Genomic DNA, 72089 nt, shown 5'->3' on the forward strand with positions numbered 1-72089 from the left:
GTATGTTAACATGATTTAAAGTTGCCTCTTTAAAAATCTTGCCAGAAAAACCCAGTGGGACAAAATCCGAGCTAGGAAAAAAGAGTACAATATATATTTCATATTCATAATTATTTGCAAGTTGCCTCGTTAAAAACCTTGCCAGGAAAATCCAGTGGGACAAAACATGAACTAAGGGAAAAAGAGTGCAACATGAATATGTCTCCCCCTCATGCACATATGATCCATAATTCTTTTGGTGATAATAGATCTCATAAGATTATTGTTATCACTTTTAAAATATCACCATATATAATCTTTGATCATATATTTTCTATAACTCTTCCAGAGTATGCATGGACTTCTAAATTATAGATGAGGGGCTCGTGGAACATTAGTCTTTATCCAACTAATTGTATCATTCATGTGTGTACACAACTTTGTTCATACAAAAATTTAAAATTTCAAGTAGATATGAACATAACACATTAATGGTACTACAAATTTTTATTTGTGACAATGATGGTACTCCAAGACCATATATTTATTCCATCTTGTATTATGATCTTAATTTCCATATCAAATGATCATATATCTATAATTCTTGATACATATGAAGTACTTCAGGACTTCAATACTAATGAACAAACTTTATACATTAATATTTCTCGAAATACAAAAGAAATAAAAGTTTGTTCTTCAATTAATCAAAAACTCTTCAAGAGTCTATCACAACGTATAATTTACGTATTTATACTGCATAGACAACCATACGTATTTTTCAAACAATAATTTACTTACATGTCTTTATTTCATACAAAGATCTTTGTCATATAGTGCGCGCGACTTAGAATTTATATCACTTAAGACATGTGTTAAATTCTTCTATAATTTTTAGATAAGGCTTATTTCAAATTCTCACTATATTAGGAGCTCCAAATAAATAACTTTTTGTTGCAACATTTATGTGACGCTTATAAATCCTCATAAAATATATTCCATGCTATAATCAAATCATGATTATATTTTCTCAATATTTAAGCCTTACTTCAATCAATCTCATGTCTATGCAAACTTTGTACAACAATTCATTATGTACAAATACATATATGCAAATTTCTCATTAGAAATATTTATTTGCACACCCTACAGGTCTTACTTCACTTTATGTGAGTAAATTTGCCTGGATTGCGTCATAATATTTTGGCCAAAAACAAAATGTATGTCGATGATTCTCGACAAATCTAATACAATGATCCTTGCTATCTCATGTTAATTTATTGCATATGCACACATTCAATATTTATTGTCGACAAAAATTTCAATAAATGATAATTTCCTCCCATATTGACATAACTTATAGAGATCTCTTTAAAGACATATTTTTCAAATATGTTTATCATTTATAGGTACCTATAACGAATCACTTTAGGGATTCAATTATGATGAAATGTGTTATGTCTAACTTCTCTTGGGAGTCTCTTCGAGTACCGTTTTCATCACGGTTATCATTTTAATACTTTATAACATTAAGGTATCTCCATGAGTACCTCTAGATTTAACAACTTCAGGGCAAATCAAATGAACATTTACTAATAATTTCTATATTGTTCATTTACGCTTCAGGCGTTTTCAACTCATTCTATCTCAACTTTGAGTAATATTGATTTGCAGTTGGTATATATCATTTTGAACTATATCGTTCTTATATACTTTGTGCAAGGATCATTTTTCAAAAATTATCATCGATCCCAACTGCTTCTCTCCCCCTAATCGAGAGAATTTTTAAAAATTGTGATATCTAATAATATTAATACACCTGTAGGGATTTCAATATATCACAATGAATCAATATTTATTTAAACCCATATATACTATATGATTGAACTTCAGGTTCAATAAACTTCAGGTTCAAGTTCAACACTTATGAACTTAATTCATTTCTAAGAATGAGTCACACGTGTATAATAAGAAATACATAAATTTACACATTTTGTAAATGCATGATCATAAAATCTTATCACATCGATAAGAAACTATGCAATAAAAATCTAACAATGGCTCAAGATTGTTTAAGAAATATAATTTAAATATTTTTTATGTGCAAATATATGCATATTCTTCTTTTGAGCCTTATAAATTAATAATGAGAAGAATCTTCTGGTTCTTCAACAAAATTTAGTCAAATCCTTTGACAATTTATTGCATATGATTGATCATGTCAAAATAATTCAATTCATGAACTTCAGGTTCACTATAATTTGTATTTCAATGAAACTTTCAAAATGTAATGTAAATTCATTACGACATAATCATTACAAGTTTCATTTTTATATACACGAATAATATAATTATATTATTCTCCAAAACATATACACTCTTCAGGAATCACTATCATCAATTCAATGATGTGTATAATTTAAAAGATACATGACAACTTCATCATGTTATTGTAATGGTCAAATAGATATAACTATAACATATCATTCATTTTTCCTGATATCTTTTTAACAAGTCGTCTAATTTATTAATAGACTATTCATCAGTCTAATTATCATGACTTGATATATTATATATTTAAATGTACAACAAGTACATATAATAAGTTATTTATTATCACTTTCATAACTAGATAAAAGTTACACATCTAGGTACATACAAAGACATTTTACTACTCAAAGTAGCAATTGTATGTAAGACTTCTTCAGGAAACTTTTCAACTAATCATTTTGTGATTCTTTATTACTTTGATTATATTGGATCACTAACAAATATTAGTAAATTATATATCCACTTTTGGGAATATGCAAACTGAATTATATGGTAACTATATATTTACATATCATGTACCAACAATAGTTTGAAACTATTGATTTCAAGAAATAATAAAATATGTATATATTAATTTGCTTCTTGCATTACCAATATATGTGAAATCTATATTCTTTGAAATAAAATTTCATGCCTATTCATTCTCTTTAGGTAATGATATTTAAATATTCTAAATGTACAATAAGTTTGTACAATTCACATTCTATTAAATAATCAAGTATACTTTTATCTTGATTATAAGTGTGTCCGTACTACAAGTACGCGACCACTATTATTCAATTCCACACATGATATATAGATTTCATGCACTTTGATTGTGTGTGGTATCTCATCTTTTGGTTGTTTCCACTTTTTTCTGGAAATATTTGAGTAGTAAATAATGTCATTGATTATTTAAAATCATTACATTCACTTCGGGGAATGACGTTGAACAAGTAGAACATTATTATAAATTTCTTAAAAATTTATTACTTGTTCATCCATAAAAATATAAGAAATTATTCAACAATTTCTTTTACGATATTTCAAAGAATATATGAATGCAATTTTTGCATAGTCTCCAAGATGTATGCAAAATTTAATCTTTAATATATGTCAGACTCAATAATTTCCAACATTGCAAGTAATAACAATGTATAATAACATGACTAATACGAGGAATCTTTTAAAGTAATTGACTTCAATTCGTATCATTCTCTGCAGGGAATGATGAACAATAAATACTGCCTAATGTATTTAAATAACATTAATCATGCTCATTGTTATTCTTATACTTTGATGTTTCAATGCAATTTTCTTAACATTCTTTTTGGGTATTCAAAACCCACTATAAAATTACATCAATAATAATCAGTTTTAATGATTCTTTAGTTGTATTCACATAAATACAATAATTTTTTTTTCTTCGATAAATATAAAACATTTACTTCAGGAAATGTTTGTCAAAATCTATATCGATATTAGATTACTTTCATTGTCCTCAAAGAATACAAGAACATATATATAAATATGTATTCATCTCTTTCATTATATATCCATCAACTATATAATGAATATTAGGTTTGCATAATCTTCAGGATATATGCAAGATTTTATTGAGGACGCATAATCATCAGAATATATGCAATATTTTATCGAGGATGCATAATCTTCAGGATATATGTAATATTTTATCGATGATGCATAATCTTCAGGATATATGCAATATTTTATCGATGATGCATAATCTTTAGGATATATGCAATATTTTATCGATGATACATAATCTTCTGGATATATGTATAATTTATATAGATTTTCTCTATCATATCATAGGCACACATATATTGTAAATATTATGAATGATAAGAATATTATATATATATATGAAATCAATAATAAATATATAAAAACATATACATACATATATAATATATAGATATATAGATAACAAGAAAAAAGAAACCAAATGATTCTTGAAATTGTTTCAGTCAGAGGAGTATATATATAAATATATATTTAGTGTATTTTGACTTTGAAACAATTCAAGAACTTTAACAAGATACTTACATTGGGACTTGGGCAGAGACTCATGCTTGAAGCTTGGGCAGAGACTCATGCTTGAAGCTTGGGCAGAGACTCGTGCTGATAACGTGTTATAAAATAATATAATATAGAATAGATGAGAAGAAAGAAGAAGAAGATGAAGAGAGAAAGAGAAAGTGAATGTGAATTTTTGAGTTGTTTATTCCAATGGGGTGAACCCCTATTTATACAAATACAAGAGTGAGATATTAAGAAACTAAGAAAAAGGGAAACTAAGAAAAAGAGGAAAGTTGATTACAATTAATGGTAATAAATAAAAGATTTGGACATCCACATAATTATTAATATTTATAACAATAACCATTTTTTTAAATCATTCAATTTTTTACTTGTGAAATTCTTTTAAATAGATTTATTTTCACTAAATTCATTTAAAAAAAATTAATTGAAAAAATAACTATCACTATTATTAAAGCTAAAATAAAATTCTAAAATATGATCTGAAATAAACTACAAGAAAACATAGTCATGAACAATACAAAAAAAAAAAAAAATCAAAACAAAAAATGAGATTAAAAAAATATAGATTGTGTAGTTTTTTATTTCATTTTAAAATTATCATATTTTATCTATTGATAAAATCCCGTCAAAGAACTTTGCATTTCAAAAAGGTCATTAAAACTCTGTCAAAGAAAATAGTTTCTTTTCTAATTCTTTTTTTTTTTTAAAAAAAAAAAAACTTTGCATTTAAAAAAAAACATTAAAACTCTGTCAAAGAAAATAGTTTTTTTTTTCTAATTGCATTCCATATAGGGATGATAGAAGCTCTTAATCTCTTATACCTACCCTATTTTTTATATATATATTTTTCAGATCATTCCATAACTTTTTTTTTCTCTCATCTCTAAAAGTTGAGAATAAAAGAGAACAACGTCCTATAGTGTAGTGATTATTATTTAAAATTAGCTGTTTGTGAAAAAACTAAGGAGTTTTTCATATTTCTTTTAATTTGTTTATCTTCCATGAGCATTTCATTTCTTGTCAGATGTAGAGATGGGTCCACTACCATAATAATAATTCTTTTATACTTTTTTATGCTTTGTTATATAAATAAATTTAAATTATCTACTGCCTCAAGGTCACACCAGCATTATATATTTAAGCTTTCTAATATCTAAATCTAATAATATATAGTGCTCCGATTATCATAATAATTGTGGGTAATCAATAAAATAACTAACTTATATCTAACATTGACTTTGATAAATGGAGGCCAATTTAATTTTTTTTTTATTTGGCTACTGATATGAAAAAGAACAAAAAAAAAGCATAATTTAAATGGTGATGAACGGTACATGAAATTGCTTAAGTTTATTTATTCAGAAAGCAAGAAAGAAACTTTTTTTTTAGAAGATTTATTATTTTTGTGGTTGTGATGGGCAATGACAACTACAGGTTGTCGATAAATAGTGCGGCAGCAGCTGCATGAAGGTCGTCGGACGGTGATGATAGCAAAAATATAATACGATGGGTGGGTGTAAAGAAGTGTCATTTTTTTTTTTGAAAGATTTACATATAGACCAAAAATTTAAAAAGAATTACAAAAATCTATCAACATGATTTTTTTTTTTTTACGTTTTGAAATTTTTTATTTACAAAAGTATTTCTCCAGTAAAATTAATAAACTGTGTTTTTTTTTTTTATACTTTATTTATAGTTGTCATGAGATTATTTTTTAGTTTACCTTCTTTATAATGAGAGTCATATATTACTCTTATTCTACATGGAGAACTGATTACAATGTAAGAAAGGTATACACATAAGTTACCACCTACAACTAATTCTAACTAACATTCACTATATCCGTGCTTAAGAACAGTGACTAGGTAGTAACAACGCAGAACACTAACAACATGAACTCCTCTAACAATAGTTTAATATTAATACAACTCGGTATTAAGAAGTATACATATTTATTTACGTGTAAAATATAATTTTTAGAAAATAAATTTTGAAAAGAGTCATCAACAAACTTATTAAAATAAATAATTTTTGAAAGTAACATATTAAAAAAAATATCTTTAAAAGAATATAAAAAAAAATACTAATTAAGTAATTTAAGTGTACTAAAAAATAAAATAAAATAACTATTAAATTTAGTTTTTTTTTTTTTAAAAAAAAAAAAAAAGAAGAAGAAGAAGAAGACAAGTGTAAAGACAAAAAATGTGTAAAAATACTATAAGCTAGGTTCCACTATTACTAGCATGTTTCCTTAACTTTATTACCGTTAGATCAATAATCAAGGGCTAGAAAAGTATCCCTACCATAGGGACAAAACCAAGGTTTCTACCATAGACATTTCCTATATATATATAGGGACCGGATTTCGTCCCGTTACTGTACGGACACGGATTTCAATCCGTGATGTACTGTAACCGTTTGATGGGTAGTTAATTTGATCCAACGGTTAGGGTTCATGTAGGGATTCATGTAGAGGTAATTAGGTATGAAAAAATTGCTACCGGTTACTTTTTTTGAAATTTAAATTTATTAAAAATGGAAAAGTGAAAAGTGACATCCATCCATCAATCAAGTCTAATCAACCGTCGTACTCCTCCACTTCTTCAATTTCATTTTCTTTTATTGTTCTATTTGTCATTCGTTTTTCCATTTTCATCTCTGCTAGGGCAAAGTTCTTCCTCTTCCATTTTCTTTTCATTTTCCATTTTGTTTTTCCATTTTCTATTTTCGTTTGAGGTAGTAAAACCCATATTGTACATTGTGGTGACTGTGGTGTACATTACTCGAAGTGCTATTGTTGGAGTTGTTAGAGGGGGGTGTCGACGGTGAGTTATACATTACTCCGTTCTACTTTACATACATTTTCTTATTGACAGAAAAAAAAAATATATTTTTGAAGGGAATGTGGTGTTTTTCCATTTTCATGTACTTAAATGTTTCATTTTGTCTCAGGTGTGGAGGGTGAGGTGGTGAAGGGAGTTTGCATATCTTTGTCGAGGTATTTCTTTGTCTCTCTCTCTCTCTATCTCTTTGTCTCTGGTTCTGTGTTTAAGGGAGTTTGCATTTCTTTCTCTGTCTCCCCCGTGCATGTGTTGTGGTTCTTAGTGTGGAATGTACTGTGTGTTATGAGTTTTTTGTTTTAGTTATTTATGAATATGTGATTTGGTATTTTGATTGAGTTTGTTGCAATAAAGAGTTGCATTGTTTAAATTGAATTAGTTGCATTGTACTATAATTTAGGGGTTTTGATTTGGGTATTTTGATGTATGTATTTTTGGAATGTGTTAGTTGATTTGGTTGGATTTTAAATATTTGGGGATTGGATAAATGGAGATTTTTTGAGCAATATGACAAAACTCATTTCAATTTAAAAATCTGAACCCAATAAAATAAAAATAGTTGTATTGTTATTATATTATGGCCTTATGTATGGGTATTAGAGAAAAAGATGTTATCTTTTTCAGTTATGTGTACGGTGAAGACTAAAGATATAAATGTATCATATGTTTTTGAGCAACACCCCAAAAATATAATTCACAAGTTCTATAATATTAGGTTGATATTGTTTTAGTGATCTTATCATTATGTAACTGATTTTGCTTTCTTTCTTGTTTTTGGGATAAAATATGAAAACAACAAGTATTTGTAAGTATGGTACCAATTTTAGAGGCACTAAACTTATTGGTAATGAGCATAATGTCATACAATTTAAATATCCTAATAGAAATAGGAGATGTTATCAAACCAAACAAGTTGTGTATTGAATTAAAAACTTAACACAGATAAATTAGGAGTACTATAAAAAATTCGGATAAGAATAATTTAAAAAAATATATGTTTTAAATTTTGTAAAGATATTTGTACTACAGAAAATAAAATTTTCGTACATTTTTGAGACCTTATGAAATTAAAACCCTTTCGAAATTTTTTCACTCATGCAGATAGAATTCATCTTATAAAATAGTATCAAAAGAAAGCTATTTTGTAAAGTAATATAGAAGTGGACAAGGTTTAGAAGTCCCATTTTGCAACCCCATCAAAGCTTAATGTTCATACTTGAGGAAGTGTAATAAGACATTAGTAAGTACTCTAGTTAGCAAGTAAAACATTAGTTGCATTCTCCTTTGAAGAATTATGGAGTTTTTGACTATGTTAGGTATAGGGAAAAAATGTGGAAGGGATAGAAAATAAGTTTAAAAAATTGTGGTAGATCCTTATTATTTATTCTTCTCAGTGTATATTTTCATGTTCCTGCTGCATCTACACTGAGATGCCTATTTACCCTTGAACCTTTGTACTACAATAAAATCTTAATATAATTGTTTCTATATTTTATATTACATATGTTGGCATCATTGTATGTTAAAAGTGAATACTGTATAACTGACTTTGCTGGGATGGTATTGTAATAGTAAATTATCTTAGGAAAATATGATAACTTGGAAGCAAAGGGAGACTATGATAACTTGTTTATTTTATTAATTGTTTGTGAACTGCTGTACTTTGCGGTTTTTTTGTTCCAATCAGTAACTGGAGTTGTTGGTTTGGTACAACCCACTCGATTTTGGGAAATTGACATTGCTTTTAATTGAATTTTAATGTTATTTGAATTTTCCTTTTGGGAAATTAGAATTATAACAAAACTAACAATTTACAGAATCCATTATTTAGGCATATTGGTACATTGTACTTAACAGTTTCCATGTAATACATATTATGAAATTATGTTATATGGGAAGAGATGCTTACCTGTTATTGTACACATATAGAAAATTAAGTGTCGGGATGTCATGAATACACTGAAATGTTAGACAATTGCATGAATTATTCAAAGTCTTTGTCTTCCAATATTTTAGTGTTTTGAATGTTTGTTAATTTAAGTTATTTTGTCTTGTGTAATAGGTTTATAAAATGGTATATAAACGGAAGAGGGGGGCTGCTGCAGACAAAAAGGATGCAGCAGAGATAAAGAAGAAGGATCCGAAGGAAGCTTGGGCGAAGTACTAGTGAGTTATTTGTGGCAGTTATTTTAGTGGTAATATTTTTTGGTTTTGAAAATAATATTTATAATTCCATTCCTTTATTTAATTGATGCAGCCAAGCCAATTTCTATGCTTATGCTGATGCACACAAAGAAAAACCTAAAGCAGATGTGAGTGACTTGGACTGTGTTATGGATCTTTTATTTTTTATCTTTGATTTAGCGTACTTTTGTTAATAATCGAGTCTTAATATTGCAGGTGCTTCGTAGTTTTAAGGAGCAATTCAAGCTTCTTAGCGATGAAGAGATTGACAATTGGGCTGCATACGAAGTCGAGGCTTCCCCCTCCAAGGTTGGTGGTAGAGGGAAAGGGAAGAAGGTGAAGGAGACATTATCTGCTGAGCCAGGGATTGACAACAACGAAGGTGTGGGGGACGTTCAAGTTTCTGGCCGTTGCTCATTCGAGCGTTTGGGGAGAATAGTCCCACTGCTCAACGAGGCTCAAAAAGAAATGGTGAGAAATGCCGGTTTCTCAACATTTTTAAGGGAGGATGCCCCGTACATAGACGCTAAGATAGTTAGTTGGCTGATCGATCACGTGGATCCAACCACTTCTCGGCTGGAGATATTTGGAAGAACGATCCAACTATCCTCCAAGCTGTTTGAGGATGTCATGGGAATCCGGGATGGCGGAGAACCCGTGGCAACCGAAAGTGAGCGTGACCTGGTTGAGTTTGACGTCCTCTTTAAGGCCAAGGACTATAGGTATTCCCTGACTTTGCTGGAGAATGAGCTCAAGGAAACCAGCGACAGTGACTACCTGTTTCTCATTAAGTTTCTCCTTGTCTGTATTGGAACTGTGTTACTGCCGAAGAATGGTACCGAGGTCAGCACTAGCTACATGCATTCTTTAGTTGACACAAGGTCAATTAAGAAGAAGAATTGGGCGACTGCCGGATTTCGATATCTAATGAGCTCTCTACACCGGTACAAGACGAAGAACACCAAAAAAGTCTCCGGTTGCACGATATTTTTACAGGTAAGTTTTCGAATTATTGTGATGGTAGCAATTTTATTCTCTCGTATACTGCTGTGGTAATATATGTATGCACTTTTGTTTGGTGGCAGCTTGTATATTTGACGCACGTAGACTGGACTGCTACTCACGTGGACCGAACTGTGGCTCCAATTGACTTTTGGACCGCAAAACACTGCAAGTCAGTGTACAAGTGGATTCGAGACCACGGTGGTCACACAAGTGGAAAGGTACATTTAGTACTTCAATTTTCTGATGCGTTAGAATTTTATTTGAGAGATATGCTAACTAGTTTTTTTGGTGTACTAAGCAGGTGAAGTTGACTAACACGTATGTGTTACTGCCAAGTTTTGAATCCGCTGCAGTTGGGCAACCCACAAATGACGCAATATACAAAGCTGTGTGTGAGTTGAAAGATGAGGTCTTCCGGCTTGATTTGAAGGTGAGCAGCGCAAAAGAGCTGTTACTGAAGGTACTCTCCACTTACCTTGGGAAGGGGACTATGAAAGAAGTGTTGGAGATACCTGAGACGAGCAAAGTTCAGCGCTCGCTTTCGTTCAACGGGGAGACCGAGAAGAAGGATGACGTGGGTGTCGAGGAAAAGGATGGTGAAGGGACGAAGGATCAATTGGAAGAGGATGTTGATGATGTAGAGAGTGTCCCTTCACTTAATCTATCAGAAGAGAAGGTCGTTGTTCCAACTAAGGTGGTTGTTTCTGATGATTTGTTTGAGGTTATTAACTTTTGGGGAGAAGATCTCCCCGCTATTGTAAAAGAGGAAGTTGAGCAGACAGTGAAGGATTATTTTGATGATGCTGCGTTCGAAAGATTCAAAGAATCTGGAGGGAAGGTGATTGGTCCGTTCACTGTGAAGAAGGGTTACTCAAATCAACAGTACGAGTTGTTCCGTTACATTTTCTCTAGCGCCAATGATCCGAGGTAATCTCATGTGTCATGATTACTGTGTACGTAGTTGATATTAGTACATTCGTTTCGTTGTTGATTATTTGTGTGGTATTTCAGTGAAGTGTTAGCCCATTTTGGGAAGGTTGAGGTCGAGCGGAGGTATTTCAAATGCATGAAACCGGAGACCGATATATCAAACAGTGTACGTAGAAGTTGGCATTTGGGTGCTTTGAAATTTGTAGTTCATTATTTTAGTTAATGCCATTTACAAATTGTATGAATGACAACATAACGGATATTGTTTGTGTAAATGTCAGGTCATTGATTGCTTTGCTCAAATCATGAATTTTCGAGAGAAGAAGCGCAACGGCATTGGAAGAAAGAGAACTTGGTTTATGCCCACCAGAATTTCGGTATGAAATTTGATATTTAAAAGTGGACATGAATCTTTTGTATTTGTGCTGTAAACTCTGTTAAATCTATGTTTTTATTTAAAATGTAATCTATTATGTGTGCTTATTGTGCAGAGCAAGTTACTTGGAAGAACGATGACTGTGGAGAGGATGGCGAAGGAGCAAGAGTGGTCCACTCTTTATTACGATGCAGATTTGAGTTTATGTCACACTGTAATTTGCATTTTCTTGAAACTTTTGTGTTGAATCAAATGTGTGTAGTTCAATTTTCCAATGACGTTGTTTGTTTTACTTTGTCGCATATGGTGGTACCCCTACTGGATACCGAGAGTGCTCCGCACTGGTTTGCGGCGAATGTGAGCATGGTTAATACAACGGTGGAAATTAGGGACTCGTTGTCTTCTGCAATGCATAAGAGGTCACGTCGGAGCACCTGCGTAGAGATGGTATGCACGTACACGGTTTGCCGTTTTATTAGTCTAATTGCACTAATCTCAACTGTGATTGTTTTAATTTTTTTGCAGCTCCAGACTTTGGACCAATTGTTTGCCCCTGTCAAGCCAGGAGACCTGAATTTCAGCGAGTTTGTAATTATTTCTTCAAGCAAGGACTACCCACAACAACAAAATGGCCACGATTGTGGAATGTTTGTAATGAAGTACATGGAATCACTGTTCGAGGAAAATGAAATATTGGAAGAGGTAATGTAATGTTGATTTCTTTAGTTTAAGTTTTCATCCAGTTAGCTAACTGTTTATATTGTGAAAATTGAGTTGTCAATCTATTTTTTGATGGATTTGTTTCTATGGATTTGGTTGTCATGTGTATTACTGAATTGGTTTCCTAATGTACAATGCAGTTTGATCCTATTGAAGCCAGACTGGATTGTGTTGGGAAAATTGTCACCCACGAGAGTAACAAGGCTAAACATGCTGTGATGGAGGGAGTTAAGAAGCAATTTGGATTGAGCAAAACCAAAGTTCTTCCATCAACATCTACAACTATACCATTACGTAGTCCATCAAGGTCTCCTCGAGACCCCCGATTCAGCACAGCGAAGGCCAGGTCCGAAAACATGTGGACTGGCAAGAGCAAGTCCCCGAAAACACGTCATTCTAAAAGGCTGGCCATAAGTAACAAGTAGTATATTACAATGGTTACAAAAGTTACTTTATTTATATATTTACTATGTTCAGTACAATGGTTACAAAAGTTAGGGTTTAGGTCGTAAATTATATTTAGTGAGTCATGTTATATACTTGCATCATACTACTGTTAGGTGATTTGGAATTGCACTAATGTTGGTGATTTTATAATTTACTATAGGGTAAGACTTGTGGTAGTTTTTAGAATTTGGTGGAACTGATTATTATTACTGTATGGTCATTATTACTATTATTGTGAATATTATTTCGGTTGTTATATTTTGCCATTACTATTAGGTTTTGGATTTTTTTTTACCATAACAATATGTGAAGTACATTATTCTGAAAATGAAACTAACCAATTTTACATTCTTTTTCGCACTATCTGTTTTAGTCCAATGATGTCCATAGCCAAAATAATAAAAATACTTATACTTATGTACTTTCCCATTATTATTGTGAATATTATTACTGTTGTTATATTTTGCCAGTACTGTTAGGTTTTGGATAGTGAAGTACATTATTTTGAAAATGAAATTGACCAATTTTACTCCAATTATGTCCAAAATAATAAAAATACCTACACTTATGTACTTTCCCATTACAGAGATGAAGGCATTAATTCTGGCCTTGGACATAAATTTGGATCAAAAAGAGTAAGTACAGTACAATAATGAGAAATAATAACTCTGTCACACAATTTCCTTTGTAACAATTTTACCACTTCTAAATAATGTAATTAAAGGCTATAAAAAAAAAAACTGTTTTTCAAAAATGCAGTGTATTGAACATCAAGCTTTACAACAATTATATGGATACCTCCAACATATTAAAAATTATAAACAATGGTACCAATCTATTCAACATTAAACACATAGTTAAAGTACAGTACAGTAATGAGACATAATAACTCTGGCGTTCACACAATTTCACCATTTCTAAATAATGCAATTAAAAGCTATCAAAATAAATAAAGGTTACTGTTTTTCAAAAATGCAATGTATTGAACATCAACGTTTGAAAATGGTAGCAATCTATTAAACATTGAACTCATAGGTAAGTAAATCATGTAATTTAAAACTTTGAAAAAAAAAAGTTGAAGTATTTTTAAAATGCAATATAGTGAAACACAACAATATTGACTAAGTTATTATGACACTTTTTGGATTATATTGTGAAAATTACTGATATTTATCTTTAAATCCTAGTATTTCACACTTGATTAATTACTGTACGCACATATTGACATTCACAATCAATGACCAAATAGTAATTAAGAAATTTTTAATAGAACCAACTTAAATGCCTACCTTTCCTTTGACAACATACTTAAAAAACATAAAATAAACATCATACCACATACAATATCTCTAACGAAATAAAAGTTGGCAAATGATGAAAAGGCAAATAAATATAATGAAATATAATTTTTTAATAATGTTTTCATGGTGCATCTTCTCTTTCTCCAAACTCCTTACTTGGTTTCGCAAACCGAGAGTAGTGTCTGCAGGTTTTTTAGGATGAGCTTGATCGATCCAACAAAAGTAATCACATCCTCGACTTTCGTTGTTCTCCTGAATTTAAAATAAGTACATCACCATATTTACAAAGCCTAGTTTAAAATATTATTAAGGCGTTCGAAGTCTTACATAGTGCGGACATCCAAAGAAGCGACGACCCGGATTTGCTCTACTGCTAGAAGTCCAAACATAAGCTAGATCACCACAGTAGCAATGGGGGTGTCCCCCAAGTGAATTTTTCCATGAAGGGAAATCCCTCTCGAACCCGTAGGGGTCCTCTCCAGAACCAGCCACCATGTTTTTTTTTTTAACAAACCAAATTAGGGTGTTAGTGAGGCTTGAAAAGGAGTGTTTCCCTCGACCTTATGGTGGAAATAGGTTGTGAAAATAAATTTAGGGAGGAAACCGAATTTCTTTGAAAACGTTAGAAAGTATATTAAAATTGGGGAGCATATTTCGTGCTGCCTCTCAAATTTTTGCTTCAAAGTCTTTGGTCCACTATACTTATATACAAAAAAGTAGTGTCAATCACAAGCAGTCCAATCAAATTAAAATAATATTTTATGTTAACTCTATGAACAGTTAAAAGTACAACACATAAATATTTCTCCCCACATGAATAAACCACATATACAGCCGGTTTAGTTTGGTTTAATGGAATTGTATGAACTTTCTTATATTTTATGTTATGTCCAAATACACATGTTGGCCAAAATTAATAAACAGACTATGCAATACTTTTTCTGTATTAATTGAGTTTGCAATTTGTATGTTTATTTCTTTTAATCATATGACAACATGTATGTTAATTATTATAAATGTTGACCATACCGGAGTCCATACTCTCCAAACGAACTCATGAACCCAGTTCGACCTAGTGTTGGGCCCCGTCAACACATTGGAAAGTAAACATGACTATGTGAATAAAGTTTCCTACATTTATCAGACATATGGTTTTACTGATATGATAATCTACAACAAGAGTTTACTTGCATTTGGACAAATGCTATGTTCTTTCCAGAGCATTGGTTAAAGTAAAGCTCAGGTTGGATGCATGGAGTATGCATCGGAAGGGACCGATATTGAACTTTGACTTAGATTAATTAAACTTACCGTAATATCTATTCAAGTCAATATCGCCTAGTTGATCCTAGATCAAATGATCTTAATCCTGATATGATTAGGCTCAATCTCGAGAGGCTATTCGTGTTCTTTGATTTGTTAGTTAAGCCTACTTTTAGGTGAGGGTGATACGTACATTTTGGGAACACGGTAGTGCAATTGAGTGGGAGCGCTATCATAAACATGGAATCTATAGCTTCTATCTGGCGAATAGTAAGCAAAGGATGATCTCCTTCGAGCTTGACCAAACGAACATAAATGGTGGAGTACTCATTTCACATAAGTTGAAATATCATTTATACGTGGTCAAGTGTTTTAAGGAATACATACATTGTAGGGTGTAACGGTAATTTAATCCCTTTACAGTGTAGATCATTCATATAGAGGATCATTGATCAAATTAGGATTATAACAATGGATAACTAATGATGTGTCTATATGGTGGAACATATAGAGCATTCTATATAACTGAGAGTGCAATTCTAAGTTCTATGCGTGGATTCAACAAAGAATTAATAAGTGAGGCCCAAATCCACTAAGCATGGCCAGCCACTTTTATAGGCAATTTAAACTGATATTTTCATTATTTTAATGCCAAATAATTCAAACCTAACCCTAGTGGAATGCTATAAATAGATAGTGAAGGCTTCAAGAAATTTACACTTAAAATTTTCTACTTTTTCATTCAGAAAAAACTGAGCCTTCACTCTCCCTATCTTTGGCCGAACCCACTCTCTCTCTCTTCCTCATTGAGATTTCGAAATTCTTATTGTATGAGTAGTGCCCACAAACAGCAAGTGATACCTCAATCATAGTGAGGAAGGTCGTGAAGAAAGACTTTTAGCAAGAAGGAGATTTCAGCATCAAAGATTCAGAGAAAGAGATCCAGGTGCAGATGTAACACTGAGTGACACTCAACCATTCGTACTACTCACAATGTGACTTGCGGTGTTTACGGGCCCGTTGACACACAGTATGTAGTCAAGTTAGCTTTGGGGTACCGGAATCACTACTCTCCCAACGAACTCACCGAATCCAGTTCGACCTTGGGTTGTACTGAGTGACACTCAACCATTCGTACTACTCACAATGTGACTTGCGGTGTTTACGGGCCCATTGACACACAGTATGTGGTCAAGTTCGCTTTGGGGTACCGGAATCAGTACTCTCCCAACGAACTCACCGAATCCAGTTCGACCTTGGGTTGTACTGAGTGACACTCAACCATTCGTACTACTCACAATGTGACTTGCGGTGTTTACGGGCCCGTTGACACACAGTATGTAGTCAAGTTCGCTTTGGGGTACCGGAATCACTACCATCCCAACGAACTCACCGAATCCAGTTCGACCTTGGGTTGTACTGAGTGACACTCAACCATTCGTACGACTCACACTGTGACTTGCGGTGTTTACGGGCCCGGTGACACACAGTATGTAGTCAAGTTAGCTTTGGGGTACCAGAATCAGTACTCTCCCAACGAACTCACCGAATCCAGTTCGACCTTGGGTTGTACTGAGTGACACTCAACCATTCGTACTACTCACAATGTGACTTGCGGTGTTTACGGGCCCGTTGACACACAGTATGTAGTCAAGTTCGCTTTGGGGTACCGGAATCACTACTCTCCCAACGAACTCACCGAATCCAGTTCGACCTTGGGTTGTACTGAGTGACACTCAACCATTCGTACGACTCACACTGTGACTTGCGGTGTTTACGGGCCCGGTGACACACAGTATGTAGTCAAGTTAGCTTTGGGGTACCGGAATCACTACTCTCCCAACGAACTCACCGTATCCAGTTCGACCTTGGGTTGTACTGAGTGACACTCAACCATTCGTACTACTCACAATGTGACTTGCGGTGTTTACGGGCCCGGTGACACACAGTATGTAGTCAAGTTCGCTTTGGGGTACCGGAATCACTACTCTCCCAACGAACTCACCGAATCCAGTTCGACCTTGGGTTGTACTGAGTGACACTCAACCATTCGTACGACTCACACTGTGACTTGCGGTGTTTACGGGCCCGTGACACACAGTATGTAGTCAAGTTAGCTTTGGGGTACCGGAATCACTACTCTCCCAACGAACTCACCGAATCCAGTTTGACCTTGGGTTGTACTGAGTGACACTCAACCATTCGTACTACTCACAATGTGACTTGTGGTGTTTACGGGCCCGTTGACACACAGTATGTAGTCAAGTTCGCTTTGGGGTACCGGAATCACTACTCTCCCAACGAACTCACCGAATCCAGTTCGACCTTGGGTTGTACTGAGTGACACTCAACCATTCGTACGACTCACACTGTGACTTGCGGTGTTTACGGGCCCGGTGACACACAGTATGTAGTCAAGTTAGCTTTGGGGTACCAGAATCAGTACTCTCCCAACGAACTCACCGAATCCAGTTCGACCTTGGGTTGTACTGAGTGACACTCAACCATTCGTACTACTCACAATGTGACTTGCGGTGTTTACGGGCCCGTTGACACACAGTATGTAGTCAAGTTCGCTTTGGGGTACCGGAATCACTACTCTCCCAACGAACTCACCGAATCCAGTTCGACCTTGGGTTGTACTGAGTGACACTCAACCATTCGTACGACTCACACTGTGACTTGCGGTGTTTACGGGCCCGGTGACACACAGTATGTAGTCAAGTTAGCTTTGGGGTACCGGAATCACTACTCTCCCAACGAACTCACCGTATCCAGTTCGACCTTGGGTTGTACTGAGTGACACTCAACCATTCGTACTACTCACAATGTGACTTGCGGTGTTTACGGGCCCGGTGACACACAGTATGTAGTCAAGTTCGCTTTGGGGTACCAGAATCACTACTCTCCCAACGAACTCACCGAATCCAGTTCGACCTTGGGTTGTACTGAGTGACACTCAACCATTCGTACGACTCACACTGTGACTTGCGGTGTTTACGGGCCCGTGACACACAGTATGTAGTCAAGTTAGCTTTGGGGTACCGGAATCACTACTCTCCCAACGAACTCACCGAATCCAGTTTGACCTTGGGTTGTACTGAGTGACACTCAACCATTCGTACTACTCACAATGTGACTTGCGGTGTTTACGGGCCCGTTGACACACAGTATGTAGTCAAGTTCGCTTTGGGGTACCGGAATCACTACTCTCCCAACGAACTCACCGAATCCAGTTTGACCTTGGGTTGTACTGAGTGACACTCAACCATTCGTACTACTCACAATGTGACTTACGGTGTTTACGGGCCCGGTGACACACAGTATGTAGTCAAGTTAGCTTTGGGGTACCGGAATCACTACTCTCCCAACGAACTCACCGAATCCAGTTCGACCTTGGGTTGTACTGAGTGACACTCAACCATTCGTACTACTCACAATGTGACTTGCGGTGTTTACGGGCCCGTTGTGGCACAGTATGTAGTCAAGTTAGCTTTTGGGTACCAGACTCACTACTCTCCTAACGAACTCACCGAATCATGTTCGACCTAGGGTTGTACGGAGTGACACTCATGCACTATGGCGGAAGTCGCATTATGAATTTAGGTTGTTTGGGCTGAGTATGTACTCATTTCATCATGAAGCGTACCAGAGTCACTATTCTCCAGACTTTATTACTACATTCACTTGTTGTGTCAAACTACTATTGTATTCATAACAATAAACTGTTTTTTTTTATTAAATATCTATATTTGTATAGTATTCAAAAAATTATTACAATCTTGATAACAACGATTAATACGTTAATGTAATCTTACAAAAATTATTGCAATATTTATTCCAACGAATAATATTTTAATGAAATATTTAAATCGTTTAAAAAAAAATATTGAGTTCTCATTATTAGTAAACATCGTAAGTTAATTTCTTATTCATTTCGCCACACATGTTTATTTCGACATAATATTAGGATATTTGTTGGTACATGTGAAAATTTTATGTGGCCATTGTTGTTCATAACGTATGGGAACAATGGGAACAATGGGAACAACATTTACCTTATTTAAATAAATAATTTTTCTAACCACAGTCAACCAAACCAGAACAAAATCGATAATTTCGTTGGTTGGAATTACGTCTTCCAAGGAAAAGTTAATAGGGGGTTGGGTTTGTTCAAATTACATTTTTCAAGGGATTGACAAAATCAAATTTATCTTGGGGTTATACCACCTTTAGCCGTACCTAGGGTTATATTAATTATTATTTTGTAATATTTGACAAGACTACACTCAACAATCACATCCACAAGTACTATATATACCCCTCTACCTCTCCTTACTCCTTCACCTCTCAATTTAGTATTGTTTTCTTTCCTAGAAAACTCATTCCCTATCTGTAGACGTATAGGGATAATATATATAAAAAAAAAGTAAATTATGTATTGTTGTTGCACCGAAGTGAAGATGTGTAAACAAAAGGATTGGTATGCACTGCAACCGTGTGTTGTAGGTGCATCAAGGGAATTTCAGCAATTCAATCAATCATCTCATTACAAATTTCGGTAATAACTCAACTATTTACGTCTATTTTTTTAAAAATTATATTATTACGAATTGTTTCTTAAAAATTTTATGTATGTGGTATATGTATATTCAGGAAATGTTGACGAAGGTTTCGGATGGGTGGAGTAGGGTGGACGGAACTACTTCCAATACGGCCACCCAAATATGCCATCCAACCGAACCTAAACCTCCCGAGTCGACAAGGCCACCGAGGAATGAGTGTTATCATATTTGACACAACGGTGCGCCAGACTCTCGAACAAAATGATACGCGGGAGGCAAATGTCAGCGTTTTTACATTCTTAGGTCAAATTATTATTTTATTATAAAACCGTACTTGGGTGAGTTTTAAATATATATGTCACATCATATGTACTGTAGGAGTTTTTATTAACAAAAGACAAAAATTAATCCATTTTGTTGCGTTAATCCAAATGCCTTTTTCTAATACATTCACAAAGTCATCTTCATTGATAGGTTGTACAGTCTAGTCAAATCAGGTTTTAAATGTAAATATTTAATATTAATTTGACCAAGACGGATTCATAACATCTTCATTGTAATGGTAGTTGGTTGTTCACTTTTATTATTTGAAAATTGTAATGTTGAATACTTTATTGTAATCAAGAAGTGAGAAATTGTAATGTGGTTCCTACAAATTAATTAGCATATATAAAAGATTTCTTTATTCTAATAACGTATTTCTACGTATGTCTTTCCAACCCTAAAATCAATTTTCAACAGTCACAGAAATAAATTATATGAAAATATGTTTGGAACGTATTTCAATGTACGTCAGAAGCTGGATCTCACATATCTCAATAAGTTCAAGTTTGAAAATAACGTACATCAATATACGTGCAGAGTACCTTACATCGTAAATACAGTACGGTGCAATTATGTTTACTCAATATTTAAATTTAATGAGATAATAAGATTTTTTTTCAAATGTAAACTATAATTTCGAACATATTTATTCGTACAATACTTATTTTAATACAGTTTAAACCATTTCCTATTTAGGACCACGTTTTTAAGTTGTTGGGAATTATTTAAAAATTGTCCAAATATTGTAATCTTCTTAACCAAGTATGGACTATTTCCTCTTTAATTTGTAGATACTAACTAAAAAAATCAATAGTTGTCTTATCAATATTTAATTTTCTGTGTACGTCCAACAGTGTACTCACTGACGTTAAATGGAGTATTTCCTATACTTTAAATAACGTACGTCAGCGATTTCACAGTGTAACATCAAATCAAACTGACTACATTCTGACATGCAGATCTCATGGGATTCCCTGATTTGAGTTAATTAATATACTATTTGAAAACACGAAACCTACCAGTAATTACTTAAGGAGATTTAATATTTGTTGGGCTCTAATATACTAATATGACATTTTTCTTATTAAAATTTGGACAAATCAATTAGGTCAGATTTAATAAATTATGATAGTAGTACCAACAACGATTATGATGTCAAATTTCAATAAATTATTCACTACTGAAATGAGTGGATGTCACATCACCTTTTTTAATTTCACCATTTAAACCATGTACTTATTATTACCATAACATTTAAATATTTAGGTGACAAAGTATTCATTAAATAATTACTCCTTCTGTGGGATCCGACCAAAATAATAAAAAAAAAAATCATACATGTCACGTGAATTCTTCGAGTATTGTGCCAAATATTATAAAAAAAAACTTGTTTTTATTATTTATTATAATTGTAATGTTCTATTCTATGTACCTTATATTTTGATCTCTATAAATAGACAAACATCCTACATATAGTTACTTTATTTCTAATAAAATAATTAGGATTAATACAATTAAGAGCACCATGATTTGATATCAATATATTATAACATTTTATTTTAATACATATAATACAGTTTTATTTTTTTTTTCTTTTTCTCAAAAGTAATTTTATAATTCTAAATTTTAATGCATATGGTGCATGGGACCTCACATTTGATCTTTATGTTCAATTAATATTGATTTTTTCTATATATATATTATTTTATTTAGAAACATTTTGTGTTCTTATTTAAATTTAGGCTAGTAAATTTAAATTAATACAACATTTAACAAAAAAGAAGGCAAACACTCATTTTGACAAATTATTTAGATGGTGTTTTGGCACTATAATTAAAAAATAAATTTTATTTTTAACAACTAAAAATTATTTTTTAATAATACAATTATAAGTGTTTGACAATATTTTCAGAAGATTTTTTTTTTAAAAAAAAAAAAAATTACAAAAAATATAAAATTTTGAGAACACCAAAAAGTTATTTGTCGGAGTTTAATTTCATCATTTTTTTTTCAAATTACTTTATCTCATTATTATTGAAAAAACTTTTAAAATGCATTTCTTTTTTATGAATGTATTTATTAATTTTTTTATTGAAGTTTATTTTCTAAGAAAAAAAGAAAGAATAAATAAATAATTTCTGTTTTTAGAAAATTACATCAAACAAATATTTTTTATTTTTTGAAAACTTCAAAGTATGTTTTATATTATCATTATTTTAAACAATTTGAAAAAAAATAAAAACAAAACCAGAAAAATTGAGAGTGACTCCTCTTATTATTTAAGATTTGAAAACAATTTTATGTTTTTATAAACTCAAAAGGTGGGTCTACATAAAAATTCTTGATTTAGTTAAATATTTTCAAAAACAAAATCTGGGTATTATTTTGAATTTTAGATTGAAAAATAAAAACACTATTTTTTATGTTTCAAACCATGTACTTATTATTTAAAGATGGTGATGTGACATTTTTATACGGCTGTAATAAATCAATTCACTTCATTCATTATGTCTTCCATGTGTACTAATACTTTAAAGCATTTTATTTTTACTTTAATTCTGGAAATTATTATTTAAATCATAAAACCGTACGTATATTTGTTTTTAATATAAACATGTCACATCACTTAGTACTTTCCCGATATTGCTTAGATTTTGTTTGTGGGATTTGATTCACCTTCTCCTTCTATTAAAATTGGTTAACTAATAAATGGGTAAATATTACCATTGTCAAAATTTATTAACTATTAAATGGTTAAATTCGGAAAAAGAAAACCAATATTATTACATAAACCCAATCACGTGTACATCAACCCACCAACCCACTATATAAGTAAAGGTTATGTCTATTTACTAAGCATTTTTTTCAAACCCCGTTTTACTGTTACCTACATCAAATGGACCCTTACCAAAACTTCAACCTTTTGAAACAAGTCCTCAAAAATCCCCACCGCATCCTTTTTCTTCCACAAGACCCGTAGGTACACCGTCACGGAGTCCAAGACTCCATTCAGCGTCCATGTCAGGATGTCCTAACTGTGCAAGGCTCGAGTCTGTTCTCCACGAACACGAAAAAATTATAAAGAAGGCTCATTTACGAGCCACGGAGGCCAAGCAAGAGTCATACAAACTCGCGGAACATCTGTACCATTCAGCCCACGCCATGCAAGAAGGCAACACTTCAAGAGAAAAATTAGAGGGTATCATGGATGACATTCTCGACTACACCGAGGTGTCCATTCCCCACTACCCACTTCATGTGAAACAAGAATCACCAAGCACTACTCCAAGAGAAAGCCCTTCACGACCAAAGTCCCCGTTCAGAGACAATAGCCCTCCGTCTCAAAGGAAGTTCCCTCAAGTTATAGAACTTGATTGAACATCCGTTCGGTTTCAGTCGTGGTATTTTTTATATATATATATACTGTACTTTTGTTACAACTCATCTCAGATGGCCGTTGAATCAACTTTTTGTTAGGCCATTTAATGAGATTGAAGCACTTCTATTATATATGTAGTTGTTTGTAACTTTACTATATTATTTTAAGTTTTTTTGCTTTCTGTTTGCAGTTGTGATTTCACAATGATTCACTTCACTTTTACTTCCACAATTAATTAATGAGGAAAGTGACATTAATACTCCAAAATAAACCAAAGTACATATTTCAAAACAAATACTGATCGTACAACATTATAGCTTAAAATATAAAATAACATAACTTGGACACTAACACAGTGCATCATTTACTGTTTTTGGGAGAAGTATCCACTCCTCCTTTGTCCCCAACTTCTATATCATCTCCATTTCGGTCCTCACCTTTCTCAGTCGAATCTTTCACATTGTCCTGTTCGGGTGATTTATTTGCACCAGAACATTCACCCTCATCAAACAGTGAGCAAACAGAATTAAGGATAGCCTCTTCATCATTATCATCATCAGAATCCCACATGCAGGGAAACTCATTAACACAGCAAAGTTCTCTAACTTGCTGCCCAGTGAAGCATTGTCCCGTCTCTCCATGTAGACATAAAGCAGAAAAAGCTTCTATGAAAGATTCATAACGAATTATTTTTATGGACGCATCAGAAGTAGTGTTTTTGCTTACAACATCTTCGTACGTACTATAGATACCTTCATTTGGTCCATTGAAAATAACCCAGTGTGGACCTGAACTCATACTTGATATATTGTAATGCTAATAACTAAGTTACAAGTTAATTTCTCTATAAACTTGATGCTGGATTGGAAAACGTCTCAAGTGTCTTATATAAGTCGTGGAGAATAACCCTATAGTACGTTTTTTAGTTAGCTGTATTCCATTGGGATGTACTCCATTGGGCAAATGTGATGTGTCAAAAGAGGGGTGCTTAAATCTCTGAATTACACAATTAAATACACGTGTAGGCGTACGTAGTATGGTCAAATGTCAACATTATTCATCAATCCCGTTTTTCCAAAAAACCTAATGTCCTACGGTACTGTTCTAACGTACGACGATGGTTTAACTTATAAGAAGATGTAGGTGAAGGGCCCATTGATATCAGCCCAACATAAATAAATCCCCAACATATATAAATCAGTAAAACTACCCATTCTACTAAAAAAAAGTCATCACTTTAATACACGTGTACACGCATGGGGTTTTCATAATAGTACTGCGTTATCTTTGTAAAGTACAGGAATGGTTGAATTCATTAAAAGATGTTGGTATAGGCCCATTAATATAAGCCCAATGGATTTAAATGTGAACAACTAACCATTTATTAAAATTTTCTTCTTTTCTTAACATATTTTTTTTCAAAAACAAAAAAAGTACAATGTTTTATTTCGGACGTACGAATATGGTTCAACTCATTGAAAAACTTAGGTGAAGGCCCATTAACATAACCCCAATCTATTTAAATCCCACCACCAAACCTTTCAACTCAATAACATCAACCCTTCAAATTTTTCGTCAAATAACCTTATTTCACAATTACATGTGGAATGAAATTAAAACAATTTATACTATTATACTGTTCTGACGTACGAGAGGAGTTGAGTTCAGATTGTAATATTGAAGAGGCCCATTAATATCAGCCCAACAGCTTTAAATGTGAACACCAACTCCACACAACCCTATTATCTCAGCCTTCTAAACTCACAAAATCTAATTTCAATCCCCTCAGCACCCTCTACACCTTACTCCTCATCTACAATTCTTACAAATCAATAACAAGCCAACATGAATGACGAATACACTTATGAATGGGAAACCATCACAGCAGAGCTAAACATCATAAAACCAGTGAATGAGATTGAAATACAGGACGTGCTAGGCAAGAGTCTCGACAAACTGGAAAAATGGGAAGCATTCTACGAAATGTATGCAAAACGGATGGGTTTCGGCACAAGGAAAGACGATGTACGACGTTCTCATGGGGTCATTGTAATGCGGAGGTGGGTTTGTTGTTCAGAGGGTTCGAAAAAAAATCGCATCACCGGACACACCAAGAAAAAAAAAGACCTCATGATGTCACTAGAACCGGATGTCAGGCAGCATTGCGTATTTTACTCACACAACCGTGTAACACTTGGAAATGCAAAGAGTTCAGCACAATGCACAATCACGAGCTGGCTTCATCAAGTGAGGTACAATTTTTGAGATCATATAGAGTTGTCTCCAATGGGTTGCTTGCCCAAGTTAGGTCGATGAACTCCGTAGGAATTAAAACTGCCAACATAATGTCTCATGTTGCTTTGTAAAGTGGAGGTTACGAGAAAATGCCATGTCAACTTCGAGATGTGTACAACAGGGTTGCTGGTGCGAAGCGAGAAGAGAAGATAGAGACGGACTCAGAAGGGGCTCTGGGATTTCTTGATTGTCTCGCAGAGAAGGATCCTAATTTCTTCGTTGTCTATCAGGTTGACGACGAGAATCGCTTGGCTAACTTATTCTGGGCAGATGGAAACTCACGCGTGGACTATGTAGCTTTTTGGGATGTACTAGGATTTGACACAACCTACATGACGAATGAGTACAATAAGCCCCTCACTATTCTCATTGGCGTCAACCACCATTTCAACACATGCATCTTCGGATTTGCTCTCCTCCTCCACGAGAAGCTTCCATCATATTCTTGGCTACTTCAAAAATTTCTAGAATGCCATGGAGATAAGAAGCCAAATGTTGTAGTTACTGACCAAGATGCGGCCATGAAACAGGCTATCGTTGAACACATGCCTGATGTTACGCACCGTCTCTGCACTTGGCATCTCAATACAAATGCTTCAAAAAAGGTTAAAGATCCGATCTTCTTAAAAACATTTAAGGATCTCATGTACAACTACTACGAGGAGGAAGAATTTGAAGCAAGATGGTTAGACGTCATCCAAACCCAACAACTAACAGATAATGAATGGTGTCAAACAACATTCGAGTCAAGACAACAATGGGCAGAAACGTATTTAAGGGGTTCATTCGTTGCAGGAATGAGAACCACACAACGTTGCGAATCCATCAACTCCGCTCTAAAAAAAAATTTAGAGAAGAATTATTGCTTGCGTGAATTTGTAACAACCATAGATATGACAGTCTCAAAGCTCAGACACAACGAGACTGCAAATGACTTCAAAAGTAGATGCACTCGACCTCACCCACCTAATCCTACATGCTTGACCACTTACTACAACCAATGTGCTGAATTCAACACAAGAACTATGTACCACAAGGTTGCTGAGCAGCTTGATTTAGAGAATAACTATTTTGTCATAACTCAAGAGCAAGAAGGAGAGTGGCAGATATTCACCATTGGAAAGTTCCAGCATCCGGACGTCCAATACCGAGTTCATTACTGTGAAGGCCGACGAGCACTACACTGTAGTTGCTTGCTCTATGAAAGTCAAGGGTACCCTTGTAGACATTTATGGGCTACAATGAAAAGATTAAACATGAGAAGAATACCTAATTCTCTTCTCATGAAGCGATGGAGCAAATCCGCAAAGATAAATCTCCACCTACATTTTAACCCGCCAGCACAACCACAACAGCACATTTACGAGATGGCTAGGTTTGGATCTCTCAGTTCACTGACTTATAACTTCACTTTCTATGCAGCAAAATCAGAGGACTCGTACAACCGTGCAAACGAAGAGCTTGAACGGCTAACTCTAATGTTCAAGGAAGAATTTGACTTGAATTCCAATCCAGAAGGAGAGACGCCACAACCTCGAAGATATCGTAGCAACCCCAACATTATTAAAGACCCCGAAGTTGTGAGAACAAAGGGTACGGGAAATACAAGGGAAGGACCAAACGGGGAGCAAATCCCAAGAAACTCAAGACATTGTCGCATTTGTCGCTCATCAGACCATGATTATCGACGGTGCCCAAATCGTCAACATAACACTGGATCTCAGGGGCAACAACCTCCAAACAATCAACCAAAGATTCGACTCATTCAATGACCACTCCAACGCGTATTTCCCGGAACCGCCTTCCTCCACACAAGAGTCTTACTATGGTCATTCTTATAACTAGCTACTTTTAGCCATTGTTGTTTTAACGTTTATGACTCTACTTATTGCTTCAAAAATTCTACATTTATATACTTCTTGTTATGTTTGGTGTGTTTAAGGTAATTCTCTCATCTTCACCAAATCTCAAAATTATTATTGACGAACAACTAAATTATGCCTAGGAAAAAAAACTGAATCTTATAAGGTGAAAAAATATATTTTTCTGGTAATTTTTAATATACGAAATATTTACAATTACAAAATTACACCAACTAAAAACTCAATGTATAACAACAAATAATTTCATCACTAAAAAAAAAATTTCTAAACAATATACTACGAAACGTAAATGAACGTACTCGGTACGTGAAATTTTGTACTCGGTACGTGATATTATGTACACTAATTTTACTAAACATCACGCAGAAACAAGTAATGTACACGGTACTCTATATAATGTACTTAATTACCATCCCACAAATACATATGATCTTATGAATGAAGGAAAATACCAAAATAGCCTTAATCCGACAACATGGACCCACTGCCTACAGTGTTTTCGTACCATCAACTGCCAGGAACAGTGAAGACTGATGTACCTTTTTGTACTCTAACTAACACAAACAGTACCATTTTGTACTTTTTTCGTACCTAATTATTTTTTAATTAAAAAAATAAACTCCCAACCGGTAACCACACCTACAACAACCGGTTACCACTTACATTTCAAAAATTAAAAAACATTTAAAAGTACGGTGGGACCCCCCTGCCATACAACGGATTCCAATCCGTGTTTTGCATATATGGGTACAAAATCGGCTGCCTATATATATATATTTATAGATAGATTGTACAATGTTCTTGGTTAATAACAACATAACAAATACTTTTTATTACTTAATAAATTTGTCAATATAAACATCACATATATGTATATGTCAAAAGAGAAAGATGATGAAGCTTTAAGAATTACTCTATTGCTAGAAGTAATATAATTATGAACTTCAATAAAATTGTAAAAAAATAGAACAAACATTAGTGAAAGTATAGAATCAGCTATCCATTTGATGACCTTTAAATTAACTTTGACTCAACGATAATTAAAAATTAAGTAGCATAACTTGTCCATTTAAAAGATTAATTTAGTTCAATATAAAATAAAAGTATACTAATTAATTAAAAAAAAGTTTAATTGATAAATTATTAAACATAAAATGTAACGGAAGAATAAGATAAAAGAGAAACATAAGTGTTGACCTTGTTTTTAGCCAACGACAATAAATCAATTAAAGCGATTAAAAATAATAAATAATGATAATAATAATTAAACAAACATAACACATAAATTGTGAGAAAAGAACCTAGAAGTTCTAAATCTCTCTCGAAAGTTCTTACAATGGTTTTTGCAACTTAAGTGCTCTCTAAAAAAGCTGTAGTGAAATGACTTTACTATTTATAGGTAATAATTACATCAATTAAGTTTCCCAAAATTAATAAGAATTAAAATATAAAACTTGAGTACTTTTCTTAAACAAATAAAGCAAAAAAGAAAACTAAATAGGGTTCCTCTTATTTTCTTGTCAATGCGAATTTGTCTCATAAAATAGGGATATAATCGTGACTTGAATACTTGAAGATTTATAGAAAGTATGTCTGAAGAACCTTTCGAGAACGTATCGATAGCCCATCGAGAAATGTCTTCCCTAACCTTAGGACATCTGTGTTGAAAACCTATCGAGAACGTATCGAAAACCAATCGAGAAAGATCATCCCTAACCTTGAGACAATGGCATCGATAACCCATCAAGAACGTGTCGAGAACGCATAAAAAAATACGAACACACATAATACTCCAAACAACGAGATCTCAAGAAATCAACAAAATTTATATCAAAACCAAAAAAAAAAAAAACCACATAGTTCTGACGAAAATATACTGTACATGGGGCAAGAAAGTTTACACAACACTCTCAAATAAAAAATGTTTTACAAAATACTTACCCATTAATCCACCATGAGAGGGAGGTTGGGCAGACGTCCTTCACGATGAAGGGCGGCAGTTGGGCTGATGAGGGAAGGCTGGGCGAGCGTCCGTCACGACGGTTGGCCGAGTATTCCAGAGGCGGTAGGTGGTGGCTGTAGGGTTTTTTTTGTGCACAGTGGTTCTTGTCATATGGTGTTAAAGAGAGAGAGAGAGAGAGAGAGAGAGAGAGAGAGAGAGAGAGAGAGAGAGAGAGAGAGAGAGAGAGAGAGAGAGAGAGAGAGAGAGAGAGATTGGATTATTTTTAGGTTTTAGAAAATCATTAAATGGTAAGGGTATTTTAGGTAAAATGAGGAGTTATTAAAATAATATTGTATAACAAAATTAATAGAGTATATTTTGTAATAGAGATTCTTATTAAGTATAAAAAAATAAAATTTTCCTAATATAATTATCAAAGGAATGCTTTTTTTAAAAAAAAATAATAATATAATAATAAAAAAAATTGTGTAATTTTAATGTTGTAGTTAGAACAAAAATATTATCTTTATTTGTATTTTTATATATTAAAAGTGGCTATGTAACGACAATTCTTGGTTTAACGATTTTTTTTAACGCCAAGAACGATCCTTTTTATTTTTTTTAACGGGTCTTTTCTAACGTCGTTATCCCATTATTCTTATGAAAAAAATGTTAAAAAAAGTTTAAAAAACCAATCGACTCTTTCATTTCATTCCCACTCTTAATCCCAATCTCAATCGTTTCATTTCTTGGGCTTGAACTTTCATTCAGCTGATAATGCTTCACACTCTAAGGTGAGCTTTACGACGGAGATCGGTGGACAAAACCCTTAGAGATCCAGCGATGAGAGCCTCAGACGAGGGACATCGGCTACAAATCAAAGACAACTTCTCTATTAATTAGATTATTACGATGGAGCACGATTGCTCCGATTGGTGAGGCCATATCACTAGCTCTCTAATTTCCCCTAAATATTCTTCTACAAATGATCCCTTCGGAGATCCTAACTCATCCGACACGCTTATGGCATTCTATTTGATGCTCGCCTCAATCACCAGACCACCGAACATCATCTTCGCTAGGTTCCTTTTTCTTTTATTCAAAATTTTTCATTTTCTTGTTGAATATGTCTATGTTTATTTACTTTATGGCTAATTAATTAACCTTTTTCGTCGTTGGAATTTAAGGGTTATGATGGTTCAGATGAGGCGCTTGATGAGCAAATATGATCGGGTCAAGAATTTAGGCTTAGTTAGACACATTGTCTTAGTAGAAAATACCTAGCATAAAATTTAGTATACGTGCATCGATATATCTCTATCAGTTTTACTATCTGAAATAATTTTTTAGTCAAATTTTTTCTCATGGTCATGTAAATTATTGTTATTTAAAATATATTGTAAAATTTTAAGAAATTCAGAAAAGTTTTAACATGCTGAAAAATACGTTCAAACAGTGTGTTGCACGTATGGTTGTAAATAAATTTTTGTAAACCGCCCTACCCGAACAACCCGCCCAAACCAAACCGAGATAATCCGACGAAAAATGTAAACCGAAAAACCCGACGAAAATATAACCTGCCCAATCTTTATATTGGGCGAGTTGAAAATAATACCAACCCGCCCAATCAACCGAAACTAACCCGACCAACCCGATTAAGAGAATTTTTATATATATATATGTTTTTATTATATATAATTTATATACATATTTATAAAAAAAAAAAAAAGGTTCAAACTACTTTTTATGGCAAATGATTTAAAGTTTAAATTCAATCTTTATATTTATCTCATTATCACAATAACTAAAATATAATAATTGAATGTGAAAAAAAAAATATTAGTGCTCAGTTTGGACGGGTTAACCCGACTAAACCGGCCAATTTATTGGGCGGGTTGAAACTTTTCTTTTTCTTAATTAAGCGTGTTGCACTTAAATTTTTGTAACTCGATCTTTACATTGGGTTAAATAAAATGTAACGTAAATCGACCAAACCGACCGACGTACGCGTGACTATTTTATTTTATACGCGTGTAAAATAGACTATTTGAATATTATTTTCTAAATTATAAATTATTTTGAATTTTTCAAAATTTTGTAGGATATCTTAAATAGTTATAACGTACATGAATATGAAAATAAATTGACTAAAAAATTAAGTAAAAGGTGCATCAATCTATCCCTTTTAAGGGAATGCACTGTAGAATCACCCTAAATTATTTTAATAAAAAAAGAATTTTAATCTAAGAGTTTTTATTATAATAATAAAAGTTTACGTGTTAAGTTCTCATATTTGCAGTTAATTTTTTTAAGATATTTTACTATGATAATAAAAATTTATTTTTAAATTATGATATTTATTCTAAGATATGCTATATAAATCTAAACTAATTGAAGAAATGCACGTATGTTGAGTCTTAAGTCCGGTTCTTTATTCTTTCTGCACTAACCTCTCATACATTTTTTATCAGCCTTTATTTTTATTTTTTATGCAATTTCCAAAATAATTTGTTTCCATTGTATCTAAATTTTCAACGTCAACTGTTATATATTCTACTTGATTCGAAGTGAGGTATTTTTTTCCTATTAATATTGATCTAAATATTAAAATGTACTTATTGTGTTATATATATGGAATGCAAAAAATTCTCACTATCTTTTCCTTTTAATTTATACAGATTTTGATATATAAATGAAAGCATTATGCTTTATATACCCTCTAAAAAAAATTTAATTACTGCCTCACGAGATCATCTACCACCAAAATAGTCTTACATATCCTCTAGAAGAAGAAAGAAAAATTATTAGGATCTTTAATAAAAATATATGTGGTATTTTTAAAAATTAATATAAAATAAGTGTATTTTAAAAATAAAATATTTTTTTAGACTATATACCTAGACCCAACCCTATATATAATAGATAGATGTGTTGTTGTCGTTATCATAAATAACAAATATATTTTATTAATATACACAATCAAGTATAAAAAAATAAAAACACTAATCAAACTAACCTAAAATACTTATACGCAGAAACACTGGTTGTTTGTCCAAAAAATTATGGAGAAATTATCGGCCAAAAAATTTCACTTTAATGTATGTTGATACTATTGGGTGCATAACATGCAAATTTCTATCTGCCTTAAAAAGAATCTAAGAGTTGAGACTTAGCGTTCAACTATTATCTCTGACTCGACCTCTTCACCTTCCACCGTCTCTGCGGTTAATTACAGGTGTCTGGCATTTGCTGTTGATAATGCTTTTATTTTCCATAAACTTGTAAACAATACCATCAATATCTTAAAATCCAGTTATATGTAGATCCAAAACGAATAATGAGTCCAAAGTACAATTAATTTACCATTCAAACAGCTAAGACGATAAAAGAATATGAAAAAGTTTCACTATACTCTATTTAATTTCTCAAATATTATTCTATAATATGATTTTATTTAATAATTTTTTTCTCTATTTTAAGATGCTACTTTTTCTTTAATTTTCGCTACATAATGTCAAATTTAAATTTTACAAAACACATACATTGCTCCTTTAAATTTTCCAAAAACAAATAATAATTGTTAAAATCATATATTATAATGACTTATCATAAATTATTTATTCACATTAGAGATAACTACATTATGATTATGTAAATATTACGATTAACGTACATTTTATTATTAATACTAATGTGCATATCATAATTTTATATACACAACTATGTTTTACTAACCAAATACAATGACATAATAATTACTTTAATAAAATAAATGATTCATATAATCATACTTTTAGTTACAGAAATCTTAAAAAAAATAATTAAAAAAATTAAATCTTAAATAAAACTAACATTTACGTGGCTAGGCACGTAACTTCCATCTAGTATAATGCTATAATTGGTGTTGTACAACACCAAATTCGACCAAAAGGTTGGAGTGTCCGAGTCCACCAATCTCTCCACTTGCACGTGAGTGACACTGTACACCAAATTGTATGAGTGTTCTTTATATATTTTTTTTTTTTATTTTCTCAATTTCTCTTACTTTTTCCATTTTTAACTATTTTATCATTTTATATAATATAATATTAATACCGTTAATAGAAATTAATAGACACAAATTTTTCATTAACACTATTTATATACATTTATTGAATATGTATATGGTAAGCACCTTAATTTTGTTTCAATGGTAGGGATATTTTTATAGCCATAGATAATAAATCTAATGGTAGTAAATTGATAGGTGTACAACAATAATTAATATTTGGATCGTATTAAATTATTTTTAAATATTAATTTTTTTTTTTTTGAAAAAAAATAAGATTTAATAAATCAATTAATTAATATATTTTGACTGGTTAATTAATTAATCTATTTTTTCATAGTATCTCTCTCTTTCTTCCATTGAAGTTCATTTCTTCAGTTACCATCTTAGGCTCAATTGTGAACAACTTATCACCTAGTTGTAGGGATGTAAACGGGGCGAGGCGGGTGCGGGGATTGCTCCCCCACCCCATACCCGCTTCTTAAATTCACCTCATACCCGCCTCAATACCCGTTTAAATTAAAGAGAGGGATGGGGATTAGCCGACGGGGTAAGGATTCCCATTGGGTACCCATTAGATATATATTTTTGAAGAAAAAAAATGATGTCTCAAGAGAATTAAAAAAAATAATCATAAAAACTTAGTAAAATAATAAACTTAAGTGGAATAGTGCGTATCGTAAAAAAAAAGAGTATAATCAATAAAAAACTTAAAGCATAAAATTATTTTAATTGTACTAGTTATGATTTTAAAACTTAAATATATACATATATCATATCGGGGCGGGTTCGGGTGGGTATCTATTCCCCCACCCCGTCCCGTTTCTGACTCGGGTATGAATCTTTAAACCCATATCCGCTCCTGCCCCCGAAAGTCAACCCCCGTACCCGCCGCATTAGGGGCGGATACCCGCGGATACCCGAACCCATAGGTATAATTGCCATCCCTACCTAGTTGGTCAATAAAATCTATTTTCAATATTTATCAAAATCTAGAAGTTACATCACTAAACCAACTATATCCCTAACATACCCAACCCACTCAATCTAAACCTTTTATTCTAATAATCCCATTTCAGTGATTAAATCAAAAAGACCAAAACTCTATTTCAAAAATTAAATCCAAAAATGAAAAATTCCATTTTACAAATTAAACCCAAAAGATGAAGATCTCATTTTAAAGATTAAACCCAAAACCCAATTGAGATATTAAATCTAAAACTCATTTCAGAGATTAAGAAAATTTAAGAAGTATATTGAAAAGATCAAAACCATATTTAAGACTCAATGCAAATGAACACAACTAAATCAAATTCATCAACACAGTATATCAAATCAAATCATTAAAAAGGATTTGAATAAGAATAAGTTGTTAGACTTTTATTTGGGCTTACATTAAATTTTATTAGTTTTATTAAAACATAGATATTATTGGTGATCAATAGTTAATGGGCTTAGCATCTGTGTGTAAAGTCTTGATTAAGCGAAAGTATGAGCTTTTCTAGTTAACTGAAGCCTTTGATGAGCAGGCCCAGTCCAACTAGGGTTATGTAGCTAAGTCCCCTCCCTAACTCTATAAATACATATTGTCTCATCACAATTGTATACTTTTTGATAATCAGACAAATAAACTGCTTCTGATTTAGAGATCTATGGATGAAAACTTAGTTGATAGTATTGCACTATTAAATTGCGGCAATTACTATGGATCAATCAGGTACGGATATACCTAATTATTATATATTGTTATCGTGTTCTATATTATATACAAATAGATCTTGGGTTTATTGTTAATTTATCAACATATGGTATCAGATTGTCTTTTGTATATAATTTAGAACCTATAATTTGTATAATTAATTTGTATATGTTAATTATCAATAATTACATATTAATTTCATAATAAATAAACGATAGAATTTTTGTTATTGAATCTTAAAACTTTAGGAGTTTTATTCATCGTCAAATTCTCTTTCTGTTGATATATTATATGTATGAAATCATTGAGTATATTATGAGAATTTTAAGTTTAAAGTTGTAGGGTTTTTATAATTATACTATAAAACTGTATTTTGTGTTTTATGATTTTATTGTTTTTGATTTAAAATTGATTATGAATATCTCGTTATCAATTGTTTATCAATGTTCTTACACGATTTATTTTGTGTTTCGAACGAGATTAGTATCACAATATTTTTTTTATGTTCTTCAATTTTCGGATAGTCTTTTACATTAGATCAACTATTTTAGCCATTAATACCCGAAATTAATAGCGTACATCAACTAGAATCCAATCACGAATAAAACCCCTAAGTTTCCCATTGTTTTTCGTCGGTTTTTGGCCGGATCAATCAATTAGACCCAACTAGCGTGAACCAGATCGCGTGACCCTCCTCCAACCCGGCTGGAGGAAAAAGATGACCAGCTAGCCGCGAAGCCCACTCTCGGCCTCAGCGCGTGGGGGCGCGTGTGGCACTTTCGGGAGTCATTTTTTGACGTTTTTTTTTTCAGCGTGCTTAGAATTTAATTTCTAATTTTTTTTATGATTTTTTAATTAATTTTTTGACTCCGCTTGATAATTATTATTATTTTAATGATACTTATGCAATTAAAAATTATTAAAAATAATCTTTGATGATTTTTCGAAATCTATCGATCATAGAAATTTTTTTGGGTTTCTTCTCATTTCATATGACATAGTCACTCTCTTATTTTAATTTATCTTGACTATGTAGTCTCCACCAATATTATTATATTCACATATTTTCATTATTTGTTGTTCTAAAATTGTAAAACTTGATTGTTTGATACAAAAATAATGTGTTATGGTGGACACTTTATTTATGATTATCAATATATTAAAAGCAATTCATATATCTCTTTTAGAAATTTGGTTGAAAATTATTAATTTTCAATGATTGTTTTCTCACTAAATTTTACATGTTGAAGAAAATATTATATCTTTTGGTTGACTATATGTGTAATTACTTTCCCAAAAGTAGCATTTACAAATATTAGCTCACATTCCATAAAGTGAGTTAATATTTGTAGAAAATAGTGAATCGAATTGTGTATGTATTTCATAGAATAGTACATATTTATATACAAAGCTAGGAGACTAAAATAGGAAACTACCAACAAAATAGGAAACTACTAAATACAAGTTACCCTAATTCTTTTACAACTAATATACAGCTAATACTCTAACACTCCCCCTTAAGTTGGAGCATAGATGTTAATCATGCCCAGCTTGTTACAAAGATAATCAACCTGCACCCCATTCAAAGCCTCTGTAAAAATATCTCCTAGTTGTTCTCCGGTCTTCACATATTCTGTGGAGATCAGACCTTGTTGAATTTTCTCACGAACAGAATGACAATCAATCTCAATGTGCTTAGTTCGCTCGTGGAATACGGGATTTGAGGCAATATGAAGAGCAGCTTGATTATCACACCACAATTTTGCTGGAATAGAAGTCTTAAACCCGAATTCAGTCAAAAGCTGATAAATCCATATTACCTCACACACAAACTGTGCCATAGCTCTATATTCTGATTCAGCACTGGATCTAGATACAACATTTTGTTTCTTACTCTTCCAAGAGACCAGATTGCCCCCAACAAATATACAATAACCTGAAGTGGATCGTCTATCTACTTTGGAGCCTACCCAATCTGCATCAGAAAAACACTCAATCTGGGTATGTCCATGATCCTTGTAAATTATACCTCGTCCTAGTGCTCCTTTCAAGTAACATAAAATTTGCTCTAATGCTGCCCAATGATAAATTGTTGGAGAAGACATGAACTAACTTATGACATTAACCGGGAATGCAATATCTGGACGAGTCACAGTTAGATAATTCAACTTTCCAACTAACCTGCGATATTTCTCAGGATCTTCAAATAGTTTCCCATCACGTGTAAGATGCACAGCTGGATTCATTGGAGCATTACAAGGTTTTGCTCCCAATTTTCCTTTCTCAGTTAACAAATCAAGTACATACTTTCTTTGAGACAGAAAAATACCTTGTTTACTCCGAGTAACTTCAATACCCAAGAAATACTTGAGCTCCCCTAAATCTTTCGTGTTAAACTGGGTGTGAATGAAAGACTTAAGGGATGAGATGCCTTCAGTATCATTTCCAGTAATAACAATGTCATCAACATACACCACTAACAAAATGATACCAACAGTTGATCTTTTATAAAACACCGAATGATCTGACTTACTTCTCAACAAACCAAATTTCTCAACAGCCTAATTAAATTTACCAAACCAAGCACGAGGGCTTTGTTTCAATCCATATAAAGATTTGCGAAGATGACAAACTCGCCCTAACTCCCCCTGAGCAACAAACTCAGGAGGTATTGGAAATTATTTTACCAGGATCTTAGATCTACTCACAAGTATGTTGATTAACACCCTAAATATGAACTTTCTAAAACGATGAAATAAACACATATAAAGTTTAGGAAACCTTACATTGGGTGCAGCGGAATTAAATGAGTCCTTCCGTTCAGATATCTAGCCCTTGATTCCTTTCTGTAGCAGAGCATTATCAATATCTGAACCTGGATCTCTTTCTCTGAATCTTTGATGCTGAAACTCCTTCTTGCTGAAAGTCTTTCTTCACAATCTTCCTCACTATGATTGAGGTATCACTTGCTGTGTGTGGGCACTACTCATACACTAAGGATTTCGAAATTCAAGAGGAAGAGAGAGAGAGTGGGTTCGGCCAAAGATAGGGAGAGAGAAGGCTCAGGTTTTTCTGAATCAGAAGTGTCAGAAGAAAGTGTGTAATTTTCCTGAAGCCTTCACTATCTATTTATAGCATTCCACTAGGGTTAGGTTTGAATTATTTGGCATTAAAATAATGAAAATATCAGAGGAAAAACCCTACAAAAGTGGCCGGCCCTATACATGTGGATTTGGCCCTCACTTTTTGTAATTTTGCAGTTTTACCTTTTCTGCATCTGATTTTCTCAAAAACGCCAATTTGCTAATTCAACCATTTAAATGCCAATTCTAACTATTTAATAACTATAAATAATTATTAAATAATATTGTCATTTATCATATTTATTAATTGAACCATACAAAGTATCATAATTAACAAATATGCCCCTAAAAACTCTTTCTTTAGAATTTCGCCCTTACTTAGTAAAAAATTCACAAATAGACATAGTCTAATTTGAGAATTATAATTGATTAATCAAAACCAATTACATGAGTCTTACAAGCAATATTATCTCAACTAGTGGGGGGACCATGGGTCTATATAACCGAGCTTCCAATAAGTAGATCAAGAATTTAGCACTAAAATTCACTAACTTATTAATTCTTCGTTGAACCCACGCATAGAACTTAGAATTGCACTCTCAGTATATAGAATGCTCTATATGTTCCACCATATAGACACATCATTAGTTATCCATTGTTATAATCCTAATGTGATCAATGATCCTCTATATGAATGATCTACACTGTAAAGGGATTAAATTACCGTTACACCCTACAATGTATTTATTCCTTAAAACACTTGACCCCTTATAAATGATATTTCAGCTTATGTGAAATGAGTACTCCACCATTTATGTTCGTTTGGTCAAGCTCGAAGGAGATCATCCTTTGCTTACTATTCGCCAGATAGAAGCTATAGATTCCATGTTTATGATAGCGCTCCCACTCAATTGCACTACCGTGTTCCCAAAATGTACGTATCACCCTGACCTAAAAGTAGGCTTAACTAACAAATCAAAGAACACGAATAGCCTCTCGAGATTGAGCCTAATCATAACAGGATTAAGAACATTTGATCTAGGATCAACTAGGCGATATTGACTTGAATAGATATTACGGTAAGTTTAATAAATCTAAGTCAAAGTTCAATATCGGTCCCTTCCGATGCATACTCCATGCATCCAACCTGAGCTTTACTTTAACCAATGCTCTGGAAAGAACATAGCACTTCTCCAAATGCAAGTAAACTCCGTTGTAGATTATCATATCAGTAAAACCCTATGTCTGATAAATCTAGGAAACTTTATTCACATAGTCATGTTTACTTTCCAATGTGTTGACGACACAATAAACAGGATCAAGTATGTGAAAAGGGTTTGAGATGAATTCATACATTATGTACATATAATCATGAAATAAATCATGTGAACCATGCAACATTAAATGTTATTTCTGATCTATATTAATAACTAAATCTGATTATATTGAAATGAGTTTTATTTAGAGCATAAAACCCAACAGGAGGTTGCTCCATATATACTTCTTCCTCAAGATCTCCATGAAGAAAAGAATTCTTAATATCAAGCTGGTGCAAAGGCCCATGATGAATAGCTGCCATGGAAATGAAAAGTCGAACAGATGTGAGTTTAGCAATAGGACAAAAAGTATCGCAATAGTCCACTCCATAGGTTTGAGCATAACCCTTGGCAACAAGACGGGCCTTTAAGTGAGCAATTGTGCTATTTGGATTGAATTTAACTGTAAACACCCATTTGCACCCGATGGCCTATTTTTCGGAAGGTAAATCAACCAAGACCCAAGTACCATTTGCAACTAAAGCATTCATCTCTTCTATCATTGCAGCAAGCCAACCAGGATGAGACATTGCTTCACGAGCAGTTTTAGGAATAGTGAAAGAATCAAAAGAAGTAATAAAAGAGCAAGAAGAAGAGGAGACATTGCTTCAATTTTCGAAATGCAATATATTTTTATAGAAAATTAAATTTGAGTTGTAATTTAATTTAAATTAATTTTGAAACAACTTAAATTGAATAATTTTCTAAATATTTATTGAAAATTATTACTAAGATGGAAATAATTCACGTTATTTTCTTATCCATCTAAGTATAATTTATAAATATTAAATTAAAATTTATATTTAGAACTTTTCATTCTAAATTGGAAATTTTAATTAAATAAATATGAAAATAAAATACACTTTAAATAATGAGCTTTATTATTAATAGGATATTCGATCTCCATTGTTGGTTTTACATAGCTATTGTTTTAGTGAGTAATCCTCCCTAATGGAGGAACGTGTTAGAAATATTTTACCAGGATCTAGATTTACTACCAAGTATGTTTCATTAACATCCTAATATGAATTCTAAAACAATGAAATAAACACATAAGGTTTAGAAAACCTTACATTGGGTGCAGCAAAATATAATGACTCCTTCCATTCAGATCTCTAGCCCTTGATTCCTTTCTGTAGCAAAGCATTATCAAGATCTGAATCTGGATCCCTTTCTCTCCTTCTTTGATGTTGATTTTCCACAGTCTTACATACTATGATTGAGGTACCACTTGATGTGTGTGGGCACTACTCTATCACTCAAGGGAATTTCGAAATTTGAGAGAAGAAAAGAGAGAGAGGGGGCGGCTAGGCTTTTCTGAAGGAAACAATGTTCAAAGTCATGAGTTTCCTGAAGCCAATACTTTCGATTTATAGAATGCCCTCTAGGTTTAGGTTAGAATTGCATGGCATTAAAATAATGGAAAAATAAAATGGTAAACCTCTTGGATAGTGGGCGGCCCATATAAGGAAATTGGGCCTCACTTTGCAACTTTCCCATTTTGTTATTTCTCATTCTTATTTTCTCAAAAATACCAATTTTCCAATTTAACCTTTTAAATGCCAATTCTAACTATTTAATAACTTAAAAATAATTATTAAATAATATTGTCATTTAATATATTTATTAATTTAGACATATCAATTAATTAATAAATAAACCTAGAATTAATAAATAAACCTAGAATCTCTTTTCTTTACAATTTCGCCCTTGCTTAGTGAAAATTCATAAAGTAGACATAGTCTAAATTTAGAATTATAATTGATTAATCAAAATCAATTAACTGACTCTTACGAGTAGTATGGTCTCAACTAGTATGGGGACCATGCGTCTATATAACCGAGCTTCCAATAAGTCGAACCGAATTTACCAAGTAAATTTCCTAACTTATTAATTACTTATTGAATCCACACTTAGAACTTGGAATTGCACTCTCAGTCATATAGAACGCTCTATATGTTCCATGATATAGATACGTCATTAGTTATCCATTGTTATAACCCTAATGTGATCAATGACCCTCTAATAGATGATCTACATTGAAAAGGCACTAAGTTACCGTTACACCTTCAATGTATTTTATACTCAAAACACTTAGCTCCGTATAAATGATATTTCAGCAAAGTGAAATGAGATCTCCACCATTTATCTCTGTTTAGCCAAGCTCGAAGGATATCATCGTTTCACTTATAAATTCCTATAGAAGTTATAGATTCCATATTTATGGTAGCGCTCCCACTCAATTATACTATCATGTTCCCAAAATGTACGTATCACCCTGACCCAAAAGTAGGCTTAACCAACAAATCAAAGAACATGTATAGTACTCTTGAGATCGAACCTAACCATATCAGGATTAAGATCATTTGAACTAGGATCAACAGGTGATATTGAATTGAATAGATATTACGGTAAGTTTTAATATATCTAATCAAAGTTCAATATCGGTCCCTTTCGATGTATACTCCATACATCCAATACTGGTAAACTTTGCCAATGTCCTGGAAAGGACATAACACTTTTCCAAGGTGTAAGAATACCTATCGCTGATTATACCATGTCAGTCTAAATCCAGTGTTCTGACAAATCAGGGAATAAACTTTCGAACATATAATTAAGATTATATTCCACTGTGCTGACAACACTATAATCATTAACAAATTCATATGTTCTGGACTTAAATAGAATTCATACATTATATATATAATCATGAAATAAATCATGTGAACCATGCAACATAAAATGTTATTTCTGATCTTTATTAATAAGTAAATCTGTGTTGGGTTTTATGCCCTAAATAAAACTCATTTCAATATAATCAGATTTACTTATTAATATAGATCAGAAATAACATTTAATGTTGCATGGTTCACATGATTTATTTCATGATTATATGTACATAATGTATAAATTCATCTGAAACCCTTTTCACATATTTGATCTTGTTTATTGTGCTGTCAACACATTGGAAAGTAAACATGACTATGTGAATAAAGTTTCCTAGATTTATCAGACATAGGGTTTTACTGATATGATAATCTACAACAGAGTTTACTTGCATTTGGAGAAGTGCTATGTTCTTTCCAGAGCATTGGTTAAAGTAAAGCTCAGGTTGGATGCATGGAGTATGCATCGGAAGGGACCGATATTGAACTTTGACTTAGATTTATTAAACTTACCGTAATATCTATTCAAGTCAATATCGCCTAGTTGATCCTAGATCAAATGATCTTAATCCTGATATGATTAGGCTCAATCTCGAGAGGCTATTCGTGTTCTTTGATTTGTTAGTTAAGCCTACTTTTAGGTGAGGGTGATACGTACATTTTGGGAACACGGTAGTGCAATTGAGTGGGAGCGCTATCATAAACATGGAATCTATAGCTTCTATCTGGCGAATAGTAAGCAAAGGATGATCTCCTTCGAGCTTGACCAAACGAACATAAATGGTGGAGTACTCATTTTACATAAGCTGAAATATCATTTATACGGGGTCAAGTGTTTTAAGGATAAAATACATTGTAGGGTGTAACGGTAATCTAATCCCTTTAAAGTGTAGATCATTCATATAGAGGATCATTGATCAAATTAGGATTATAACAATGGATAACTAATGATGTGTCTATATGGTGGAACATATAGAGCATTCTATATACTGAGAGTGCAATTCTAAGTTCTATGCGTGGATTCAACAAAGAATTAATAAGTTAGTGAATTTTAATGCTAAATTCTTGATCTACTTATTGGAAGCTCGGTTATATAGACCCGTGGTCCCCACACTAGTTGAGATAATATTGCTTGTAAGACTCATGTAATTGGTTTTGATTAATCAATTATCATTCTCAAATTAGACTATGTCTATTTGTGAATTTTTCATTAAGTAATGACGAAATTGTAAAGAAAGAGTTTTAGAGGCATATTTGTTAATTGTGATACTTTGTATGGTTCAATTAATAAATATGATAAATGACAATATTATTTAATAATTATTTATAGTTATTAAATAGTTAGAATTGGCATTTAAATGGTTGAATTAGAAAATTGGCATTTTTGAGAAAATCAGATGCAGAAAAGGTAAAACTGCAAACTTACAAAAAGTGAGGCCCAAATCCACTAGTATAGGGCCAGCCACTTTTGTAGGAAATTTAAAATGATATTTTCATTATTTTAATGCCAAATAATTCAAACCTAACCCTAGTGGAATGCTATAAATAGATAGTGAAGGCTTCAGGAAAATTACACTTAAATTTTCTATTTTTTCTTCAGAGAAAAACCTGAGCCTTCTCTCTCCCTATCTTTGGCTGAACCCACTCTCTCTCTCTTCCTCATTGAGATTTCAAAATTCTTAGTGTAAGAGTAGTGCCCACACACAGCAAGTGATACCTCAACCATAGTGAGGAAGATCGTGAAGAAAGACATTCAGCAAAAGGAGTTTCAGCATCAAAGATTCAGAGAAAGAGATCCTGGTTCAGATATTGATAATGCTCTGCTACAGAAAGAAATCAAGGGCTAGATATCTGAACGGAAGGAGTCATATTATTCCGCTGCACCCAATGTAAGGTTTCCTAAACTTTATATGTGTTTATTTCATCGTTTTAGAAAGTTCATATTTAGGGTGTTAATAAACATACTTGTGAGTAGATCTAAGATCCTAGTAAAATAATTTCCAACAATCTGATTATATTGAAATGAGCTTGGCTAAACAGAGATAAATGGTGGAGATTGTTGGGTTTTGTGTCCTAAATAAAAGCCATTTCAATATAATCAGATTTACTTATTAATAAAGATCAGAAATAACATTTTATGTTGCATGGTTCACATGATTTATTTCATGATTATATATATAATGTATGAATTCTATTTAAGTCCAGAACATATGAATTTGTTAAAGATTATAGTGTTGTCAGCACAGTGGAATATAATCTTAATTATATGTTCGAAAGTTTATTTCCTTATTCGTTAGAACACTGGATTTAGACTGACATGGTATAATCAGCGATAGGTATTCTTACACCTTGGAAAAGTTTTATGTCCTTTCCAGGATATTGGCAAAGTTTACCAATATCGGATGTATGGAGTATACATTGGAAGGGACGGATATTGAACTTTGATTAGATATATTAGAATTTACCGTAATATCTATTCAATTTAGTATCACCTGTTGATCCTAGATCAAATGATCTTAATCCTGATATGATTAGGTTCAATCTCCAGAGTGTTATTCGTGTTCTTTGATTTGTTAGTTAAGCCTACTTTTGGATCAGGGTGATACGTACATTTTGGGAACACGGTAGTGCAATTGAGTGGGAGCACTAACATAAATATGGAATCTATAGCTTCTATCTTGCAAATAGAAAGTAAAGGATGATTTCCTTCGAGCTTAACCAAAAGAAAATAAATGGTGGAGTACTCATTTCACTTAGTTGAAATATCATTTATACAGGGTTAAGAGTTTTAAGGATAAAATACATTGTAGGGTGTTACGGTAATTTAATCCCTTTACAGTGTAAATCATCTATATAGAGGATCACTGATCACATTAGGATTATAACAATGGATAACTAATGACGTATCTATATCGTGGAACATATAGAGCGTTCTATATGACTGAGAGTGCAATTCCAAGTTCTAAGAGTGGATTCAATAAGGAATTAATAAGTTAGGGAATTTACTTGGTAAATTCGGTTTGACTTATTGGAAGCTCGGTTATATAGACCCATGGTCCCCATACTAGTTGAGACCATACTGGTTGTAAGACTCAGTTAATTTATTTTAATTAATCAATTATAATTCTAAAAAGTTATACTATGTCTACTTTATGAATTTTCACTAAGCAAGGGCGAAATTGTAAAGAAAAGTGATTCTAGGTTTATTTATTAATTAAGATATTTTATATGTCTAAATTAATAAATATATTAAATTGCAATATTATTTAATAATTATTTTTAATTTATTAAATAATTAGAATTGGCATTTAAATGGTTAAATTGGAAAATTGGCATTTTTGAGAAAATGGGAATGAGAAATAACAAAATGGGAAAGTTGCAAAGTGAGGCCCAATTTCCTTATATGGGCCGCCCACTATGCATAGGCTTTTACCATTTTATTTTTTCCATTATTTTAATGCCACACAATTCTAACCTAAACCTAGAAGGCATTCTATAAATGGAAAGTGTTGGCTTCAGGAAACTCATAACTTTGCACATTTGTTTCTTTCAGAAAAAGCCTACACGCCACTTTCTCTCTCTTTTCTTCTCTAAATTTTGAAATCCCTTGAGTGAATGAGTAGTGCCCACACACATCAAGTGGTACATCAATCATAGTATGTAAGACTATGGAAAATCAGCATCAAAGAAGGAGAGAAAGAGATCCATATTCAGATCTTGATAATGCTCTGCTACAGAAAGGAATCAAGGGCTAGAGATCTGAATGGAAGGAGTCATTATATTCCGCTGTACCCAATGTAAGGTTTTCTTAAACTCTTATGTGTTTATTTTCATTGTTTTTGAATTCATATTAGGATGTTAATAAAACATACTTAGTAGTAAATCTAGATCCTAGTAAAATATTTCCAACAGATCATTGATCACACTAGGATTATAACAATGGATAACTAATGATGTATCTATATCGTGGAACATATAGAGCGTTCTATATGACTGAGAGTGCAATTCCAAGTTCTAAGAGTGGATTCAATAAGGAATTAATAAGTTAGGGAATTTACTTGGTAAATTCGGTTCGACTTATTGGAAGCTCGGTTATATAGACCCATGGTCCCCATACTAGTTGAGACGATACTGCTTGTAAGACTCAGTTAATTGATTTTAATTAATCAATTATAATTCTAAAGTTAGACTATGTCTACTTTATGAATTTTCACTAAGCAAGGGCGAAATTGTAAAGAAAAGAGATTCTAGGTTTATTTATTAATTAAGAGACTTTCTATGTCTAAATTAATAAATATATTAAATGGCAATATTATTTAATAATTATTTTCAAGTTATTAAATAATTAGAATTGGCATTTAAAAGGTTAAATTGGAAAATTGACATTTTTGAGAAAATGGGAATGAGAAATAACAAAATGGGAAAGTTGCAAAGTGAGGCCCAATTTCCTATTCTGGCCGCCCACATTCAAAGCACTTTACCATTTTATTTTTTTCATTATTTTAATGCAATACAATTCTAACCTAAACCTAGAAGGCATTCTATAAATAGAAAGTGTTGGCTTCAGGAAACTCATAACTTTGAGCATTTGTTTCTTTCAAAAAAAGCCTACACGCATCTTTCTCTCTCTTTTCCTCTCTAAATTTCGAAACCCTTGAGTGAATGAGTAGTGCCCACACACATCAAGTGGTACCTCAATCATAGTATGTAAGACTATGGAAAATCAGCATCAAAGAAGGAGAGAAAGAGATCCATATTCAGATCTTGATAATGCTCTGCTACAGAAAGGAATCAAGGGCTAGAGATCTGAATGGAATGAGTCATAATATTCTGCTGCACCAAATGTAAGTTTTTCTTAAACTCTTATGTGTTTATTTTCCTTGTTTTAGAATTCATATTAGGATGTTAATAAAACATACTTGGTAGTAAATCTAGATCCTGGTAAAATATTTCCAACAGAGATCTCATTTCACTTCGCTGAAATATCATTTATACGGAGCTAAGTGTTTTAAGGATAAAATACATTGAAGGTGTAACGGTAATGTAGATCATCTATTAGAGGGTCTTTGATCAAATTAGGATTATAACAATGGATAACTAATAGTGTATCTATATCGTGGAATATATAGAGCGTTCTATATGACTGAGAGTGCAATTCCAAGTTCTAAGTGTGGATTCAATAAGGAATTAATAAGTTAGGGAATTTACTTGGTAAATTCGGTTCGACTTATTGGAAGCTCGGAAATATAGGCCCATCGTCCCCATACTAGTTGAGACCATACTGCTTGTAAGACTCAGTTAATTGATTTTGATTAATCAATTATAATTCTAAAAGTTAGACTATGTCTACTTTATGAATTTTCACTAAGCAAGGGCGAAATTGTAAAGAAAAGAGATTCTAGGTTTATTTATTAATTAAGAGACTTTATATGTCTAAATTAATAAATATATTAAATGACAATATTATTTAATAATTAATTTTTAGTTATTAAATAATTAGAATTGGCATTTAAATGGTTAAATTAGAAAATTGGCATTTTTGAGAAAATGGGAATGAAAAATAACAAAATGGGAAAGTTGCAAAGTGAGGCCCAATTTCCTTATATGGCCGGCCACTATGCAAGCTTTTACCATTTTATTTTTCTATTATTTTAATGCCATACAATTCTAACCTAAACCTAGATGGCATTCTATAAATAGGAAGTGTGGGCTTCAGGAAACTGATGACTTGCACATCGTTTCTTTCAGAGAAAGCCATAGCCACTTTCCTCTCTCTTTTCTTCTCTTCAAATTTCGAAATCCTTGAGTGATAGAGTAGTGCCCACACACATCAAGTAGTATCTCAATCATAGTGTGTAAGACTGTAGGAGAATCCAAACAACAAGAAGAAGAATCAGCATCAAAGGAAGGAGAGAAAGAGATCCAAATTCAGATCTTGATAATGCTCTGCTACAGAAAGGAATCAAGGGCCAGAGATCTGAATGGAAGGAGTCATTATATACCGCTGCACCCAATGTAAGGTTTACTAAACTTTATATGTGTTTATTTCATTGTTTTAGAATTCATATTAGGATGTTAATAAAACAAACTTGGTAGTAAATCTAGATCCTGGTAAAATATTTCCAACAGAGACTCGCCAGAACATGTATCAGGCGCAGAGGATGTGACAGAATAAACCAACAAATCATCATCCTCCCCCTGACTAGTAGGAGTAGTGGAAGATGAAAAATAAGGTGTATTTTCTACAAAGGTAACATCAATAGAAAGAAGATATTTGTTGAGATCGGGACAATAACACCTATACCCTTTCTAAATATGAGAATAACGAAGAAAGACACACTTTAGTGCCTTAGGGTCTAATTTGGTGACAGATGGGCGGACATCGCGAGCAAAACAAACACTGCCAAATACTCACGGAGCAACTGGAAACAATGACTTATTAGGAAAAAGAATTTTAAATGGAATTTCACCATTAAGGACAGAGGATGGCATGCGATTAATAAGAAAGCATGCCGTGGAAACTGCATTGGCCCAAAAAGGTTTAGGAACTTTCATTTCGAACAAAAGGGCACGTGCAGTTTCAAGAAGATGTCTGTTTTTACGTTCTGCAACACCATTTTGAGGTGTCGTATCAACATAAGAAGTTTCATGAAGCATGCCATTAGAGGTCATGTAAGATTGAAATTGAGCATATGTGTACTCTTTGGCATTATCACTTCTCAAAGTACGAACATATACATTAAATTCATTTTGAATCTCAGCACAAAAAGCACAGAATATAGAAAACAACTCAAAACGATTTTTCATTAAATATAACCAAGTTACACGAGAATAATCATCCACAAAAGTAACAAAATACCTGAATCCAGGTTGAGACAAAATAGGAGAAGGACCCCAAACATCAGAATGAACTAACTCAAAATGAACACTAGCACGTTCATTGACTCGAGGACTCAAACTAACACGATTATGTTTGGCAAACTGACATGACTCACAATCTAATGAAGACAACGTACTATATTGGGGACAAAGTTTCTTGAGCAAAGGAAGAGATGGATGACCCAAACGACAATGAGCCTCAAAAGCGGAAGCAACACTCGAACAAGCAATAGAGCTTGGTTGAAGTGGGTCAAGAACATACAAGCCACCAGATTCACGTCCTTTACCAATAATCTTCTTCGTCATAAGATCCTGAAACACACAATGATCAGGAAAGAATGAGATGCAACAATTTAGATTACGAGTGAGTTGACTAACAGAAAGCAAATTAAAAGACAAATTAGGTAAAAGTAAGACAGATGACAAAGTGAGCAGAGGTGTAGGAATAACAGTGCCAGATCCAAGAACAGAAGATGGTGATCCATCAGCTAAGGTAACAATAGACATGAGACTCTGAGACTGAAAAGTTGAAAAGAGACTGGAATTACCTGTCATATGATCTGTTGCACCAGAATCAATGACCCATTTTGAGGATTGGGAAAGAAGACATGCATTAGAGTTACCTGAATCGGCAATCGCAGTGACAGAAGGAGATGAAGACTTAAGTGTTTCCTGATACCTTGAGAACATGGCGAATTCATTAGCAGAAATAAGGACTGATTTGTCAGATGCATCACTAGTGCTTGCAATATTAGTAGAGTGTTGTTGGCGATTTTTGAACTGTAACTTCCTACACTCAAACTTGGTGTGACCTGGTTTCTTACATTAGTTGCACATGATGCTCCCAGAATCTGGTGTTCGATTATCAGGTCCTTGTGAATTACCTCCTTTGTATCCACTTGGAGTAAAGTTTTTTCCTGGTGCAGAATTGTTACGACTCACCAAGGCGCTATTAAGAGGAGCCGAGGAGGTAGTTTTTGTGCGAAGAATACGAGTAAACACATCTTGTAAAGAGGAGACATCAGAACCAGAGAGAACTTGTGACTTTGCAGAGTCAAATTCAGATGAGAGTCCTGGAAGAAAAGCATAATAGCCATCTGCTCTCGTTGGCGCTGTTGAACTTTCACATCAGGACTAAATGGCAATAACACATTAAGCTCTTCATATGTTTTTTTTAAATGCCATAAAGTAACTCATAAGAGACTTATCTTATTTCTCTGCACGATAAAACGCTTTGCAAACATCATATATGCGAGATATGTTATCTTTACCAGAATACAAAAACTCCAAGTAATCCATTAGTTCTTTAACCAATTCACAATGATTAATCAAACTAATTACCTCATTATCGATAGAATTTTGAATTTGAAGAAACAAGCGAGCATCCTCACGGAGCCATAATTTTCTTGAATTGTCTTTTTCGTTGGGAGGATCATCAGTCAAGTGATCATCTTTGTCAATACTCCTCAGATACAATCGAATAGTTTTACTCCATTCCAAATAATTTGAACCAATCAACTTATGGTCCGTGATTTTAGACATTACGGGAACCATATCAGAAACAACAACAGATTTTGAATATGATTTTATCTCTGTCATAATCTCAAAAGCAAACACAATTGACAGAGAAAAGAAACAAAAAGAACACCAAAGAATGAACACCCAAACACGAAGAAGGCAAAAAAAAAATACCAAATTACAAGCTTAAACAGATGCGAGTAGGCTTAGAAGACCAAAGTAAAGAACCGGAAAAAAAACATTGTCAAAGACGCTGTCACACGCGCCTCCACGCGTCGCCGCGTGGGAAAACGCGCAGAAGCTTTAGGCGGTGCGTGAGCCCCACCCGCGAGGAATCCGGTGACCGGACTTCAGGGTTTTGTAGATCGGCGGCTGGGCAACACTCCTGAGTGGGCGGTGAGAATAAATTCGCACTCCAAAAAAAAAAAGATTTTTGAAAAAGAACCCTAAACTCAAACCCTAATTTTTTTTAAATGAACCCTAATTTCGAATTTCGAATTATAATTCTAACCCTAATGCTTTGATACCATGTAGAAAATAGTGAATCGAATTGTGTATGTATTTCATAGAATAGTACATATTTATATATAAAGCTAGAAGACTAGAATAGGAAACTACCAACAAAATAGGAAACTACTAAATACAAGTTACTCTAATTCTTTTACAACTAATATACAGCTAATACTCTAACAATATTAAATGTATATATTTTTATTATTTTCCCAAAGGTAATAATTTAAATATATATATTTATTATTGTTTTTTTGGCTTGAATTAATACATAATTTTTTAAGAAATTTATTTGCCCAAAGGTAATAAAATTTTAAATAATATGTATTTTTTTCTTTATTGTTAACTTCATGAAGGTAGATCATGTGTGTGTTATATTCTCACTCCAAAGGGGAGTTTATAATGACCACTTATCTCTACAATATTTTCTAATGCATTGTTCATATGGCTTAATCAAGTTTTAATTTTTTTTTGAATTTTTCAGTATCTTTTTCTGTGAACAACAATAATGCTTCCACTCATATTTTGAATGCGTCCAACTATAAGATATGGAAACGAGATGTAGAATTTACTTTAGGAATAATAGATTTGGACTTGTGCCTACGAGAAGAAAAATCTAATGATCTTACTGATACCAGTACAGTTGCCCAGATAACTCTTCATGCACAATGGGAAAAGTCAAGTCGTCTTAGTCTTCTTACTATGAAAAGATCCATTCCTGAACATTTATTGAGTGATTTGCCAGAAACTAAAAATGTCAAAGAGTTTTCCAAGGCTTTAGAAAGACTATATGACACTGGTGAAAACGTTAAAGTTGGACATCTTATGGATGAAATGACAACCATTAAGTATGATGAATTAAAAGGAGTGCGAGATTTTATTCTGAAATTGGTGAATATTTTGTCCAAGTTGAAAGATCATAATATTCCTCTTCCTAACTCTTACATCATTCATCAAGCTCTTCATGCACAACCTGCCTCTTTCAGCCTTATCAAGACAGCCTACAACACTTACAATAAAACATGGACTATCAGCGACCTAATTTCTCAGTGTGTAGCTAAAGAAAGCAAGCTAAAAAGGGAGAAGAATGAATCTGCTCACTATGTTTCTCACCTCAAGCCCAACAAAAGAAAAGGAAAGTTCAAGAATAAAAATGATAGTCCTAATAAACATAATGGTAATGGCAAGGAGCATAAAAATAAACAGAAGAATAACAATGGAATGTCCAAATACTCTAATGTGAAGTGTTACTTTTGTGAAAAAATAGGACATCGGAGAACGGACTATCACAAATTTAAGACTTGGTTAGAAAAGAAACAAGCACAATCTGGTAACCCATTAGCATGTGTTTGTTTTGAATCTAATCTAGTTGATGTTCCTATTGATTCTTGGTGGTTAGATAGTGGTGCTACTGTTCATGTTTCTTCTTCCTTACAGGGGCTAAGGGATCTCAGGAAGCCAAGTGAGAGGGAGTCCAAGCTTAAAGTGGGCAATAATATTGGAGTTGATGTTATCTATATTGGCACATTTATTCTTCAATTATTGTCTCATGTTAAGATTATTTTGAACAATACTTTTTACGTTCCTACTCTTAAAATGAATTTAGTTTCGCTTCTGCTTTTGGTTAAACAAGGATATTCTTTTCATTTTACAAATGATAATGTTGACATTATACTTGACTCCTGAATTATTGGAAATTTCTTTTATTTTGATGGTCTTTACAAGTTGTCATTGGCTCCTTTAGATTCCTCTTTTAATGTGTGAATAATGTTGTGAATAAGGAAACATTCTTATTATTATGGCACAAAAGATTGGACCATATTTCTAAAGAAAGGGTTGATCATTTAATTAAATTTAAAATTCTTCCTCTTCTTGATTCTTCTAGTTGGGATACTTGTCGGGTTTTGTGCCCTAAATAAAACCCATTTCAATATAATCAGATTTACTTATTAATAAAGATCAAAAATAACATTTTATGTTGCATGGTTCACATGATTTATTTCATGATTATATATATAATGTATGAATTCTATTTAAGTCCAGAACATATGAATTTGTTAATGATTATAGTGTTGTCAACACAGTGGAATATAATCTTAATTATATGTTCGAAAGTTAATTCCCTGATTTGTCAGTTCACTGGATTTAGACTGACATGATAATCAGCGATAGGTATTCTTACACCTTGGATAAGTGTTATGTCATTTCCAGGGTATTGGCAAAGTTTACCAATATCGGATGTATGGAGTATACATCAGAAGGGACCGATATTGAACTTTGATTAGATATATTAAAATTTACCGTAATATCTATTCGATTCAATATCACCTGTCGATCTAGATCAAATGATCTTAATCCTGATATGGTTAGGTTCGATCTCAAGAGTATTATACATGTTCTTTGATTTGTTAGTTAAGCCTACTTTTGGGTCAGGGTGATACGTACATTTTGGGAACATGATAGTATAATTGAGTGGGAGCGCTAACATAAATATGGAGTCTATAACTTCTATAGGAATTCAGAAGTGAAACGATGATATCCTTCGAGCTTGGCTAAACAGAGATAAATGGTGGAGATCTCATTTCACTTCGCTGAAATATCATTTATACGGAGCTAAGTGTTTTAAGGATAAAATGCATTGAAGGTGTAACGGTAATTTAGTTCCTATTCAATGTAGATCATCTATTAGAGGGTCATTGATCAATTTAAGATTATAACAATGGATAATTTATAGCGTATCTATATCGTGGAACATATAGAGCAATTTTAAGTTCTAAGTGTGGATTCAATAAGGAATTAATAAGTTAGAAAATTTACTTGGCAAATTCGGTTCGACTTATTGGAAGCTCGGTTTATATAGGCCCATGGTCTCCATACTAGTTGAGACCATACTGCTTGTAAGACTCAGTTAATAAATTTTAATTAATCAATTATAATTCTAAAGTTAGACTATGTCTACTTTATGAATTTTCACTAAGCAAGGGCGAAATTGTAAAGAAAAGAAATTCTAGGTTTATTTATTAATTAAGAGACTTTATGTGTCTAAATTAATAAATATATTAAATGACAATATTATTTAATAATTAATTTAGTTATTAAATAATTAGAATTGACATTTAAATGGTTAAATTAGAAAATTAGCATTTTTGAGAAAATTGGATTGAAAAATGACAAAATGGGAAAAGTTGCAAAGTGAGGCCCATTTCCCTTATATGGCAGGCCACTATGCAAAGGGTTTACCATTTATTTTTCCGTTATTTTAATGCCATACAATTCTAACCTAAACCTAGATGGCATTATATAAATAAAAAGTGTTGGCTTCAGGAAACTATGACTTGCATATTTTTCCTTTCAGAGAAAAGCCATAGCCGCCCCTCTCTTCTTCTTCTTCTCTTGAATTTCGAAATACCTTGAGTGATAGAGTAGTGCCCACACACATCAAGTGGTATCTCAATCATAGTGTGTAAGACTGTGAAGAATCCAAACAACAAGAAGGAGAACCTGTTGGAAATATTTTACCAGGATCTAGATTTACTAACAATTATGTTTTATTAACATCCTAATATGAATTCTAAAACAATGAAAATAAACACATAAGAGTTTAAGAAAACCTTACATTGGTGCAACGGAATATAATGACTCCTTCCATTCAGATCTCTAGCCCTTGATTCCTTTCTGTAGCAGAGCATAATCAAGATCTGAATCTGGATCTCTTTCTCTCCTTTGATGCTGATTTTCCATAGTCTTACATACTATGATTGAGGTACCACTTGATGTGTGTGGGCACTACTCATTCACTCAAGGATTTCGAAATATTGAAGAGAAGAAAAGAGAGAGGAAAGTGGTGGCTCAGGAATTCACTCTGAAAAGAATGAGATGCAATTGTGTGTTGTTTCCTGAAGCCATTACTTTCTATTTATAGAATGCCCTCTAGGTTTAGGTTAGAATTCTGTGGCATTAAAATAATAGAAAAATAAAATAGTAAAAGCCTATGCATAGTGGGCGGCCCATATAAGGAAATTGGGCCTCACTTTGCAACTTTCCCATTTTGTTATTTTTTATTCCCATTTTCTCAAAAATGCCAATTTTCTAATTTAACCATTCAAATGCCAATTCTAATTATTCAATAACTTAAAAATAATTATTAAATAATATTGCCATTTAATATATTTATTAATTTAGACATATAAAGTATCTTAATTAATAAATAAACTTAGAATCTCTTTTCTTTACAATTTCGCCCTTGCTTAGTGAAAATTCATAAAGTAGACATAGTCTAACTTTTAGAATTATAATTGATTAATTAAAATCAATTAACTGAGTCTTACAAGCAGTATGGTCTCATCTAGTATGGGGACCATGGGTCTATATAACCGAGCTTCCAATAAGTCGAACCGAATTCACCAAGTAAATTCCCTAACTTATTAATTCCTTATTGAATCCACTCTTAGAACTTGGAATTGCACTCTCAGTCATTTAAACGCTATATATGTTCCACAATATAGATACGTCATTAGTTATCTATTGTTATAATCCTAATGTGATCAATGATCCTCTATATAGATGATTTACACTGTAAAGGGATTAAATTACCGTAACACCCTACAATGTATTTTATCCTTAAAACACTTAACCCCGTATAAATGATATATCAGCTAAGTGAAATGAGTACTCCACCATTTATTTTTGTTTGGTTAAGCTCGAAGGAAATCATCCTTTACTTTCTATTTGCCAGATAGAAGCTATAGATTCCATATTTATGTTAGTGCTCCCACTCAATTGCACTACCGTGTTCCCAAAATGTACGTATCACCCTGACCCAAAAGTAGGCTTAACTAACAAATCAAAGAACACGAATAACACTCTTGAGATTGAACCTAATCATATCAGGATTAAGATCATTTGATCTAAGATCAACAGGTGATATTGAATTGAATAGATATTACGGAAAATTCTAATATATCTAATCAAAGTTCAATATCGTTCCCTTCCGATGTATACTCCATACATTCGATACTGGTAAACTTTGCCAATGTCCTAGAAAGGACATAACACTTTTCCAAGGTGTAAGAATACCTATCGCTGATTATACCATGTCAGTCTAAATCCAGTGTTCTGACAAATCAGGGAATAAACTTTCGAACATATAATTAAGATTATATTCCACTGTGCTGACAACACTATAATCATTAACAAATTCATATGTTCTGGACTTAAATAGAATTCATACATTATATATATAATCATGAAATAAATCATGTGAACCATGCAACATAAAATATTATTTCTAATCTTTATTAATAAGTAAATCTGATTATATGAAATGGATTTTATTTAGGGCACAAAACCCAACGGAACCAGCATCAAAAGAAGGAGAGAAAGAGATTCAGGTTCAGATCTTGGTGATGCTCTGCTACATAAAGGAATCAAGGGCTAGAGATCTGAACGGAAGGAGTCATTATATTCCGCTGTACTCAATGTAAGGTTTTCTAAACTCTTATGTGTTTATTTTATTGTTTAAGAATTCATATTAGGATGTTAATGAAACATACATGGTAGTAAATCTAGATCCTGGTAAAATATTTCCAACAATACTTGTGTTGATTGTACTCGTGGAAAATTGTAATGACCACTTTAGTAATTTGGATTAGTAAAGTCAATTAGCACTAATTTCTGACATTTTTATAATTATTTATGAATTTAATTATTTGTGGACCCCATTATTAGAAATAAGCATTAGAGTTATAATTTCTCAATTCTGAAGATTTTATTAAACTCTAGGGGTATTATTTGTCTTGTATGTGAATTATGCAATTTTTGTACTTTTTGCTCGGCGACAACGGAAAATGCGATGGATGGCTAGTTTGATCACATGGGTAAGTTTAGAACCTTATTTCTTAGTGAGAAATATTTTAGAGAAAATAAAATATCGGGGTTAAGCGGGGTTATAGAATTTGACCATTTTACCCCTAGCTTTAGAAATACTTTTTTTTGATGCAAAGCTTTAGAAATACTTAAGTTTTAAGTAAAGGGGCAATTTAGTCATTTTGTAAAGTGAAGGTTGAGGTGGCTGCCTAGCTTAGTGACATTTGGCAATTAGTTTCAGCAAAGGATTGATTAGAAATCCTTTTCTAGTTGGGAAAATTAGAAGAAATCAAGGAAAAAAGGAAAATTAGAGAAAAACCTAAAAATAGAGAACTCTCTCTCTTTCTCTCTTTCGGCTGAAGCAAACCAGAGGGATTCACCCCCAAAGGTTGGTATTTTTCTTGATTGAAGCTAAGGAATTGAGCATTCTGGAGGCTAAGGTAACCCTAGAAACTTTTGTTATGGAATTCTTCAAGTTTTTACTTAGTTTGAGTGGTGGTTTTAGGTTTTAAGGGTTTTTAGGGTTAGAGATGTTTAAGGTTCGAATTTTTGGGTTCAATTGAGTTGAATTTAGTTCCTAGCAGCTGGTTTTGGTGTTTGGATTAGGTTTTGTGCGAGTTTGAGCTTTGAGTTCAAAGCTTTGATCTATAATGGCATAATTTGATTCATTGAGTTTTTCTGTGAAATACTGGTTGGAAAATATTGTCTATACATTGTTTAGGTACTCTGGAAGGTTTGGTGGCATTTGGTGGAAAATTGAGCAAGCAGTGAAAAGTTTGGGGTGAACTGGTGCAAATCGGCTAGCCGGTTTTACCAGTACCTATAAAACCGGCTAGCTGGTTTTGGCAGGGTCCCCAAACGCTTCATTTTCTCAATTTTCGTCCATTTCAGTGCCGTGGTTGGGTGTCTCCCTATTTCCAGAGTTTGAGTGACCTCTAGGGAGTATAACAGAACCTAGGGTTGTGGGTTCGGGTTTCCCAGGATTAGGGTTTTGATCATGTAACTTACCCGGTTTCATAATGTGATTAGGGCATCCATCTAGCGTGAAACTTTTCGTTCAGGTCGGCCAGCACACTTGAATCTGGAAAGAAGGTAAGAACTGTGTATAAAGTGTGATATTAATATATGAGTGTATGTATATGTTATGTGTATATGCATGCTTAAAATATTAATTGCACTACCAACACTTGTACAGTTATGGTACAGAGTGCATCGGTATAGTGAATATTAGTTGGAAGTACAATACAGTGATACCAGCACGAGTACGGGAAAGTACTGAGTGTGCATGGTATATCACTCAGTGGTACTCAGGGTACGAAACAAACCCTACCAACACTCGTATAGTGAGGTACGTAGTGTATGTGGTATAGTGGTTGTACCCTAGTGTTGAACGTTCTTACTCATCTGTTGAGCCTTGTAAATAGGTGTATGGGCGCCTAAATACAAGTCGGAAATTATATGATGTGTTATATGCTTTTCTTACTGAGTCTGTTGACTCATAGTTCTGCTTCCATGTGTAGGTAAAGGAAAAGCGAAAGCTGAACAGGAGTGAACCTGAGCTGAGATGAGGTTGTACATGTCGAGGCAGCGCGACCTAGAGTGTTCGATCTCGGGACATCTGGGGTTATATTTTGTAGTCGCTGTGCGACCTGGATAATATGTATTTTGGAGTATTATGTTTTAAAAGTTTGAATACGGGATCCCGAAACTTGTAATAGTTTAGTATATTATAAAGTTTATTAATTAATATAAAAGTTTTAATTTGACACGTTTTTCAAGAAAATTCTTTGATTAGCAAAGACAGCACTGTAGCGTGCCTTACCATTAGGGCGTTACAAAAATTGACTAAAAGAAAAAAGAAGACTACAAACTGCAGTCAATCTTTATTAGAAATTATCCCCACTGACATCAGTGGACCTTATTCCACCACGTTGTGCAGAAATAAGTACTTTATCACTTTTATCGATAATTTTTCTCGTTATAAATTCACCTACTTAATTAAAGAAAAATCTGACACCCTTGATAAACTCAAAAATTTTCGAAATGAGGTTGAGAAACAATTAGGAAGAGTCATCAAAGTTGTTCATTCTGATCGTGGAGGAGAATATTATGGTCGTTATACAAAATCTGGACAATACATGGGGCCTTATGCCAAGTACTTATAAGAAAATGGTATAGTTCCTCAATACACTATGCCTAGTTCACCTGAGCAAAATGGCGTTGCTGAAAGGAGAAATCACACTCTCATGGACATGGTTAGAAGCATGATGAGTTGATCAAATCTTCCAGAGTTTTTATGGGGTGAAGCGCTCATGACTGCAACTTATATTTTAAATCGTGTTCACAGTAAATCTATTCCCAAAACCCCTTTTGAGTTGTGGACTGGGAGAAAGCCTAGTTTGAATCATCTTCGTGTATGGGGTTGTCCAACTGAAGTAAGGATTTATGATCCTAATTTGAAAAAGTTAGACCCGAGAACAAATCAATATTATTTCATTGGTTATCCAATACACTCAAAAGGTTATCGCTTTTACTGTCCTACTTGTGGTACGCAAATTGTTTAATCTCACACTGCTAAACTTTTGTAATTTGATGTTGCTGAAAATATTCCTTCAACATCTCTTGAAATGGGGTAGTCATCTAAAGGAATTTTTATTCCTATGTCATTTTCAAGAGATGATAATAGTAGTCTTAATCCTACTCCAATTGGTAATGCTTCTATCGCTGATGAATATATTGCTCTCGATATCGAAGATGATGAGGGTTCTATTATTGAGTAGTTGATTCTTTTTCCACACCTATGCTAATTTATTGTGATAATAATGCTGATTTTTTTTTCAAAGAATAAAAAGATTCGTAGTGTTTCTAAACATATGGAAATAAAGTATCTCACTGCCAGAGACTTGGTCAAGAAAGGAGACATTTTTATTGAAAATTGTAAGACCGAGTCGATGTTAGCAGATCCTCTAACCAAAGGGTTAAGTGTCGTGTTGTTTAATAAACATGTTATTAATATGGGCATTTTAGAATCTTTTGATCTTTTGGTTAGTGGGAGTTTTCTTTTCTGCTTGTTTGTAGAAACTATGATTATTTATAATTTTCTAAATAAAGTTATGACCTACATTTTATGTTTCAATATTTTATTATTGAATGGATATGTTTTCAATTATGTTTTGTTATATTCTCGAGAATGATTGAATTGAAAGCATGTGGTTCAAATTGTTGTGATCATTGTCTTTTAAATTTATTTGCTTAATGACAGTGATATTTTGTTTGCTTAATTTTTAAGCATATTTAGTGATATTAACTTATTTTAAGTAGTGTATGATAATTTCACTGGCTTATTTATTAAGCATCACTGTATCAGTGAAATTGAGGACTGATAAGGATATTATGTTATTTTAAATTGATCACATGTTGAACATAATTTCTTACCACACTACTAGACTTATTGACCATGTCGATTTAATACTTTGATATTTGTGATTATGAATGTCTTTGTTGAATTAAAAACAATATGACTGTCATAGTTCATTATTAAAGGTTAAATTGGACCGGTATATTGAGATGCTATCAGAGAACTATCATTGTAAAGTGGCCACAAAATGTTTTCCTGTTGTTCAACCCATGAGTCGTTTTTTAAACAAAATTATTTTAATATATAATATATATATGTATTAAAATTAATGTAGCCCAAGTGGGAGAATGTTAGACTTTTTATTTGGGCTTACATTAAATTTTATTGGTTTTATTAAAACTTGGGTTGATTGGATAGTTTTTTGTTGTGTTAGCCCATATCGTTGGTGATCAATAGTTAATGGGCTTAGCATCTGTATGTAAAGTCTAGGTGAAGCAGAAGTGTGAGCTTTTTTAGTTAATTGAAGTCTTTGATGAGCAGACCCAGTCCAACTAGTGTTATGTAGCTAAGTCTCCTCCCTAACTCTATGGATACATATTGTCTCATCACAATTGTATACCTTTTGATAATCAGATAAATAAACTGCTTCTGATTTAGAAATCTAGAGAGGAAGACTTAGTTGATAGTATTGCACTATCAAATTGTGACAATTACTATAGATCAATCAGGTACGCATATACCTAATTATTATATATTGTTATCGTGTTCATCATTTTCAGATAAGTCTAAGAGAGAGCAAAGCCTTTACTGAAAAAAATGCAAGAGAGGCTGAAATTGTAGAGAGTGCGGAAGCGTCGACAGACCAAAACAGTTTTTTTTTTTCTTTTTTAAATTACTGAAAATCTTTTCCATCTTGAAGATAAAACATAAAAGCTTCCACATCTAAGTCTTGCCTTTTTTTTTTTCTAATGGCTGGTGTCCAAATAGAGCACACAATTCTTAAGTCCTCACTTTGAAGAACTAGGTATATGTGATGATGGTAATACTTATTTTTTTTTTCTAAAGATTTTATATTAAAAAGTCTCACTTTTTTTTTTATATTGGGGAGTACATTTAAAAACTAAAATTTAATCACATACACACAAGTACATCTTAACCAATGTATAAACTCAAAATCATATAAATGATTGGTTAATAAAATATCTCTATAGTATAGGAACAAAACTAATATCCTACCATAGAATTATTCTACATTTATATACATAAATATTAAATACATAAAATATAACTGAATTCATTAACATTATTTATTTGGCCTTATCAATTTGTTTTTAATCCTTATATATTCTTACCATTTTTTTCGTGTAAGTTTTTATGTGGCATCTTAATCTTATGATCCATAATACCTATTTCTTACTTTTTCTAATTTTTTCTTTTAAAATCGTATTGATTATAAAAGTTATTTTTCTTTTATTATTATCGTCATTATTATATATTGTACATGAACTCAAACACTTTTTTTTTTAGTTTAATAGGAGCTGTAAAGCCCGCTTAGTTAATTTGGAAATTAGCTGTTGTTTATGTTTAATCATGAAATTATTTATAGCCATTTAAATAATTTATTATGGATATTTATGGAATTCAGATATGCATGAGTATGTTATCAGTAGCTTTTATATTTCGCATTTCCGGTGTCCGGTATTTTGGAACGCGGCGTTTGGCTCAGTAGAGATCACAACTTAGTATGTTAGTATTTTGGGGACGGGTTTTAGACATTGGGAATGTCGGGAATGGCCGGGAATTTAGAATGTCCCAAAAATACCCCTTTAGTATGACTTTAGTGATTTTATGGTGGAGGGGCAAAATGGTCTTTTTGCCCCATTAGTATTTTTTGTCTTATGTGATTTAAATGGATTAAATGTTTATCTTTAAATAATTGTTTCATGTGTTTTAATGGCTGAAATAATTAAGTTAAATGACTATTTTCTTTTAGTTTATTTCATTTTCAACACTTAACAAAAAATAGGAAAAAACTTGGAAAAAGAAACTCTCTTTTCTCTCTCTCAAATTCGGCTGTGCATGTGTGGGTTTGGAGCTGGATTTTGCTCAATTTCTCTAGTGAATTCTCATCCATAGCTAAGCAATCTTCAAGCTAGGTTAGCTCCTTTAATTTTCTCTTGAATTTTGATGAAAAATGATGATTCTTGCATGAGCTTTTAGTTGTTTTTGCTGCTGTGTTTTTGTGGTTAATTTGTGTGATTCAAAGCATGATTATTGATGTTGATTGAGCTGTGTTGAAAGCATATTAGTTAGGTTGTTCAAGCTCTTAGTTTTTATGTGAAAAAGTATGATTTTTGAAGGATAATGTTGTGATTATGTTTCTGTGAATTGCTGGGTGTTCTTGTATGTTTTCAGAGATGATTATATGCTTGCTTGAGTAGAATTAAATAGGTTAGCATGCATGTTAGGTGGTTTTGCTCAAGCTTGAGTTTGGAACTCAAAGCTTGAGCTCCTATGGTGCTTTTCATTTCTGTGCATTCTGGGTAGGATTGATGCTTTAGAAATGTTATTTGGGATGTATGGAGTAGGTCTGGAAAGTTTGGGACCAATTGGGGTCGAATTGGTCAAGTTATGGAATTTTTGGTTGTCGCTGCGAGGAACCGAATTCGGTTGAGCATCCGGAATTCGGATGGGGGTTCGAAATTCCCGAACGGAATTCGGTTGGGCAACGGTCTTCCGGATGGGGGATTTTTCAGAACCCTAGTTTTCCTCGTGTATGGGTTTTTAGGGGTATTGCCATGCTTTTTATCGATAGGGAAACTTTTAGTTTCGAGTTTTAGTCCGGGAAGTGATTTAGCGTGTCAACTTATAGCGTTGTGATTTTTATGGTTTAGGAGCCGATGTCCGCCGTTCGGCTTCGGTTCCGGTCGGGTTGGCCAAGCACACTGAAATCGGAATCCGTGTAAGATTAGTATAACAGTATGCATATGTAGATTACATGTTTAGCGTGCATGTAGGAAGCCTGCTAGATTACATTAGATATGTATTTAGGCTTCGAACCATCCAACCCCGTCACGTCGGTACGAGTGGAGTATGACCGACGGCGGAGTATGACCGGCTCGACCGATCAGCCGACACTTGGTTGGTGGTTCGGTCTTATTGACCTATCCCGTCGGTACGAGTGGAGTATGACCAGCGGCGGAGTATGGCCGGTTCGACCGATCGGAGGATACTTGTCAATAGTACCGTCCCCCGAACGTTCAAAACTCGGTACCATGTTGGACATGGCGGTAGTGCTCGGTACCATGTTGGACATGGCGATGGCGGGACTCGGTATCGTGTTGGACACGGCGGTCGGTTTTATGTATGATATTATTATGCTTTTCTTGCGAGTCCGTCGACTCACGGTTTATGTTCATGTGTAGGTAAAGGCAAGGCAAGGCGATTCTTTGAAGGACCGTGAGCGAGCTTGTGAGATTGTACATGTCGGGGCGGTTAGGCCTGGAGCGTACGATCCTCGGGACAGCAGGGCTGAGATTTTTTGTAACTGTCGTTAGACGACTTTCATTTTGATGTAAAAGTTAAACAGTTTAAACGTTTGTAAATATTTTTATAAATCGGGATCTCGAGACTTTTTGCAAAATGGTTTATAAGTTTAATGAAAAAGCAAAATTTTAATGAATCACGTTTTTCCATAAACCTCGTTGACTAGCAACGAGCTGCACAGTACGTTTAAAAATCACGTAATACGCCTAAGATAGTTAGGGTGTTACAATTTGGTATCAGAGCCGCCAGGTTGTCTTAGAAGATCGTCACGACATGTACAATCATCATCGGCAGATTAGCTCGGTTCACGGTTCGGCAAGCCTTTATTGCTTTAGTAGTTTATTTTATTCGGTTATGAAAAAGAAAAGCACATTAGGAAGCATGTTAGTAGCCCGATAGTAGAATAGGCGCATGTTTCATTTCTAATTTCCAAATTAAGCGGCATTAGTAAGCTCGCCTTGAATACGACCTGATATGCCAACTCTTGGTTTCGCAGCGGTCTAACTAGATGGACGCCAGGCGGACTACCAGGAGTCAGGGCAACTCCGTAGGGTCGAATCAGGGACAGGGAGCTCAGTTTCCCCCACCTGCTAGGGGCCGAGGCAGAGGTCCCCGAGGCAGGGCTCGTGGTCGGGGTGTTGAGAACCCGCCACAGGCTGCCCAGGCTCCCCCAGCCGATCAGGGAGCCCCGAACTGGGAGTTGCGGTTTGCGGAGATGCAAGCCCGGATCGAAGAACAAGACCTCGAGATCCAGAGGTTGAGACAGCAGGGTGCTCCTGCCGGTTCCGGTGCCGTAGTTCCGGTGGCACACCCCCTGCCCCGGGCCGAGATAGTGGTGGCGGCCCATAGATTGGAACCATTGTATGAGCGGTTCGGAAGCAAGCACCTCCGTATTCCTGGGAGGTCCGGATGTATCGAAAGCCGAGCAGTGGGCGACGGTGATCACGAGTCGAACTTTATGGGTGTCACCGGTAACGACAGAGTGGTGTGCGCCACATTCCAGTTCCAGGAGGATGCCCTGGTATGGTGGGACATGGTGTCTCAGATTCACGATGTCACCACCATGACCTGGGAAAGGTTCCAGGAACTCTTCAACGCGAAGTATTATAATGAAGCGGTCAGGAGCGCCAAGAGGAAAGAGTTCGTTCACCTGACCCAGGGGGAGAACATGAGTGTCACTGAGTATACTACTCAGTTTGACCGGTTGGCGAGGTTAGCCTCGGGAATTGTGCCGACCGACTTCAGCAGGAAGGAGAAGTATCTGGACGGGTTGAATCCCAAGATCAGGCATGACCTGATGATTACCATCGACGACGGCACCACCTATGCTCGGATGGTGGAGAAGGCACCGCGAGCCGAGGGCGCGGTGGGGTGCATGTCGAATCGGCCCGGTACTCGGTTAGTGGCGGAGCTCCTACCCCTCTGCATCGGGCTTCGGCGGGGAGTAGTGGTTCGGCCATTGATCGGAGGAAGAGGGCACCCACTGCTTCCGGCGGCTCGAGTCAGAACAAGAGGTTCCGGGGGAACCAGAACAGAGGGAGTCGTCCTGGTGGTAATGAGACCCGATTCTCCTACCCCGAGTGCCCTAGCTGCAAGAGGCACCATCGGGGAGAGTGCAAGGGGCAGGGATGCTTTCATTGTGGCATGCCCGGACACTTCAAGAGGGAATGTCCCCAGCTCCGGCCAGAGGCACCGAGAGCTCCAGCGATACCCACTCCAGCCAGGGTGTTCGCTATCACGCAGGCTGATGCAGATGCCAGCCCATCAGTTGTTACAGGTCAGATTTTTATTAACAACTCGCTTTATTCAGTGCTGTTTGATTCTGGGGCTACATATTCTTATGTGGCGGCCAGAGTCTTTAGTAAGTTGGGTAGACCCTTTGATAGATATGAATCAGGGTTTGGAACCACATTTTACACAGCGGAGAATTGGTTATCTCCAATAGGTGGATTAGGTCTATGCCGATCAGGATAGATGGTAGAGAGTTAAGCGCTGATCTGATAGAGATGAGCTTAGTCGAATTCGATATTATTTTAGGAATGGATTTCCTATCTAAATATTCGGCGAGCATTGACTGTAAGAGGAAGATGGTAATCTTCCAACCGGAAAGTGAAGAACCGTTCGTGTTTGTGGGTTCGGTTCAGGGATCTCGGATCCCGGTGATCTCGGCTATGTCAGCGAGAGAATTATTGCACGGTGGGTGCTTAGGGTTTCTGGCCGTGGTGGTGGACACCACTCGGCCAGACACCATTCGGCCAGAAGACATCAGAGTGGTTCGGGAATTTTTGGACGTTTTTCCCGAAGAACTTCCAGGGTTACCACCTCAGCGGGAGATCGATTTCGTGATTGACTTGGCACCAGGGGTGGATCCGGTTTCCAAAGCCCCGTATAGGATGGCTCCAGCTGAACTTAAGGAATTAAAGATTCAGCTCCAAGGGTTGCTTGACATAGGGTTCATTCGGCCCAGTGTGTCACCCTGGGGAGCCCCGGTTTTGTTCGTCAAGAAGAAGGATGGATCTATGAGGATGTGCATCGACTACAGAGAGTTGAACAAGCTGACGGTGAAGAATAAATATCCATTACCCAGGATCGATGACTTGTTCGATCAGCTTCAGGGGAAGACGGTCTTTTCTAAGATTGATCTCCGTTCGGGTTATCATCAGTTGAGGATCCGAGAGGAGGACATTCCAAAGACGGCTTTCCGCACTAGGTATGGACACTACGAGTTCCTGGTTATGTCCTTCGGACTAACCAATGCTCCTGCAGCATTCATGGACCTGATGAATAGAGTATTCAAGGATTTCCTCGATATCTGTGTGATTGTGTTTATCGACGACATCCTCGTGTACTCTCAGTCAGAAGAGGAGCATGAGTTACATCTTCAGATGGTACTGCAACGACTTCGAGAACATAGACTCTACGCCAAGTTCAAGAAATGTGAGTTCTAGTTGTCTCAGGTGTCCTTCCTAGGGCACATTGTGAGTAAAGATGGGATCAAGGTAGATCCCGGGAAGATTGAATCCGTCAGGGATTGGCCGAGACCGAAGACAGTGACAGAGATCAGAAGCTTTTTGGGATTAGCTGGGTACTACCGTAGGTTCGTGGAGGGGTTCTCCAAAATTTCAATGCCCCTAACCGAGCTTACAAAGAAGAATCAGCGATTTATCTGGTCAGATAAATGCGAAGCTAGTTTTCAGGAGCTGAAACAGAGGTTGATTACTGCTCCGGTACTAGCTTTGCCTTCGGACGAGGAGAAGTTCGTGGTCTATTGTGACGCATCCAACCAGGGTTTGGGGTGCGTATTGATGCAAGCCGATCGGGTTATCGCTTACGCCTCCCGTCAGTTAAAGGATTATGAACAGCGATACCCGACTCATGATTTAGAATTGGCCGCAGTGGTTTTTGCACTGAAGATTTGGCGGCATTACTTGTATGGTGAGAAGTGCGAGATCTACACCGACCATAAGAGTCTCAAGTATTTCTTTACTCAGAAAGATTTGAACATGAGACAAAGGCGTTGGTTGGAATTAGTGAAGGATTATGATTGTGAGATCCTTTACCATCCCGGGAAAGCCAATGTGGTGGCCGATGCCCTGAGCAGAAAGGGTCCCGGGCAGGTAACTAGCATGGTTCAGATCTCACCTCAGCTAGCAGAGGATATGGTTAGATCCAGCATTGAGTTTGTGGTAGGTCAGCTTCACAACTTAACGCTGCAATCTGATCTGTTAGAAAGAATAAAGGTTGCTCAGACAACAGATCCGGAGTTAGTGAAGATCCGAGATGAGGTATTGGCTGGTCAAGCCAAAGACTTTTCAGTGTCAGACAGTGGGATGCTTTTGTATAAAGCCAGGGTTTGTGTCCCGAACAGTGTGGACTTGAGAAACGAGATCTTTGAGGAGGCTCATTCTACTCCATATTCTCTGCATCCCGGCACCACCAAGATGTACCAAGACTTGAAACCGTACTTCTGGTGGAACGGTATGAAGAAGAATTTGGTAGAATTCGTTTCGAGATGCCTCACGTGTCAGCAGATCAAGGCTGAACATCAGAGACCAGCAGGGTTGTTGCAGCCTCTAACCCTACCAGAATGGAAATGGGAGGATATTGCGATGGATTTTGTGGTCGGGTTACCTAGGACCACGGGTATGTATGACTCCATCTGGGTAGTGGTGGATCGATTTACGAAATCTGCTCATTTTCTGCCGGTCAGAACAACATTTACAGTGGATCAGTTGGCAGAACTGTACGTCAAAGAGATAGTGAGACTTCACGGGGTACCGAAGTCTATAGTTTCGGACAGGGATCCGAAATTCACCTCCAAATTTTGGCAGAGTTTGCAACGAGCAATGGGTACGAAACTAAAATTCAGTACAGCATTTCATCCTCAGACAGATGGTCAGTCCGAAAGGACAATTCAGATATTAGAGGATATGCTGAGAGCCTGTGTTATGGACTTTGAGGGTTCATGGAGTAAATATCTACCGTTGATAGAGTTCTCTTACAACAACAGTTACCAGAGTACGATAGGGATGGCACCCTACGAACTGTTGTACGGTAGAAAATGCAGATCCCCTATCCACTGGGATGAGACAGGGGAGAGGAAATACCTAGGTCCAGAGTCAGTTCAACGGACCAATGAGGCAATAGAGAAGATTAAAGCTAGAATGCTTGCCTCCCGGAGCGGACGAGAAGAGTTACGCAGATCCGAAACGTAGGGATGTTGAGTTCCGAGTAGGGGACCATGTGTTTTTGCGAGTATCTCCGATGAAGGGGATTAAACGTTTCGGGAAAAGAGGCAAGTTATGCCCTAGATTTACAGGACCTTTCGAGATTCTCGAGAAGATAGGTCAAGTGGCATATCGGTTAGCATTGCCTCCAGCTTTATCAGCAGTGCACAACGTATTTCATGTCTCAATGTTGAGAAAATACGTTTCAGACCCCTCTCATATACTCAGTTATGAGAGCCTTCAGCTTCAGTCAGATATGTCCTATGAGGAACAGCCAGTGCAAATCATGGATAGAAAGGATAAAGTCCTTCGGAATAAGACCATAGCGTTGGTCAAGGTTCTCTGGAGAAACAGTAAGGTGGAAGAAGCCACCTGGGAGCTTGAGTCAGATATGCGAGCTCAATATCCAGAGTTATTCAGGTTAGATTTCGGGGACGAAATCCTTTTAAGGGGGGGATAGTTGTAAAGCCCGCTTAGTTAATTTGGAAATTAGCTGTTGTTTATGTTTAATCATGAAATTATTTATAGCCATTTAAATAATTTATTATGGATATTTATGGAATTCAGATATGCATGAGTATGTTATCAGTAGCTTTTATATTTCGCATTTCCGGTGTCCGGTATTTTGGAACGCGGCGTTTGGCTCAGTAGAGATCACAACTTAGTATGTTAGTATTTTGGGGACGGGTTTTAGACATTGGGAATGTCGGGAATGGCCGGGAATTTAGAATGTCCCAAAAATACCCCTTTAGTATGACTTTAGTGATTTTATGGTGGAGGGGCAAAATGGTCTTTTTGCCCCATTAGTATTTTTTGTCTTATGTGATTTAAATGGATTAAATGTTTATCTTTAAATAATTGTTTCATGTGTTTTAATGGCTGAAATAATTAAGTTAAATGACTATTTTCTTTTAGTTTATTTCATTTTCAACACTTAACAAAAAATAGGAAAAAACTTGGAAAAAGAAACTCTCTTTTCTCTCTCTCAAATTCGGCTGTGCATGTGTGGGTTTGGAGCTGGATTTTGCTCAATTTCTCTAGTGAATTCTCATCCATAGCTAAGCAATCTTCAAGCTAGGTTAGCTCCTTTAATTTTCTCTTGAATTTTGATGAAAAATGATGATTCTTGCATGAGCTTTTAGTTGTTTTTGCTGCTGTGTTTTTGTGGTTAATTTGTGTGATTCAAAGCATGATTATTGATGTTGATTGAGCTGTGTTGAAAGCATATTAGTTAGGTTGTTCAAGCTCTTAGTTTTTATGTGAAAAAGTATGATTTTTGAAGGATAATGTTGTGATTATGTTTCTGTGAATTGCTGGGTGTTCTTGTATGTTTTCAGAGATGATTATATGCTTGCTTGAGTAGAATTAAATAGGTTAGCATGCATGTTAGGTGGTTTTGCTCAAGCTTGAGTTTGGAACTCAAAGCTTGAGCTCCTATGGTGCTTTTCATTTCTGTGCATTCTGGGTAGGATTGATGCTTTAGAAATGTTATTTGGGATGTATGGAGTAGGTCTGGAAAGTTTGGGACCAATTGGGGTCGAATTGGTCAAGTTATGGAATTTTTGGTTGCTGCCTGCGAGGAACCGGAATTCCGGTTGAGCATCCGGAATTCCGGATGGGGGTTCAGAAATTCCCAGAACCGGAATTCCGGTTGGGCAACCGGTCTTCCGGATGGGGGATTTTTCAGAACCCTAGTTTTCCTCGTTTTTGGGTTTTTAGGGGTATTGCCATGCTTTTTATCGATAGGGAAACTTTTAGTTTCGAGTTTTAGTCCCCGGGAAGTGATTTAGCGTGTCACTTATAGCGTTGTGATTTTTATGGTTTAGGAGCCGATCCGCCGTTCGGCTTCGGTTCCAAATAAGTTGACCGCACACCCGAAATCGGAATCCGGGTAAGATTAGTATAACAGTATGCATATGTAGATTACATGTTTAGCTTGCATGTAGGAAGCCTGCTAGATTACATTAGATATGTATTTAGGCTTCGAACCATCCAACCCCGTCACGTCGGTACGGGCGGAGTATGACCGACGGCGGAGTATGACCGGTTCGACCGATCAGTGACACTTGGTTGGTGGTTCGGTCTTATTGACCTATCCCGTCGGTACGAGGCCGGAGTATGACCAATCGGAGTATGACCGGTTCGACCGATCAGGAGGATACTTGTCAATAGTACCGTCCCCTGAACGTTCAAAACTCAGTACCATGTTGGACATGGCAGTAGTGCTCAGTACCATGTTGGACATGGCAGTAGAGGGACTCAGTATCGTGTTGGACACGGCAGTCAGTTTTATGTATGATATTATTATGCTTTTCTTACTGAGTCTGTCGACTCACAGTTTATGTTCATGTGTAGGTAAAGGCAAGGCAGTTGCTGAAGGACCGTGAGCGAGCTTGTGAGATTGTACATGTCGGGGCGGTTAGGCCTGGAGCGTACGATCCTCGGGACAGCAGGGCTGAGATTTTTTGTAACTGTCGTTAGACGACTTTCATTTTGATGTAAAAGTTAAACAGTTTAAACGTTTGTAAATATTTTTATAAATCGGGATCCCGAGACTTTTTGCAAAATGGTTTATAAGTTTAATGAAAAAGCAAAATTTTAATGAATCACGTTTTTCCATAAACCTCGTTGACTAGCAACGAGCTGCACAGTACGTTTAAAAATCACGTAATACGCCTAAGATAGTTAGGGTGTTACAGGAGCATTCACTAAAATTTATTTTTAGTAATAATGTGAATAAAATATAATTGTTACTTATTTTTCTTTTTGGAAGTTCATTCCTATATGATTCGCCATTTTAAATTCTTATGTCTCTCTCTCAATTCTAATTATATGTAAATATACATATGAGGTATGGATGACTAACAATATAATTCTATTTTTAAGTTTATTGCTATATGATTTTCTTATTTGCATTTCTTCTTCATCCTCATGGTATCTTCTTATGTCAGAAAGATTATATTTACATCTCTCTTATTTGATGACTGTACAATATGTATTTCTATTTATCTCTAATTTAAATCGACATTTTATAGAATTTTTAGTTTTAAATTTTAAGCATTAC

The 72089-nt window shown here is 34.3% G+C and overlaps 2 protein-coding genes across 2 annotated transcripts; both read left to right on the top strand.

Annotated features, from left to right (window-relative positions):
- The first annotated feature begins 11150 nt into the window (after nucleotides 1–11150).
- Nucleotides 11151–13892, top strand: LOC133035841 (uncharacterized). The gene is made up of 6 exons (XM_061112227.1): nucleotides 11151–11312; nucleotides 11397–11481; nucleotides 11597–11692; nucleotides 11807–12138; nucleotides 12217–12393; nucleotides 12552–13892. The coding sequence occupies exons 4-6, from the start codon at nucleotides 11896–11898 to the stop codon at nucleotides 12834–12836; spliced, it is 705 nt and encodes a 234-aa protein (XP_060968210.1). The 5' UTR covers nucleotides 11151–11312; nucleotides 11397–11481; nucleotides 11597–11692; nucleotides 11807–11895; the 3' UTR covers nucleotides 12837–13892.
- An 11643-nt stretch (nucleotides 13893–25535) lies between these two features.
- On the top strand, nucleotides 25536–27757 carry LOC115717729 (protein FAR1-RELATED SEQUENCE 5-like). Its single transcript, XM_061112779.1, has 2 exons — nucleotides 25536–25942; nucleotides 26059–27757. Exons 1-2 carry the CDS (start codon nucleotides 25536–25538, stop codon nucleotides 27755–27757), a joined length of 2106 nt encoding a protein of 701 aa, XP_060968762.1.
- The last annotated feature ends 44332 nt before the right edge of the window (nucleotides 27758–72089 follow it).

Source organism: Cannabis sativa, chromosome 3 (genome assembly GCF_029168945.1).
Source record: "Cannabis sativa cultivar Pink pepper isolate KNU-18-1 chromosome 3, ASM2916894v1, whole genome shotgun sequence".
NCBI classification, from domain to species: domain Eukaryota; kingdom Viridiplantae; phylum Streptophyta; class Magnoliopsida; order Rosales; family Cannabaceae; genus Cannabis; species Cannabis sativa.

Excerpts from the sequence above, each read along its gene's own strand:
- LOC133035841 (XM_061112227.1), top strand. The coding sequence starts at position 11,896 with ATGTCACACTGTAATTTGCATTTTCTTGAAACTTTTGTGTTGAATCAA. Across the intron at positions 12,139-12,216 it reads GGAGCACCTGCGTAGAGATG|CTCCAGACTTTGGACCAATT; the intron begins GTATGCACGTAC and ends ATTTTTTTGCAG. Across the intron at positions 12,394-12,551 it reads AAAATGAAATATTGGAAGAG|TTTGATCCTATTGAAGCCAG; the intron begins GTAATGTAATGT and ends TGTACAATGCAG.
- LOC115717729 (XM_061112779.1), top strand. The coding sequence starts at position 25,536 with ATGAATGACGAATACACTTATGAATGGGAAACCATCACAGCAGAGCTA. Across the intron at positions 25,943-26,058 it reads AGCTGGCTTCATCAAGTGAG|TGGAGGTTACGAGAAAATGC; the intron begins GTACAATTTTTG and ends TGCTTTGTAAAG.